Genomic DNA, 72089 nt, shown 5'->3' with positions numbered 1-72089 from the left:
CCTCACTAGTCTGTGAATCTTAAACAACATCTATTACTTCACGGCTGTTCAGCATGTCTCTGAATGAACCCAGGAAAAAGAAGGATTTCATTGTTAGCAGGAAACAGCAAACAAAGAATTGGCTTGTCATCCCACACAGAATATAATCAACTGATTAGAAAACCTTGGCCATATTATTTCATATTGTGGCTAAATAACTGTCCTTTGGAATACATATTGGAAGGAATAAAATTGGACATTCTTTGGGACCTAGTTTGCTAAGCCAGCACTTACTTTGGCTTGCTACCAAGCAAATAAAATCAGTGCTTATAAAGTAAGAGATGAGGCAATTTTCTGATCTATAAGGTTATTTTAAGATACTCTGACAGCCTCTAATTTAACTTTGGGTATAAATGGAAAATTTGTGCTTGAAATCCTTGTCTCAATTAGGAATTTTAGTTTTCAATTCTAAAATATCTTTTTAGCTAAGAGAAATAATAGCAGCCCTGAGAAAAGTTTTGGCTGTCTCCCAGAACAATATAGGGTTATGGTACATGACAGGGTTAGGTGAGGTAAAAGTTTCCCACTGCTCTTCCAAAAATATAGAAAATTGTTGTTCTTTAAATAGAAATGGGTTAATTTACCAATTAAAAGAGCTTGGAACAAAGAAGATGAAGTGGTATGAAATGAAGATATTTCCAAATCTAGCGAAGGAGACCATTCTGCAGAAGTTTGGGGAGATAATTAAGAAAGCAATCTAAGTGGGAGTAAGATTTATGGATTTGAGTTGCTTTGCACTAGGATGTGGAACCTGTCAACTATCTAAGAGTGATAATTCTAGACCATAAATGTATATTGGACTTTATTCTCTCGCCAACAGAGTTTCCTTCTGCTTCAAGGCTGGCAAACCCACTGGAATCTCACCAAGGACAATGAAAGTTTTAAAATTGGGTTACTGAAGTAAAGACTGTGTATTGTGGATAAATAAAGAATACATTTTGGGGGTATTTATAGCTAGTCCTGGCAGTTCACAAGTTACTCAACCATGAAAACATGACATACTAGAAGACCTAGTTTAACAATGTTTCTACAATTTTTAACCAAGAGTTTTAAAAATGTATGGGAACTGATATTGATCTCACCCAGTGGAGCCTATGAAGTTAGTATGCCTACAGAGAGAAGGATCCAAAAATAAAATATCATCCCAATTTTTAAAACGCTCTAAATATTTTTCTAAAATATATGTCATAACAAAAATATATTTAGGTAGATATTTTATGAGTAAGCAACAAAGTTATCCCAAAGAAATGTCAGTAAAAACTTAATATCCCAACACACCTTCATGTGTGACATATGTAACATGATTGTTCATAAGAACAATTTTAATGTATTGGGAACAACAAATGTTTTATGAGCATAGGTTTAAATTTCTGCATTACTCACAAATGGCAAAGCCTTAAGTAAATTGTGTGGCTTATGCCAATTAAACCGTCATAAGACCACACCAACACGTAGCCTCTCTCTTGTATGCTCTCATTTATGAACACATACTCATCCTTTAATTCAATGTATTATTAGTTCAGTGTATGCTTCTGCTATTCAAACAAGACAGAAAACATCTGCACAGACACATCCCTTTGTGGGTCTTTTGTCTGGTTTGACTACATGATTCAAACTAGAAAGCAACATGCAGTTCTTAGACTAAAGAAAGACCAGGGACTGCAGGTTCAAGCCCATAGGGATAAATTCTACTCCAACACCTGTCCTGAGTAGCTGAGTTGGGTCTGGGACACATGCATGTGTGAGGTGACCAATGGCTAAAGTAGCCTATGTGAAACATTACAGAGTCCTCTTCATGGCAGGAGAAAGACTGGAGGAGGATCTGTATAGTAGCATATACTCTGCCCCCTTCCCTCCTCCTGGCCCCGTCAGCCTGCCTATGCCCCACTCCCATCTGTAACAGCCTTGTAGGAACTTTCCATTGAGAAGGGCTCTGCACCATGCAAGACATATGAAGATCCAAATTTCTGCCCTGCCCATGCATCTACACCATTTCAGCTGTCAGGGGACTTTTCGTGGCTGCAGAGCTGCCTTTCATTAAAAATCACATGAGAAATAACACCTAGATGCAAGAACTGTGGCAGGAGAATTATGCGATCCCATGAGAGATTGCAAGAGGAAAAATGCACAAGGTAATGCTGGAATTTTCAGTAAGGAGAATGGTTGGGACTAGTGCAAAACATAAATGAGGACATTTATGAGCTCTCAAGATTTACAAATAGCCTTCTAGTAGAAGAACTAGGAAATGGCAACTCATATTGAATGTTTTGGAATTTGGAAAATTCTAGCCATGGGAAAGATATGTACATACATAAATAGGAAATAGATTATTAGTATATTATTAGTGGCCTTTTATTAAATATCCCAAAAAGATAAACTTTGTAGCGGCCAGACACAGTAATATGATCTCATTCATTCCATCAGTATATCAAAGTGAGAGAATCAGGTGGGAAGGAGAAAAATTGCCAACTAAGCTAGAGTGCACCAAAGGAGGAAAGGTTCAAAGAATATGGGCCAAATCCTCCCAAGGTGTAAAGGGGCACAGCCTCATGGATTTCATTGGAAAGTACTCCTTTATACTAGTTAAGAATCGGACCTAATGAATAGTGGTCTATAATTATAATATCATTTTTATTACTATTTGTCAAGAGATTTTGCAAGTGAAATTAATATTTTTGTTCTAAGAATACTGGGCTCAATTCTGAACTCACTTATCCTAGTAGAGCACAGGGATTCTAAGGGATAACACCATTGACATCAACAGTTACCCCCAATTTACACTATGTTAACTGAGATCTGATCAGATCCATAATATGTAACCTCAGTAATTAGGAAGAATGGTTTCCGCAATGTTCTTTTTAATTTTTAAGGAAAAACTGAGTAGTCAAAAAGAAAAAATGATATAACTGATTTTTATTACCATTATTATTAAATATTTATTGTAATAGTACGTAGAGTTCAACCCACTGTGCTAGGCATAGGACACATGTATAGAAAATGGCAGTTCCTGTCCCAAAAAGTTAACTTACTGTATGTTGTGGTGGATTCTCCATCACTGGAAATTTTCAAATAAAGGCCACAGTCTTTTAGATTCTAGGCTCTTTGGGGTGGATAAGAGAAACATGCAGAGTATAGGGTGGGGAGTTGTGGCAGATGAGGTAGTAGAAAGTAATAGTATTTTTAGCAGTCAAGAGCAATAATCATGACTTGTGATCTGTCTAGCCACATATGAGGGAATGGGCATCTCTCGTTCACTGAAACCTAATACAATACAGAGTGCTGCTGAGTGGGGATACACACTTGGAGTTCAGAAGTGTGGAGGAATTCTCCCAAACCTTTATCAATTTAAGCTAGTGCAGTTCTTGAGTAGCCTGAAGCTTGATGGATGGCCAGGACCCTACAATATGTTGGGAGAGTTGCCAGCAATATGTTAGAACTGCTGATAAATATTTTCCTATCACTAGTCTAAATACAGCAAACATTTTTATTTCACTGGGAGGCAGTATACCTTAGGGATAGTGCACTGGACTAGGACTCAGGAGATCCAGGTTCCATTTCAAGCTCTGCTACTGACCTACTAGATAACCTTGGACAAGTCACTTCACCTCTTTCTGCCTCAGTTTACTCCTCTGAATGGTGATAATGGCTGGAAGTTGAAGCTAGACAAACAAACTAGAAATAAGGTGCAAATTTGTAATTGTGGGGGAAATTAACCATTTGCTGTAAGTCTTTAAATCATGATTTGAGGACTTCAGTAACCCAGCCAGAGTTTCGGGGTCTATTACAGGAGTGGGTGGGGGAGGTTCTGTAGCCTGCAATGTGCAGGAGGTCAGACTAGCATGATCATGATTGGCCCTTAAAGTCTACGTCAAGATAAGGGCAATGAAAATGATGAGGGGTATGGAACAGCTTCAATATGTGAGAGATTAAACAGACTGGTACTGTTCAGCTTAGAAAAGCGATGACTAATGGGAGATGTGATAGAGCTTTATAATATCATTAACGATATGGTGAAAGTAAACAGGGAAGTGTTATTTATCCCTTCATATAAAACAAGAACTAGGGGTCACCCGATGAAATTAATAGGCAGCAGGTTTAAAACAAACAAAAGGTTCTTCACACAACGTAGAATCAACTGGTGGAACTCATTGCTAGGGGATGCTGTTAAGGGCAAAAAGTATAACTGGTTTAAAAAAGAATTAGATAAGTTCATGGAGGATAGGTACATTAATGACTATTAGCCAAGATGGTCAGGGATGCATCCCATGGTCTGGTTGTCCCTAAACCTCCAATTGCCAGGGTGGGACTGGATGACAGGAGATGGATCACTCAAAATTGTTCTGTTTCGTACATTCCCTCTGAAGCATCTGGCATGGACCACTGCTGGAAACATGATACTGGGCTACATGGACAATAGGTCTGACCCAGTATGGCTGTTCCTATATTCTTATGTTTTAAAGAGCAAGCTTTTATCCACTGTCAGGGTTAGACAATTTTATCAAAAAGAAAAATATTAATTTGTGGCTTTAGAAAGCTGCAATCATTTTGTCATGAGAAAGTGGGAGTTAATATAAAATGTTGCCTTTTTCTAAAATCTTGTTATAACTTTATGAATGAGTCCTGCACATTCTTTTGGAAACAGAACAGTACAGTCATAGACTTTTCAAAATTTTTTCTTTAGGGACTACTAAGCACAGAAATTTCTCCCATCCGAGTAAATTTATCACTGCATGCTGTAAAGCACCTACAATATACACAATCAGTGAGAGTCACCTTTCTTGTTTTCTTTTTCCTCCTTTGACTAAGTAATTCTTTACATGTAAAAATCAAATATAAACAGAGCTAAGTCTAAAATAATACTTTCTTGGAACTTCACTTAAATTAGAGCTGTAAGAACTTGGGAATGTTTACATTTCATTCTTGAAGTCCTCATCTGTTTATATCTAAACTGTAATCTGAATTTAGACATAACTACACGTCTCAGTAAAATAACAGAGTGTTCCCTTAAGCCAGAGTCCTGGAAATCCAGCATTTTTTCTTCATTAATATCTAATCCCTGTTAAATAAGCATTTAGCTACTTTTATCCTGATATGAAACTTAGAGGTTGCCTCTTTCACTCCACTGCCTGCTGCTTCTAAATAAAGCAATGCTGGTGGTGGAGGTGGTGTTTGTGAGTCATAAACACTCTGTCATTGTAACATGTCAGCTTTCTCCAAAAGAAACATTTGAATACATGAGATTATTTTATTATTGGTTTAAGAAGGTTCGTTTAGATCCCAGCAAAGCCATGAGGAAGAATTATGCACTTAAGCATTTCTATCTCTGATGTGGAATGCCTTGCAGACATTTAACATGCTGAGACAAACAAGAGAATCCCCAGAGTCCTCATCTACTACGGGACTTATTTCATACTGCATCAATAATGTAAATTGAGATGTGAAGATAGCTCCTTGTTTTTGTAAGGTATGATTACGCTAGTGCAGACAACATCCACTCAGCTTTGCTGGAAATACTGAAGTCAGCTCCCTGGTAAAACACTAGGTAATTCTTTATTTTAATGTCAAAAATGTTTTTATAACAATGGCACTAGTGTGATCACACTCCTTTAGTATGATAAAATATTGACCTCTACATTTTCCAAGCATCATGGGGGGGTTTAGTCAAGTAACTCACTGATGTTAAAGAAAAGGAAAATGTAAAGGTTAATATCTTTTTACAATCCTGACTAACTAAAATAACCCCTGGTGCTAGTTATTTCTGTTATTATTGGGCTAAATTGTACAATCCTGAATCACTCTGATGAACACTTATTTACACAAGTAATCTTCATACAAGTGACTTCAATAGGACTTCTTCTGTGAGTGACAAAAGGGTTGCACAATGTAGCCCAATGTACTTTAGGGAGTAAGAAAACCACCAGAGAAATCACAATTTCTGAGTCTGACCCTTTCCCTGCTCCAGTAAGATGTCAAGTTAGCTCTCCAGTGCCTGTATTTACTATAATGTACAGTACATGAGATAAATGTAAAAGATATCTATCCAAAACCTCCAAATATCTTTCCCTGCCAAGACGCATAAACTTTTCCTTTCACCCAGCAAACTACTTTAATTACAGCTGCTGAGCTTCATAATTATTTTTAGCCGGGCTGCCTTTTCTGCTGTTACTGAATGTATGATATGTACTGTGTTGCATTTACTCATATCCCACTTACACACATTATCCTGTGTTTTATTATACAAGGCAAGTCCTTTAGCTACGATTGTGAAGTGTTTTCCCATTATATACCACCCTCATATCCTAATGAAACATTCACATTTTGGGCAGTCACTTTCTATGTTTAGTCTTTGAGTAAAGGAAGAATTTTGTTTTGGGAAGAGGAGGGATTTTTGAGTTATTTTTGAGTTTTAGGAGAGAAAAAAGCAAATAGTTTTTTTGTTTTTTTTTTACAGTGCAAAATCTAACAACTGGGGGTGGAGGTGGGGGAGGCTACAGTAAAACCATCTGAAATTTGAAAATTGAAACTTGGCATGAACACTGTCCTCACTGAGAACCAGCAGCCTTATTCTTCATCCCAAATCCCACTGGTTTCATAACTACATATAATGCAGGGCAACAGAGAATTGGGAACCTAAGCTTTTCATGTCCTGACTTCTTGTGATTTTTTACAATGCAACCTTAATTTTGCAATAATGCAGCATTCTGCAGTTCATAAAGCATAAGGTAATTATCCAAAATCAAAAGCTGGCTGCAGATGACTAAAAACAATTGGAACTCAAATATACACCATTGAGAGGCACCGGTGTGTTTTTGAGTGCTTCTGAAATACATGCCATTTATAACACTACAATAGCGAGACTCTTCTGAAAGACACTGCTAAATGTGCAAGTCACTTACCCAGGAAGAATTTGTATTGCATTTGTGAAAGCAAAATTACAATAGCTGACAAAACATGAAAGTTTCATCATGGTGGATTAGAATGCTCACAAGGAATTCAAAGGAATTTATCATTATTCAACATTTCAGCTAGTGTTCTCTTAACATGTCTTCAGGGAATAGATTTGTCTTTGCTCTCTGTAGGAAACCCATACTCATAAAAAGGTTAGATTGGAGGAACTTAGTAAATAATATAACAAACAGCTTCTATCTTGTTAGAATATAGAGCAAGAGAAGCAAATATGTGCTACTCCTATACTATTGTGTCACCAAGAAAATATGCATGCTGCCTCATGTCTGATATAATTGTTTCCTTGCTAAAGAATCTTCATTGAGTAGGGGGTATGACAACTGACTTTAAGATGCCTTGCCCCCTCCCTTGCTAACCTGAACAGTGTTTGCAAAGTTCTCTTTCTCTTTTCATCTGCCATGATTTTGTGTTCTATTTCAGGTCATTGAATTCTAAATAGCTTAGGGCCAAGAACCCTAAGCTATTTAGATGTCAAAACTCAGCGTCCCTCTCCTTCTCCCTGAGTTTCAGGTAGAGAAAGCTCTCCCTGTGACTTCCTTAATCAGGTCCTACAAAGATCTTTTCAAGGATGCTAAGCAAAATGAGGGAAATTAAGAGGTGATATTTCTTATGAGTAAAAAAGATGTTTGACTGTATGGAAGAAAGATCACCAATTGTTTTGGAGCAAAGGCAAGAACAAAGTGCAGCCTAGCATCCTTAGACATGTTTAGGGGAAAGAGGATCTACAGGTACCAAATAAGGAATCTTGGTTGCAGTGGATCAGTGTGAAAAATCCTAGTGGTGGCTATGGATTCTCTCTGTCCCAAATACACAGGAATTGATTAATAAAGAATTAAAGAAGGAGAAAATAATCAATGCCAATCAACATGGATTTATGGAAAAGAGATCTTTTCAAACTAATTTGATTTTTTTATGAGATTACACATTTGGTTGATAAAGGTAACAGTGCTGATGTAATATACTTAGGCTTCGTACCGCACATTTTGATTAAGAAACTGGAACCATACAAAAGCAACATGGGGCACAGTAAATAGATTAAAAAGTAGCTGTAAATGGGGAATCATCATCAAATGGGTGTGTTTTTAGTGGGGTTCTGCAGGGATTGGTTCTTGGCCCTAAGCTATTTAGCATTTTTATCAATGACCTGAAATAGAACACAAAATCATTACTAATAAAATATGCAGCTCACACAAAATTGAGGAAGTGGTCAAGAATGAAGAGTAGAGGTCAGTGACACAGAACAATCTGGATCACTTGGTAAATTGGGTGAAAGCAAGCAATATGCATTTCAGTATGCCTAATGTAAAGTCATACAGCTAGGAACAAAGAATGCAAGCCATTCTTACAGGATGGGGGATTGTATCTTGGGAAGCAGTGACTCTGAAAAAGATGTGATAGGTCATGGTGGATAATCAGCTGAACGTGAGCTCCCAGTGCAATGGTGTGGCCAAAAGAACTAATGTGATCCTTGGATATATAAGCAGGAGAATACGTAGTAGGGGTGGAAAGGTTTTATTACCTCTGTTTTTGGCACTGGTGCAACCACTACTGGAATGCTGTGTCCAGTTCTGGTGCCCACACTTCAAGAAGAATGTTGAAAAACTAGAGAGACAGGCATCAGAGGAGGGCCACAAGAATGACTGAAGGATTGGAAAATGTGTTATAGTGAAATACTTAAAAGCTCAATCTATTTAACTTATCAAAGAGAAGGGTAAGGGATGACTTGATCACAGTCTTTAAGTACCTACACAGGGAACAGAAATGTGATAGTAGAGGGCTCCACAGTCTAACAGACAAAAGTATAACAAGTTCCAATGGTTGGAAGTTGAAACTAGACAAACTTAGACTAGAAATAAGGTGGAAATGTTTAAGTGAGAGCAATTAACCATTGGAACAACTTACCAAGGGCTATGAAGGAATCTCCAATATTAAACATTTTTAAATCAAGACAATGTATTTTTTTCTAAAAGATATGCTCTAGTTCAAACAGGAATCAATTCAGGCAAGTTCTCTGGCCTGTGTTATACAGGAGGTCAGATTAGATGTTCACAATGATCCCTTCTCGCTTTATAATCTATGAAGGGTCTTCCGATAGTGGTGAGAAGTTGCTCACTTGAGTAGTCCCATTAAAGACAATGGACTGCTCTGGTGAGCAGTTACTCACACATGTAGACCCATAATGAGAGTACTCACGTCACTATTCACCAATGTCAGCAAAGAGTTCACAACCCAGCCCCAGGTCTCAGAACATAAGCATTACTCAAAAATATACATACATAAAACATACATAAAACATACATACATAAAACTCTGATTGGCTTGAAGTAGCGCCAATGCTGAGCCAATTCAATATTTTATTAAACAAACAAAAACCAAAGGAGCTCTCTAATGGTACTTCCATGACATTAGAAGTATTCTTTGTTCTTAAGGTAAAATTCATTCTGGATAATTCCAAACTAAGGACCATAGTTCCTATTATATAATGTTTTGTCTTATGTAAGCACAGTTTTCTTGCAACATGTCCACTGTTTATTATTTTTATAAGGGAAGGTTCAGCAATATAGTTGGGCTTCTCCTAGAAAAGTGGAGACAGATGCACTATGGAAATGATATATTTAGCCTCCAGGAGCTACACCCTATCCCCTTATAAAAGCCATTGACAAGCAACTCTACAGAATAGGTTTTGATTCAACTCTAAGGGATGAAAAAGAAATACTTGCCTGCTTCCAAAGTTTAAGCAAAGATGCTCACATTGCAGCTCGAGATGGGAGGCGGAAGAAAATGGGGAAATTAAACCAAGGGGGGAATAAGTAAAAAAAATATTTATACATTCTGTTGTTCAGCTCTAATTGCTTCAAAGATTATTTATTTTTCTTTTTTTTTTAAAATAGCTTGCAGCTTCTTAACATATTTTTCAAAGAAGGTGCTGCAAGGCATAATAAAAAGAAAGTAGGGATACACTTTTTTGAATAGATTGAAATAATTAATGTGAGAATGCTTCCGCTTGAGCACTGTTATTTATTTTTTATGAACTAAAATACATTTTTGCTTTTAAAATTGAGCTAATGTGTCACACAGAAGTCATGGTTTCTTTAATCTTGAAATAATGTTAATTTAGAATGGTATTTGGGAATCTGAATTTTAGAAAATCCATTCCATTGTTTGTAGCTGGCATCACAAGGCTGCCTACACACTTCACAACACCGTCCCACCTCACTGTTCTGTTGTCCAACCTAGGCTTCAGACCTCATAACTTTCTAGGTTTGATCACGTATGGTTTTCCTCTACTTTAGTTTATAGTCGTTGCATCAGTATTATGCCATCTCTGACCAATGAGTAATCTTCACAAACACCACTCCTTCTTGAATAGCACTGTTTGCTGTAACAGCAAATCCTGAAAAACCAGGACCATCTGTCCACACAACACATCAGAAAGGCATATTTTCAGTAAGAGGTGTGAAGAATTAGCCAGGTAATATTAATGGGAATTTTATCACTACATCCTTATCTATTCAAATGAAATTTAGACCATTTATTACTACTTGGTATTGCAACAGTGCTTAGCTGCCCCAGTCATAGATCCCTACTATACTAGCTGCTGTACAAACACAGAACAAAAAGACAGTCTCTGCCCCAAAGAGTTTACTATGGAAGTAAGGCCGTGGTCAGGCACATGGATTCATTTGGGCAGACTCTGGCACCCATGTGGTATCATACTGAAGTCAATTTGACTTACCAAAGGACATGGATCTGCCTGTGTAGATGTGATTGAAGGCTCCTGGTTTTATCTTGGGCATTCACCTTCTGATACCCCACAACATAGCCGTCTTCCTGAAAGATGGTTTTCATGGTCCAGGGAAGCTCTGAGAGATTCCATTAAGTTTAGGTGTGTTCTAAAGAGCAGTTTCTCTTGGCAGAGGCACCAGTGCTCATCCACTAGGCAAGCCTGACATTCCCTCGGCTCTACTCAGGTTGTGTACACAAACAGAAACAATCCACTCCAACTACATGCTCACTCTTAATGTTCCTTTCTTCAGGCATCTTTCATTATTCAGCATATTTTCACTGCTGAACAACAAGCGATTATTAGTGTAACAAAACAGGTACACTTGTTTGTAAATGACACTCCGCATACAGACCCAAAAGCTGCTCTATTTAGCTGTAGCTCTCCAGTCTTTGATAACTTTATCATGCAAATAATAGACTGAATGAACTAGAATTGATCACAGTGAACAAACAAACAGAGGCTCAGATCCTAGGCTTTGCTCCAACCATTTTGGTATAGCTGACAATGGAAAGAATACTCCAGCACAGGGGAATACTTTAATGGAGTACACCCAGCACAGTGGTATCTAAACCAATACCCATGCCAATGGCTGACATAAAGAGCTTGGCTGATCCCTGTGCCCAGGTGATCCCTAACCCATGTCAGCCTCATTAGTTGTTAGACTGCTCTAACATGCCATGGGAGTGGTATTTCAGAATGACTTATTTTGTGAAGGTAGACCATCCTATGGATGTAGCACAGTCACCAGTGTAAAAGAGGCTGGTTCTCACTGGCCTCTGACATTACTAAATGAATATGAAAGAACTCAGAGGATGTAGGTTTTTACATCTGTGTATAAAGTGCTACATCTTGTGATTTGATTTTGAAATTTCTTCATCTTTGGAGAAAATTACAGATAACTATTCATCTAAAGGAATTCACTCTCCTATGGGTGTTCAACTAGGGATGACTGGGAAATGGTCTTCCCATCCCATAAATATTTTTGATGGTTTGAATTTTTTTCCGTCTTGAATCGGGACAAAAAAATCGCAATCTAGAAAATATTTGGGAACAATAAATAATATTTTTTTGTTTGGGTCAATCAAAATATTTAATTTTGATAATTTTGTGAAGTTTCCCTTTTAGGCCTTTTCCAGCTTAAATTCTGAAACAAATTTTCATTTTGAACCAGAAACCCAGAATTTTTAGTTTGGAAAATGTCAAAACAAAATGTTTAGACAATTTTGAAAAAAATTCTCACAATTTTTTTGAATTGAGAAATCTGTGATACCCTACCCTGTATTGCAATCAGTTTCAGTTTCAATAAATCAGCATTTTTCAATGAAATAATGATTTGTTGAAAGATTCCTGATCAGCTCTAACTTGAGCTTCTATGGCATCTGAGGGTCAAAAAGAACTTTATATTTTCTGTTATTAACAGTTTCTTTTGGTGTGTGAAATGTTCCTAATGAAATTTCTCAATGATATTTACAAAGAAATATTGAAAACATCCATATTGAAATTTGAAGTGTGACTGCTAACTAAAAAGAATGTTTCAATTAACATTTTTTAAAATCAAAAAGCAACCCAGTCTTTCAAAATTTCAGTCTTTTGGACAAAGATTAATTTTCATGAGAAAACATGAATTTTCAATATAACACTATCTATTTCACAAAACATCCATATAAAAAAACTAAGTTTCTGAGTTGTGAAATGCCCCAGAATATTTTTTTTGTATTTTTCACACACCACTTCTCCCACCAGATATTCAGATCAGCAACTCATTCTACTTGAGCAGAAGAGCCAACATTTTAGACTTCTTTATTCCTAACTCTTATCTACAGAAGTCTACTTCAATTGGCAACTCTTACTACTATGTAGTAATTTCCCCAGCTAGCACTGTCCCACCATGCCTTGTATTGTAGAACAATGCAATCATTAGCTTCTACTCAAAAGTGGCAGGATATGACAGGGATTCTACGATCAAAGATGATATTGGTGTCAATGAACTGTGACACTCCATCAAATCCTGCATCTTTAATGTCATGGAGAGTTACATCCCTTCATGGGTGATAAAGCATGGGCATTCTGACAAGCCCTAGTTTAACTGTCCTCATTGGCCTCGCTAGGCTCATGTCACTTATTGTTTTATAGCTTAAATTGTCCTCACATTGAAAATAAGGATTCAATTGAAGATTTTATTGTTAACCTCTAAGGGCTTTGGAGCACTAAGTCTACTCGATCTGCAAGAGTTAAGTGAAGTTTATGCTCCATTTCTTAATCTACCTTCAGTTACAGATTTCTGTATGCATACCATATGGTTTCCTGATAGTCATTCTAAACTTTGTTCAGTGGGAGGAAAAATGTGGGTGCAGCTATTTAGCTCCTCAAGTGATGTTTTTAAGAGTAGGCTCATTTTTCTGTTTTTTTGTTTGCAAATTGGTACCTATGGGCCAGATTATTAAAGGTCTTTAGGAGTCTAGTGGGATTTTCAAAACCATCTAGGTGCTTCACACACATTGATTGAAATCAGTGGCTGATAGGTGCCCAGGAGATTTTGAAAATCCTTCTAGGAGCCTAAATACCTTTAAAAAAATCTAGCCCTATGTTTCATTTTAATACTTTTAGAGCCAGATTTTCAAAAGGGATCAGCACTAGACCAGGTATGAAAATGAAGTTTTTCTTTGGAAAATGTTGACAAAAACATTTTAAAAAATTAAATTTTCACTAGAAAAAGTTATCAAAAAACCCCATTTTAAATTTTAGTTTTAAGACAAAAATTTGCATTTTTGGGTGGTTGGTTTTCCTACAAAAAACTGAAACAATTCCAGGAAAGCAGATATTTTCTGTGAAAAATTTATTGTAGTCAACCCCCCAATTTTCTGTTAAGAAAGAGTATCAATGTGAATTTTTTGACCACTACCACTCAACACCCAATGGCTCCCATTTAGGCAACTAAATAAATGGCCAGATTTTCAAAATAACTCGTCTCCCATTTAGGCACCTAAATGAAATGTCTGAGTGCTAAGCACTTTTTAAAAATCAGGCCACTTATTTAGGTGTTGAAATGGCAGCTGAGCTTTTTTCAAGATCTGACCACAATTGTGGGTGACAAGAACATTTGAAAATCTGGCCCTGAAATTTTAGATCTTTAAATCCGTCTATATGACATGTATTTATATTGTTATAGCTTACTATATCATTGTCTGCCAGTGTAAGTACTTCAAATAAGGACCAAAGTGCTGTATACGTGAATATATTATTAAGTGATAATAAGAATAGTGTGGAATTATTGCTGTTAAGAACGTTTCTATGAGTGCACCTAGTTTCTATGTGTGCGGCTGAGATTTCTTGTGCTCTGCACTTAAAGAGTGATAAGAAAAGGAGTACTTGTGGCACCTTAGAGACTAACAAATTTGAGCATAAGCTTTGGTGAGCTTTGGATGCATGCATCCGATGAAGTGAGCTGTAGCTCACGAAAGCTTATGCTCAAATAAATTTTTTAGTCTCTAAGGTGCCACAAGTACTCATTTTCTTTTTGCGAATACAGACTAACACGGCTGCTACTCTGAAACCTTAAAGAGTGATGGATCCTAGCCAATACCACTGTCAGCTCTCAAGCATAGTCCTTTATTCTTTCCTTGGAACATAATGTTCTTTCCCCCTTCCATTTTGTACAGAATAAAGCCATTCTTTTCCTTTAGGATTTTTTGTCTGCTGCAATATGTATCATCAGAAATCAAGACATAAAACAAGTTCCTCCTTTTTTGGTAAAATGTTGCTGTAAAACAACCAAAAGTGCCATACACCTCAGAGACAAGATTATGTAGTAAACTTGACTCATAAATTTCCATTAAATCTGAAACGCCCTTAAAACAAAGACCATCCCATCTCCTCTCTTTGTATCTACAACAGCCATAATTCTATATTTTTATTCCCCAAATGGTTTCAGGTTTAGCCTCTTTACAATAAACAGAGCTGTGCCTGTGAACATGAACTGAGAAGCATTTAATTGGATATTAGGACATCATCAAACCACCAAAAGGACTTCCCTCTGCTCTCACAAGGCTCTGCAGGCGAGTTAATAAAACCTCCTTGCAACAGTATCAAAGACTGTTGACAGGTCTAAAAAAATCAACCTGCACTCCTTTTCTGTAGCCATTGTCAAGTGGAGATCAGCAAGAGATAACCATTTCTGTACTAAATGCACATGTAAAGCCAGACTGGTAGGCTCAAGGACACTCATGGAAGACATAACAGTATTCCTGCATCCTCCCCATAGATCATATAAATTATACGTTAAAAAATTCCTGTCAATACAGATCAACTGGTGTAAACTGATTTACACCTGGTAAGGATTGGATCCATAATGCCAACAAAACAGAAGGTATCAACAGATTATCATGATACACCTCTGTTTTTAATGATTATGCAGCCGCAAACTCTCCACATCATCACCACTGGAGTGACAATATCTTTAAACTGAAATGGAAAAACACACACATGAAATTTGGAAAGATCTCTATACTTTCCATTCTAAAGGCAAATAAGCTACTTAGGATCTTCTAATTTCACTGATGGTCTGATGAGACACTTTGCTGAAAGCCTTTTGGAAATCTCAGTCCATTCTCCTTCATCTTACTCTAGCACCAATATCTTTTAAAATGAAAGACTTCTAACAAGATAGAAAAGCATGACTTTCTTAACCTTAAACCATTTTTACTATGCTTAATGAATCTGTGATTTCCAGATTTTCAGAGTTTCCCATATGTATATAATTTTGTTTTCAGATAGTTTGGAGTATTTTATCTACTACTGACCACTTGACCATGTTGTAATTTCCACAGTGATCTTAGGTGCCTTATTTAACAATGGCACTATGATGGTCACTTTCCCAGTTTTATAGATCTTCCCTGAACTAATAACTCGCTCTATGTGGAAAAGATGAATCTGGAGAAGAAAAGGACTGGCATGTCCTTTTTGATTATGGGTAGTGTTCAGTTCTGATGGAATTAAGCTGACTCATTTGGATCACGCTGTAAGGGTGGAGGTACTTCCAGTGCAAACTAAGAAACATTTTGTTACATATAAATTTCTCTTCCTTCATACAGCTTGGAGAATAGCAATGAACCCATTGTGGATTGACTCATTCTGAGAGAAGGTATTGCTATTGTTGGCAGCTAAGCTGTTGGTACACCTTAATACCATGCTATAAGGAGCTTTAAATGTTCAAAGCCATGCAGACGTATAAACTAAGAGTTCACAACATTTTTGACAGCCAAGAAATCTTAAAAAAGCCAGACCTGCAATATGCTATTGCATCTCTGCTCAAGAATGGAAATAATATAGTTGCAGACAGATGGTTCAGATCCTCAGTTGGAGTAAAGAAGTCATTGGAGGATCACTGATTTACACCAGCTGAGGATCTGATTTCGAACATTAAACCTTCTTAGTACTCTTTGCAGATAATTTCACTATCATCACCTCAATACAAAGAAAGTTTTGCTTATTGCATTTATCTACAGTCCTTAGAAAATGAGGTATCAGACTTACCTGGTCTATTATTCTTAAAAATAAAAAATGGGGTTCAGCAGTTTTAGCCCAGGGTCCTTCTGAGCCAGAGATCCTTCTCTGGGACATTCCTGAAGTGTTCCAGCAAGGTGATTAGGGGGACGCATCCTTGTGGCAAATCTAGGTTTTGGAAAGTAAATAGTTTCCTATTTGGATTATTTTTCAACTGAGATAATCACTCTCTTGTATTGCCTCTTTGTTAGTTTACTTTCACTTCAAATCAATATCTGTGTCTCATTTTAACTGTTAAAAGATAAGTGTACCATTTAAAAAAAACATATCTGATTTACTTATCTTCCCATTGTTCCCTCTAATTGTGTTAATTTTTACCCTGTCTGCTTTTCCTTGGTAGCAAATGAGAAGTGAAACCAGCACTCTGATCAACTGTCAACAATTCCTGCAGTATTTAAAATTCATTCTATTTTTATTTTTCATGGGCATAACACCTTCTAATCTACCAAGCAAAGCATTAAGAATTCATATAGACATTTGTAGAAAATTAAAAGTTTCCTAAGAATTTGAGCAGGTTAGTATAAAATGGCAACAGTTCAGAAAAACGGAGAAATCATTAAAGGAATGTAAACCTTCAAAAATTTTAAATTTTCTGAATTTTAGAACCAATTTGTGCTTGTCTTGTTCTATATAAACTTGTATTTGTAGACTACAGTCTCTCATGAAGATTACATTAGTTTCAGGACCTTTTGTGTACTTTAGAAGATTATGTGCATATGTGATGCTATGTATGTGCTAAGTAAATAATGATCATCTTACTATTATCAGTGGTATTAAAATAAATTGTACAAGTATTAATGGGGATCAGGACCGGATAATAAGAAAGAATCCCTATTAGATGCAGAAGAACTTACAATAGACAAGATGTACAAAATCTGGAAGAAAGGAAATATTATTATCCCTATTTTATATGTAGGAAATGGAGGCACAGACAGCTTAAGGGCTCTATCTTCATAAGTGTTAGGTACCTACAACTCCAAACAAAATGAACTGGAGCCACTTCTGGAAATCAGGTCTGAAATCACAAAATGTTCAAAATGTTGAAATTTCAGTAAAAAAAAAATTGACAAAAAAGTTGTCTGTTTTAAAACTACTTGTAATTTACAGGTTTCCAGGCACAAAATTTAAGAGTAATAACAAGAGCCAGGAAAATTCATTCAGTTAAATACAAAATATTTTAAGCATTGACTTTAAACTAGATATGTGTTAGAGTTAATTTTGTGTGTGAGTTTATTTTAATTTCTGTACAGCCTCTGCACTTCTGGGATGTATCTGGGACTGGAAGCAAAAATACCATTAGAAAAGCTGTTCTTTCTTGGTATTTCCAATCTGGCTGTAACTAAGAGGTATCTGAAACCTTATGGAAGAGCCTGTTCACACAAGATTTCCATCTACTTCCTGACCACAGAGGGATAGAAGAGTTCAGAAGCTTGGTCTAAACCGTTGGATGCCTCTGTAAATCGCACTGAACAGCTAAATATTTTTGAGATCCATCAGTTATTGCAAATGAAAGAGTTTGAGCTGCTGTACATCAGAGATTCCTGGCTACTGCAACTGTCCTTTGGTGGCCAATGTAGCCACATGAAGCTTAAAGAAGCTTTGAGGCTGCTCTTAATTGCACCAGTGGCTATACTAGCTCCTGGCCAGCTTCAGAATTAGGGGAAAAGGTGATATTAACCCTTCTCTCCACACCCAAATTCCCGAGTCCTGTGCTGAACACAGCTCGGCCAAATGCAGTAATTCGGGACAAGGTCTATAAGTCTGGTGCCTAACCTACCACTCAACCATACTGCCTTATATTACTCCTTTTCCTCTTCTTTTGTCTCTATAGTGGGCCCTGATCCTGCTCTACAGGAGCTCTATAGGCTGCCAGCATGGAACAACTTGTGCATTGGGATCTTGTCTTTTCTCTGTCTGTAGTGCCTCTGAAACACCTTGAGCACTATACAAATGATAAATATATTATCATAATAACTAACAATAATAATACATTAGTCTTTTGCTCCGTAAGCAACCTGGCATTCCTCTACAAAGTATCTAAGAGGTGTTCCTAGATACCTAGCTGTGACTTAAAAGCTGCATCCTTTTTGATAGGCAGAAATGGACTGGAAATTTAATAGCAGATTTATTGTTAGAACTGATTATTCTTTCTTTAGGAAATGACTGCTGAGTCAAACAGCAAAGTGCAATATTCACAGCCACCAGTGCAAACTGAGGCTATTTTTAAATACTATAATAGTGCTTACTGGCCCTGCTTCTCCTCTCATGCTGTTGTAAATCCGGAGCAGCTTCCTGGAAGTTAATAAGTGACAGTGTAAGTGGCAGGAGAATCAGTCCCTTTCTGTGTACCATATAAGTAAGTAAGGAGGTGTATTGGAAAGACTTCTAGTAACTAAAAGGTCAGAGGGACCGTGTGAGGGCATAATAGGCAGATGTGAGTTATTTACACAATATTTTGCAATGTTGTGATTCTAATTCTGTAAGCATAGATCTATGCTTAGAATAAATATAGTATAGCTCTATTATATCTGTTTAGGAAACCATGCTAATTCACATCACCTTTGTCAGTTGTGAAAACAGAGTAGGAAGCTTTTGTTGTTCTGGCACTCAATGTTGTACCTAGTCTCTGGTCAAAGAGGACTTCAGCTTCCAATAATCTTAACCCATTTAGGAGTGCAAATTGATCACTTAACATTTTTTTTAAAAAGTCCATTTTACATCTGACCCATTCACCTTCATATGATGACGTGACATCCTAAAATCATAGTAAGTATTAGAAAAATTATGTTTTAAATATGGGCCTTTGTATCTTTTACCACATTCTCTTCTGCAGTGGTTATTACCTAATAATTTTTGACATTGGTGATTAAACAAAGTTTTACATTTTATGATTCTATTTCAAATACACAGTTGCTAACATATATATCAAGGCAAAAAGTAAGCCTTCTTAAAGAATATGTAATTATATTTATGCATTAAAGTGTCAGCTGGTAAAAATGAATGCTTTCAAACAATATTTTAATCTAATTGTTTTAAAATCAAACTATTAATCAAGATTTTATTGTCAATCCTAACTAATAGCTTTCATTTTAATAGCCCAAAGCACTGATGATGGTCTTTAATTTGAGAACACATTAGAATGAAAGTAATTTAAACAATTATTAATTGAACACCAGCGTAGCTGCAATGCTGAACACACCTGGTAAACAGAAAGCATCTCCTCCTCCTTGGCAGAACTTTTTCTATAACTTCCACCACAGAGGACCCTTTAATAAATACAACTCCATGCAATGTTCAGAATTTATGCAGGAAAACACATTTTGAAGCCTTTTCTAATGAGAACTCAGCGTAGAAGGCTTTTAAAGTTGCCCCTGAACAGAAAAGAACACTTTGTTTTTCAGTGCTTCTGTTCAGAGGTATTGCCACACATGTTCTTAGGAAGTGAGAATTTGCCCAAGTACAAATGTACCAAAAACCTAGTTTAGAGCCAAATTCTGCCCTAACAGGGGTGTTGCTCCCACTTAGTATACACCAGAGAGCAAAATTTGGCCCTTAATCTGGTGTGAAAGCAAAAGAGGCCTATTGATATTTACATACAAAAGTCTACTGATACACAAATCTAATATAAAAAGACACTGACATTTGTAATTTTACCTTCTTAAGTAGAATTCTATATTGTGTGACTCACTCTGTGGCCAAGAATAAATGCCAGAGAATTCTGTATACAGCCGGCAGGGATGGAGCCTGATTGGGCCATCCCAAGTAGAATGATTTATAAGAATGATAGTTGATTTATGAGATTTTAAAACTGTATAAAAACCCTCTCCAGCTCTGCCTATGCTACTTTTTGCACTCTGGATTTGGCCACTGAATGGATAAAACAAAATTATGAGTGGATTTGCACATAAGTAGATTTAGTCTGTATAGTTTGCCTGTAGAACAAAAAATTGAAATATGGAAATTTAATAGATACATATGTTTTAACGTAACACATCTAGCTCAATCACAGCAACAGACTTTGTGAGCTGTAACTGCAATTTTTAATTCTGCTCCTACAACTTTATGTAAACTAAGTGATTGGCAGTGGGCAATCATTAGTGGCTTAGGTACCATTTATGTAATTTTGTTTGAGTTTTCTTCTAGAGGCTAAGTGAAAGTGAATTATTGCTTGTGTTTATTTCACTGTTGAGTAGCACGCTAGGTAAGCACAATCGCTGCTTAAAAAAGAAATTGTCTTCATATGATGGAAAATGAAAGGGGTGGCCTTGACACAGGAATTGCTCTGACAGCTCTTACAATGGTTTATTGCATTTCTTCTCGCTCCTAGAGATGTGTCTGATTCTGAGTGCTTGGTTGTAAACAATGCTTTAGTTAGTGTATATTGGATGACATGAAGTCCAGTTTAAAGTAAAGATGTAAATCAGTTGATTTGGTATATAGACCTGCTTCCAGTTTGTTTTATGAATACTTTTCAGAATATTTGGAAACATGAATTAAGGACCATTTGTAGCAGTCCCTATTTATATATTTGTACATCCAGTCATTTCAGATTCATCTTCAAACTTCTTCACGAAATCCTCAAATAAATGTCTGTGATAACTAGAATTCTCACATAGGACAAGATCCAATGTGTAAATGAAGTCAGTTGAAAGACTGCCATAGGTTGAAGTGGCCTTCAGATGCATAAATATGATAATTTCAGTATCCACATCCCTTCAATTCCAATTTAAGTGGGTGTAAATTAATGCAAAAACCTAAAGCAGAACTCAACCAAAACTGCCAAGTTTCTCTTGGTTTCACATGATTTCTACACAAAACTATATATCAGTTCAAGTTTGTTCAAAACTTGGCCTGAGTTTATTTGAAACTCAGTCCAGCGTTGCCAAAAGGTTCATGAAGCTCAGTGAACCTGGTTTAAGCTCTGGGTTTGTAACAAAAGCGCACACAAAGCAAGTTTCACCTTGTTGCAGGTTTTATTAAGGAAATCTTAGCACAGCTCTAGGGATAACGTTTAGAGGTTAACAAAAAGTTATTAAAATTGGAACTCATTCATTGTACAAGTTAATCTGCCCGGGATTGGAAGAATTTTGGATGAAAATGGAGAATGTTGCAAATAAAGTATTTCAGCAGTTTTAAACTTGACACAGAGATGACACTTTGGGTTCGATCGCAAGGCTTCAGTGGAAGTTGGAATGGGCTCCAAATATCCAAGGAAAAATTACAAAGGGGTTTTAAATGTATACATCTGGTACGTTCAGAAAAGTGATTTATCACTACAAATTTGTCTCAGTCACACAAAGTATAGCCTAGGGTAAAACAGAACACACCTTTAGTGCTACACTTTATGATGCTCTGCGGTACCATACAAAGGGACTATTGTCAATGTTAGGGATAACTACATTTTCTAATTACTATCAGTGAGCTCTTTAACCTTTCTCAGGTAAAACTTATCAATGCCATGGAATAAAAATGCTTAGCATGAATGAATGAGAGAGAGAGAATCATGAGATATTCCTGTATTACTTATCACTGGACTCTTATTTTTTAGGCAGCTAATGCTTTCAGTACTTATTGATTCACCGTACTGATAATTACACTAGAATCGACCTGTCTCCCCTGTTTATGCATAGATGTGGAATATGTTGGAAAGGTAGAGTCCTGAATAGTAATCTGCAATATGTGAATGGTTCACATTTTTTCTCTCTCCAAACAATCATGGTTTATACATGGTATATACAGTCAACCTCATTGCTTACTAAAGGTGCAGACAGTTGGCTTTACAAGGTGTTTTCCTGACTTTTAAGGCTACATTCTTGTATTCAAGCTTGTTGTAATTTAAATGTATTGTTTGAATTTTCCTTTCTTTTTTGGAATAGTGTAATTTGCTTCATAAATTACATATGGTGGAAGCCTATTGAATGAATAACCTTGTTGCACAGAAAATTAATTCTTTTGACAGGTTTATTCCTTTAATAGATATTTATTGGAGGATTTTACTGTATTATTATTATATACATTGTGGCTTGCTGCACAGAAAGTGTTTCACAGTATTTCAACGGATTTATTCTTTTAACTGAAGTAACTATTCCTGTCCTTTTACCGTTTGTTACCCAAGACAGGAATTTTTCAGTAATTAATTTTTCAAGGGAAGCTCACTTGTTTTCTTCATGTGTTTTGTTTGTGCACAGAGAAAATGTATTCTTTTCCCTTCAATCAGCATTCATCTAAATGAATGCTAATATATACAGTTGTAATGAACCATATTTTGTTTGATTATGATAATCTGTAACAGTGTTAATTTCCTTATATATGTGTTTATGTGTTTTTGAAAACTTTTAACATTTTACCATACTGTACTGGAATCTCTTGGATTATTTGAGGCTCTGTTCACTTTTTTGAGTTAGAATTAAGTAGCACCAAAAGCACAATAACAGAAAACGAAATCAGATTGAATGCCACATGGCCTGATTTGAGGGAGGCTAGTTGTATAATTAAGGCACAGAAACAGAAGCCACAGGATCTGAATTGTCTTCCTAATTCTGCCCAGAACTTCCTGTGGCACTCTTGGCAAATCATTTAACCTTTCTGAGTCCCAATTTCTCCCTTTGTAAAATGGGCATAATAATATTCTAACTCCCTACATTATAGAAATATTTTGGGGCTTTTTCAGCATTTGCAATATGCTTTGAGATCTTCAGGATTAAGGTGCTAAAGAACTGCAAAGTATTGGTATCAAGGCTTGAGTTATTATTGTTTATTACTTTGTTGCTTTACACGGAAGTTTGGGTTGACTGTTCCTCTTAGATTCTTTCCTTATTCTAAGTGTGACTAATTCAGGGAATTGAAGTTACATTGCTCTGAGTTCTAGGATTGACATATGTAAAACTCTAGAACGCTGGTATTCTCAGCTTCTCAGTGGTGTATACCACAGCCCTGAGTTGGATTTTGAAACAGAAATAATAGACAAGAGGATAATAAGAATGATGTGACTTTAAGTTCTGAATTCTCACAACCTAACAAGTCTAGTAACATTTTGGTACACCAGTACAAATGTTTGCAGGACCAGTAAACACTTCTAAGTAGTGTTTCTGGACTAGTGGTCCAAAAGAAAAAAATGTAGATCCTTGTAATTAATAATTTTCTTTCAGTATGGAAACCTTCTTTAATGTTTCCCCTCTAATATATGTATATTTAAAATGTTTAGACTCCCATTGATTTCAGTGGCCATTGGTCCAGGTCCTAAATGAACAGGATTCTTGTAGTTTAGATAGCAGAATGAAAAATGAAAAATGCCAAATCTCAGTAGAGGGCAGTGAAATACATACAAGATTGCAATACATCACAAAGGAGGCTTCATTTTAAACTGACAAGTTTAATGATTTAATAGTTCCAAAAATTAAGGTGTTTTATACTAGATTTTGCTATCATATTATTCTAAAATTGCTTTTAATTACTTGGCATTAGACTATTTTTATGGTTATGATGTGGCGTGGGTCAAAAATTACTAAATAATTGCATTATGAGCATCAAATTAGACAGATGTCAATGTGACATGAATATAATAGGATTTCAGTATGACCCTGTGGGAAATATGGTATAAATATATGCCATCTCATACTGGATCACCCACAACTAAACATATTTTCCATACTGGAGTATTTCCACTTATTTATTCACATAGTTTTCTTGCTCTAATCACAAAAAAAGACTCCAATCTTCACCCAAAACATAAGCCTCAGAAAACCATGGATTTGGCACTACTCCAACAGATCAGAGGAAGAGAAGTTTGTCTAGGACAGAGAAATATTTGGAAATGGGTGGGTGGGAAATTATAATCCATAGCAAGTACATAAATGAGCTTCCTGTTGCCTTGCATAATTTAGTTGAAGCCAGTTTCATGTATATAGAAAATGTGCCCCCTTATATTTATAGATTATATTTCTTAACAGGTATCCATAGCAGTGTGGAAGCTGACTTGCTGCTATTAATCAGACATACAGAAAGCACTTTCAGAGTGCGTATTTCTTTATCACCCTTATTTTCTGACATGGCAACAAAGAATATTCTTCCAATTAACAAGATCTATGAGGAAGCTATAAATCCTGCAGAATGGGTAGCCATGAAAAGATAGATATCCCAGACTGAGGAACCTTCTCTATCACAAAAATCTTAGACAGGAACTTCTCCAGGATATAATCCTTAAAGACAGAGGATCTGATTCATCGCTGTGTAACTTCAGCTTTGTGCCGATTACACTCCACTGAGGTAAGATTTACCCTGGCACAAAATCAGAAACACAATAGTCAATTATTCCTAGAAATAGTCCCAGAGCTAGTTTTTCAGAAATTTCTGTGTATTTTCATGACTAAACAACAGCCAAATAGTTTGGTGGGACTTCTGAGGCACAATTTCGGGGAAAAGGTATGGAAAAAAATTATTCAAAAGATCTTTACGTACAGAAGTTCAAAGTATCATCGTCGTCATCACTGAAAAGTTAAAGCCATTCAATCTCCACCTGCAATTTCATCCATATCAGAAGACTTCATTTTTCTTGAGTGATTGCCTACTAACTAAGGCTCCAATTCAGCAAAATATTTAAACACATACTTAACTTGATCCCTAGTCAATGGGATTTATGGATGTTATTAAGTGGGGCGGACTGCTGACCCAGGCCCTAAAGACCTGATTCTGCCAATCTTACTTTATGACATTCTTACTCACAGCCCCAATCCTGCAAACACTTAGGCATGTGCTTAACTTTACTACTGTGAGCAGTCCCACTGAAACTAATAAGACTACTCATGGTAGTAAAGATAAGCATTGAGGCCTATATGAGTAGTGCCCACTGGTGTCAAGAAGAGTAAGGGTTGCAGAATCCATTTTTATTCCTGGCTATGGTTGGTTAATAAAGTTGCTAAAGTGTGCTGATATAGACGAGATAAACCTCAAGGTAGAATAACAAATTGTGAATGAATTATGCAAAAATGGTTAAAACAATTATATTGTAATTATTACATCTGTAGAAATGCCCTGTACACATCAACTGAAACAGCAAAACTCATACAAAAATTCATATGCCTATATTTTCCTAGCCCTCTCCACCCTTTTAAATTGTCAGTCAAGTCAATGATATATACCTATTAGGTGAATTTCCTTGAGATGAATGAACAGCTCTGTAGGTGGTCATCAAATACTCCCAGACTTTCAATTTCCAGGGAATATAGATTCATAGATACTAAGGTCAGAAGGGACCATTCTGATCATCTAGTCCAACCTCCTGCACAGCGCAGGCCACAGAATCTCACCCACCCATTCCTATGAAAAACCTCACCTATGTCTGAGCTATTGAAGTCCTCAAATCATGGTTTAAAGACTTCAAGGAGCAGAGAAGCCTCCCTCAAGTCACCCATGCCCCATGCTACAGAGGAAGGCGAAAAACCTCCAGGGCCTCTCCAATCTGCCCTGGAGGAAAATTCCTTCCCGACCCCAAATATGGCAATCAGCTAAACCCTGAGCATATGGGCAAGATTCACCAGCCAGATATTACAGAAAATTCTTTCCTGGGTAACTCGGATCCCATCCATCTAATATCCCATCTCAGGGGATTAGTTCTATTTACCCTGAATATTTAAAGATCAATTACTTACCAAAATCCCATTATCCCATCATGCCATCTCCTCCATAAACTTATCGAGTAGAATCTTAAAACCAGATAGATCTTTTGCCCCCACTGCTTCCCTTGGAAGGCTATTCCAAAACTTCACTCCTCTGATGGTTAGAAACCTTCGTCTAATTTCAAGTCTAAACTTCCTGGTGGCCAGTTTATACCCATTTGTTCTTGTGTCCACGTTGGTGCTGAGCTGAAATAATTCCTCTCCCTCTCCTGTATTTATCCCTCTGATATATTTATAGAGGGCAATCATATCTCCCCTCAACCTTCTTTTAGTTAGGCTAAACAAGCCAAGCTCCTTAAGTCTCCTTTCATAAGACAAGTTTTCCATTCCTCGGATCATCCTAGTAGCCCTTCTCTGTACCTGCTCCAGCTTGAATTCATCCTTTTTAAACATGGGAGACCAGAACTGCACACAGTATTCTAGGTGAGGTCTCACCAGTGCCTTGTATAATGGTACTAAAACCTCCTTATCCCTACTGGAAATGCCTCTCCTGATGCATCCCAAAACTGCATTAGCTTTTTTGACAGCCATATCACATTGGCAGCTCATAGTCATCCTATGATCAACCAATACTCCAAGGTCCTTCTCCTCTTCTGTTACTTCTAATTGATGCGTCCCCAACTTATAACTAAAATTCTTGTTATTAATCCCTAAATGCATAACCTTACATTTCTCACTATTAAATTTCATCCTATTACTATTACTCCAGTTTACAAGGTCATCCAGATCCTCCTGTATAATATCCCGATCCTTCTCTGAATTGGCAATACCTCCCAGCTTTGTATCATCTGCAAACTTTATTAGCACACTCCCACTTTTTGTGCCAAGGTCAGTAATAAAAAGATTAAATAAGACTGGTCCCAAAACCAATCCCTCAGGAACTCCACTGGTAACCTCCCTCCAACCTGACAGTTCGCCTTTCAGTAGGACCTGTTGCAGTCTCCCCTTTAACCAATTCCTTATCCACCTTTTGATGTTCATATTGATCCCCATCTTCTCCAATTTAACTAATAATTCCCCATGTGGCACGGTATCAAATGCCTTACTGAAATCTAGGTAAATTAGATCCACTGCATTTTCTTTATCTAAAAAATCTGTTACTTTTTCAAAAAATATCATGCATTTTTAATTGTTATTGTTTAGTTGTAGTCTACTGCAAAAAAAAAAATCTAAATCTCTTTGAGTGAGAAGCCAAGTGGATCTATGGAAAACATATGAATATGTCATTTTAACAGCTGAAACTATATCTATCTGGCAAGCCTTACCTAATGGTTGCATTGTGTCCCCTTGGCAATTCTACTCCTGTGTTATTTGAACTGTTCCATTAGTTTGTTGCATATGTAGTAAGAGCAATATTGTATCCAAACTCCAAGGTAGCCTTTCCATTCACAGTAAGCCCAAAAGAGATCTTTGAAATGGAAATAGACAAAAATAACCTGTTTTTTGACAAAACCTCCAGGTGTCTGCTCACAGATAATGATCATTGTTTGAATTTGTGGCCTTGAAAACCCAATGAAATCCCAATCACCCAGATACCAAGGTCTGGACTTTGGAATGATAGATTATATTTCTCCAACAGACCCACACTGGGCAGTTTCACAGTTGGACTCATTTGCTGTTACGCAAGCCAAATGCAGAATTCTATGGTGAAAGGTTTGAAAAAGCCTATGCTGCAATCACAGCAAAACTTTGGAGTGTGCATGCATCTATGTGAGTCAAACCATCAAAGCACTTCCATTTGCCTTTATTTTATTTCTATTTTCGTCCAGCTGATATCTCTCATTTCCTGCATGATAACCAGAAGAGCAGAATTTTGTTGAGGGGGACACACAAAATCCATGAGGACATTTTAGTCATTATTTCAGATTAGAAAAAAATTCTCAAACCAACATAAGATGCAGCAAGGAAACAAGCTGCCAGTAACACCATCTGAAGCAGATGGTTCCAACTACTTGGAATGCTCCTTTCTGCATACTTCAGTGACTCCTGAAATAACAGAGTGCTGTTACATAAATGTGAAGGGAAGTAAAGTAGAAAACCCAGATATAGTACTGAGTTCCACATAATAACCTCTTACTAATAGTTTGGTCAGTGCTTCTGTGCCCATTTGAGAAAAATCTCTGGCTCATCATCACGAATGAAACATCTTTATCCCACGTTGCCATGTCAGAGATACTATTGTGCATCTTTCAGCCAGTATATATCAAATCTGAAAATGGATATTGCTGTAGTTTAGCAATGGAAGAAATACCATAAATTATAGGCCAGCTACAGATTTTAGAATAATTGTAAATGTATTCTACACTGATAAACTTGTCAATAAAATAAATGAGAATAAATGTTTTGCATTTATACAGCATGCTTTATCATCGGATCGCCAAACATTTTATAAAGGTAGGGAAGTTTTAGCAGTACCGGATTGGAAATAAGGCTCACATTTTAACAAGGAGATTAGCGACTGGAATAATTTATCAGGGGTTGTGGTGGATTCTCCATCACTTGAAATCTTTAAATCAAGATGGGATGTTTTTCTAAAAGTACACGCTTGTTAACTAGAAGTTATTGGGCTCAGTGCAGTAATCACTAGATTAATTTCTATTGTCTGTGTTACGCAGGAGGTCAATTTGGATGACCATATGGGTTTCTTCTGCTCTTAAAAATGATGAATATACAAATTATTATCCCTGTTTTACAGATGAGAAAACTGAGGACAGGCAGTTAAATAATAAAAAAACATTTTAGAAATGTAAAGTGTCTAAGATCTCAAAGTACTTCATAAATATGAATGACACGCTAGTCCTGGGAGATAGTTTAACATGATCACCTCTGTTTTACAGATAAGGAAACTAAGGCACATAGAAGTTCAATGACTTGCCTAAGGTCACTCAGGAAGTCTGTGGAAGAGCTGGGAAAAGAACCTAGATCACCTGACTGCTAGTCCCCTTCTTTAACTAGAGGATGACACCAACTTGACTGGACACATACGTTGAGGGATGAATTTCCTACAGGTCTCAGATATTTGAGATGCTGGGAGGCTGTTTCTGTAGAGCACACTAAAGGTCATTCCATTCTCCTTCCCGTAAAACCCTCTCCTTTTTTCTCTCATTTTCAGACTTCTATTCAACTGGTAAAATGTTCTTGTTCTTGCTGCAGACTGACAGTTACAACAAAGAAGAAATAGAACAAATGGGATAGTGGGAAAGGGCATTTCAGATTTGAATACAGGGCAAACACAGTTCAGAAATCAGATAAAGAATGTCATTTGAGTGTAATAATACAGTGTAATAATACATATCAGTGGTAAACTCCTCTCCACCCAGGCTGGAATGTTTTAAGTGACAAACTGGTCTGCAATACATCAATGTATCAAAGATAGTAAAGATACAAGGAAAAAGGTTAATGACTACATTGCAGTGGTCAGATCGAGCTTCTGCAGGTGTGTAACTAAAAAGGGTGTTAAAGCAGCAGATGAACGTAAACAAGAAGAGAGGATGAACAAGAAATTTAGTATAGAAGAAGTAGTTGAATGATTGCAAGACTGTGTAACCCAGAATAAAGATATGTTGGAGTTATCTGTGCTGAACTCTTTCTGTTACAATTGGGGCTCAAGTGATCATCAGCTAGCTGGACAACACCATGATGAGAAAGTTAACCTGCACCTAGAGTTTACTATGGGAACAGACTATAAGAGCCCAGAACTTCAGTTCATGTAAGTCAGTGTAGATTCATTGAAGTCCATACAATTACATGAATCTACCTGCTGAGAATCTGGACCAATATTGTAATCCTGCTAAAAATTGCAGCAAGCAAAATCAGTCTCAACAGTGCTGAACAGGTTTTTCTACTAACTATGCATTTCCTTGATTATTCAGACCTACAAAAGAATTAAAAACAAGGACGTTTTCATAACTACACTGAAAACACAGCATAAGAAACAAAAGGCAAATAAATTAATGAAAACTATCAGCCACTAACACTAGTCAGAGATATACTGCAAAGGAAAAATGACTGACTTATCAACATTATTTTCCTTGTTCTTGATCTAGGTCATCAAGTAGATTAATATGTAGTTGCAAGCTGTTCATTCATTGTAGAGGAGCATGTACATAGCAGTAAATATCTCCCATGGCACTGATAAACTCTCAGAGGCTATAGGCCAAGGTGTTATGCTCCAATGGAGACATTTGTGCCAAGTACCTGCTCCCAGTGATATTGTTATAAGCATTAAACTCAAAATGTAACTTTAAAAATCTACTACGGTCTGTAACTTTTATTATTTCCACAATGGACAACTGTATTGGTTATTATCAATATGTTGTAGCGGGGGCCTTGAGGATTGGAACTTGCAGGCGGGGGAAGTAAGGGGGGGTGAGAACATTTAGAGCTTCTACAAATTTCTCTATGTTTAACAAAAAAAATTTATAAATTGTAAAAATGTTTTAAATAAATGTTTTTTTCCCAAAGAAATCTGTCAGAATTCAGCACACATCCTACAAGAAGATACTGATCTATACTACTAAAGCCTAAGCTCTTGCTTTACCTGGGTCCCATGTCTTTTTCCTAGGACCCCATCTTCCTCAGTCTTTATGCTTCAAGGGTCTTCACTCTGTGTCTCTCTCATGCTCCATTTATCTTTTATTTTGTCTGTTCAGCAAGCCATAAACTGCTATTGATTTCAATGGCAGTTTTGCCTCAGCAAAAAGTGCTGAATAGGGCACTCACTCAGCTTGCAGGATACTAGTCTATTCTCCCTTTCTATTTCTTTACTCCCTGGATCTAACTCTGTCTTCTGCTTCAAGGTCCTGTCTCTTTCTCACTCTGTTACTGGGTCCTGTCTCAAATATAAAGCCATCAATTGGCTGTTGAATTCTTTCCCTCTACTATTGAACTCAACTTTCTGCTCTCAGGCATCTCTCTTTATTTCAGACTCCCTCTTTGCTTCCAGGGACTTTTCTTGCTACTTCCTGACCTCATCTCTCAACTATAGCAGCTTAACATTCCACTGCTCAGCACTACAAAGTTTCTGAGGCTGCTTCTGCCCACCTTGTTCTGCTAACAAGTTTATTGTTGAGACCCTTCTTAATGTACTCTTCCCACATGGTGATAAACTAGCCAGGCATGAGGGATGCATAAAATGGTTACAAAAATTCCCCAATTTCCACCAGCCTTAAAATGATAGTCTGATAGCAAAGTCTAATTGCTAAAATAAAATTCCATTGCATTGGGACATTTTAAACTCTGAATATATCTGACTGGTTTGAAATCCCTCAAACTGAATTTGTACTGTAATTGCGTTGAAGGTCAAGGACATAAAATGTAGGTCCATTAAGAGTTACTTATTGGACACTATGAGTCACTTATTTGAACCTATGGTGCCTCTGAGCTTCAGCCGCAATGGGAGGTTGGGCAGTTTATCAATAAAATTATTACTACGCTGTAGCTCATGTTATTTAATTAAACATAATAGGCCCTTTGGAGGGAATTCTGGCGATATGAGATGTACCCTCACACTGGAAGGAAGAAGTTGTCCTTTATTATTTTGGAGACATAACACTGAAGAGGCCAGATAAGAATCCACCCTAGGATGGATGTTAATTCATCTCCCCGAAGGATTATTTTTATGGTTTTACAAGAAAAGACATGTCCCACTTCCTCTTCAAGAGGTGACAAACATCTCCATTGCTGCACATTTGGGTTGGAAACACATACACAGATGTATTTTTATTATCCAATAATTTTAAAACCATGAATTTAGTTTCTTAAATTCATGAATATAACATTCTTTTGGTACAAAGGTAAAAACAGATGCCATCAACAAAACAGACGAGTTTTTGTTGTATTTAAATAATTATACAATATTTATATTTTCTCATCTTAGAATTTTGATGATGAATATATATATACCCTTCTGCTTCCTCAGTAAAAAGGCTGAATATATCAATATCTATATCTGTATCTAAGCTATATCAAATTTTCACATTCCTTGTCTTCATCTACAGTACCCAGGTAAAGAACTGAGTTAACTAATTATCTAGTCTCCAGCTAAATAAACAAGTGAGCATTAAACTTAAAGCCCCCTGCAAGCAATCAACAATAAAGCACACTGTGTAAAAATAAGGCAATGTTACAGACATAGGCAAAATTACTCTTTATTTCTTACCATGTTGTGACATTATGAGGAAAACAAAAATGAGAATGCAAGTTTTGATTTAAAAATCTGTCAGTCAACATGTAATTTAATATAGAGTGTCATATACTGCTAAAAGGTACATATTAGCATTAAAGACCAAAACTCCAATGATTAATATTACAGTGATGACAGAATGAGAGTGCCTAATTTTAATCCACTGTTTATCTACACAGGGTAATTTATAGATCACTCGACATGTTTTAATAGGAGGCATAAAGAAGATATCCTCTAATACCCACTTGCTTGCAAGAGTTGACATTTGCTGTTACGTATTCAGAAAATATCAGTGGTTGCATTTGTTGGATATTTATACAAATAGCTAGTCATCCTACATACAGTTTATAAAAAGTGATCTATTAATAACAAAATAGCTCCAGAAACATATGGTCGCTTAATATTCAGGTGGAATATCAAGTGTTTAACTTAAAATAAGGGCAGGAGCACAAAGAGTGGTCAACACATTGATTTGGCTGCCAAATACAGTTTTTACCATCATAAATCTCTGGCTGACAACTGCACAAAGCCTGCTTTACCTAAACACTGCCAAGTAAGGGTGTTTATTCACTGATTGGCTGATAGTCACTATGACAACTGATGCCACAATTAGACAAGTACAATCCCACTTTCAAACATGCACACAATTCATTAATTCAGCAGGACTTTTGTTGACAATATGGCATGAGGGAAATATTGAATACAATTCCAAGGCTGATATATTCTCCTGTTATCTATAGCAAAATAAATTACAAGAATTGATGAAAACAACCATTTAATTAGCCTAAAATAAGCCTGAGAAGCTTCTCAGCAAATTTTAGTTTATTAAATAAATGCACAGGTGCACCATACTGCTTGGAATGTGGAAAAGGACTGATGAGTTTGACAATTAAGACTAGACTAAGAAAGAGAGATTATTTTCAGAAAAAGAAAGGTTTGTGTCTCCCAAATCGACAATTCCAAATAATTTACTACCAGCATCTTTCTAACAACTAGGAGGAAAAAGTTCACAATGGTATTAGCTAGCTGGTCCAAGGAACTAGGTAGGTGGAAGCATTTACAGTGACCTCAAAGATGATGGTAGATTTCCACATAGAGAGCAAAGTGGTCTGCCTATAATATTCTGTCCTCCATTGGACTAAATTCTTGGCAGCAACAAAAAATTCAGGAGGAAGCTGAGAGTGGTGTAAATGCTGGAGAAGGAGGACATGAATAAGAGAGAGTGTCAGAGAGGCTTGGGGAAGCCAAAAGTGACAGAGAGATCAATTAAGTTAAAAGAAAAGCTGGGAGGGACAACAGCAGCTCAGAGAGGGCGTAGGAACAGAGAAAAAGCATTAGAAAAGCTGCATAGAAATACACATGGCAATCTTCAGAAGTGTTCTGAGAACCCAAATAAAGACAGAGGACCAGAAGCTTATTGTGAATAATGCAAGTAAACCGCCTACTATTCCCCACTGTATATAAACTGGGCAGGTTAGTGCTAAGTGATAAATAGCTAACTGACCAAGGCTGCCATGGCACCATCATTCTATAGGTGCCATCATTCCATACTGCCGAGTAAAGAATACGAAGGCAGAGAATATAAAGAGTAAATATTAAAATGTAGCTCAAGTCTTAACGGTGAGATTTTGCAAAGCCACCTAGGATATTTATTGGGGATAGGGAAACACATTCCTTGGTCAGATCTAGTTATCTCAGTCTAAAAGACTTAAAACTAGAATATATTTTTATAAAAATTAGCTTGTGATTTCCCCACTGAACTAGTCCTGAGTTTGGCATAACCACCCACGCAGGCCATATTCAGAAGCCTACACAAACAGCAGAGGCTGAACCATTTCACTGCTGAAACACCCTTTGAATTAGCAGCTCCTGACATCTTTAATTAAATAATCACTAGTAGTACTTAGCAATCCTGAGAATTATCTAGGGGGATGAAACCAGTCTTTAAGCTGTCTAATAATTAAATTATACATTTTGTACTTGCATAGCACCTTTCATCTGAGGACTTTTTTTTTTAACTATTATTTATTATTTGCTTTTAAACCCAACAGTGTCCTCAACAAAAGATACAGCCTCTGCCTTGAGGACTTACAATCCAGGGATGGACTGAGGATAAAATTTTCAAAAGGACTTAAGTGACTTATGAGTGTATTTCATTGACTGTCAAAATGCCTAAAATTCTTTTGAAAATGGGACTTAGGTGCTTTCCACAATGTTATCCTAAGCCCCTGAGTCAAGGCCAGTGCATAACTGTTGCATCTAAGGAGTAGATCCAGGAAGGAATTGTGCCTCAGACAGCTACAATTCCTTCCCTGCTTCCCTCTTCCTTGGGGTGAGTGGGGGAGATGATTTACTGCAGCCTATGAAAAGCATAACATATGTCTCCCACTTGCGGTGGGCCAGTAAGTGGGGGATAGGTTGGCGAGACAAGGCCCCACCCACTCCCTTCTGTGTCTCTTCTTCACCCAGTGGCTTCCAGAGGGGCATATCTGGCCAGCAAGGGCCGTGCTCCACATGAGACCCAGATGCAAGTGCCGGGTAGGCTCAGCAAGGGTATACGTGTATGAGGAGACGAAGACTTTACTTGAGGAAATAATTTTCCTGTCCTATGAACATTTAGGGATTTCAAAAATATGTACCGTTCCACATCGGGGAAAATGAGAGTGAGAGATACCCCAGAACGGCCTGGTGGTAAGGGAACTAACTGGCGTAAGATAGAGGAGACACAGGTTCAAGTCCGTGATCTGAATCAGGCAGAGCAGGGACTTGAACCTGGGTCTCACACAATGAGTGCTCTGGCTATTGGCTATGTTAGGGCGAGGTGTGCTCTCTCATTCTCTCTCTCTCCCCTCCTTGAGATTTCATCCTGGCCCTGCTTAACCCTGAGCTGAAGCTAAAACTTTCCCACAAAAAGTTGATTCTTTGGAAGTTTCCCTACCAACTCTCCCGTGCTTGGCTGTGTAAGACAAGGGCACGATCTAGCCCTAGATTCACAATGTTTTTAAACATGAGTATAACGAGGCACAGAAGTAAAATAGCTTTTCCATGGTCAAAGTGAGTCAGTGGCAGGTGCCCTGAGGTTCTGTCTGCACTGCAATTGGGTGCTGTGATTGCAACGCAGGTAGGCATAACTGAGCTAGCTTCACTCTAGCTAGCTCACATAGTAATAGCAGTGAAGCCACAACAGCACAGGCACCACCACAAACTGTGTGGGACCCTGGGTAATTACTCAGGCAGCTAGCCTGTGCTAAAGTCCATGCTGAAGCAGCTTCACTGCTATGGGTACATGAGCTAGCTTCCCAATGTCTACATGTGCTGCAATTACAGCTCCTGAATGCAATGCAGTGTTAATCTTCACTGTACTTATTCATTGATACTTCAATGTTTCTACTGAATTCCACAGGTGTGCTAAGTACATCCCCAAATAGAAAAACCTGGTCCCTGCTTTAGAAGCGTTCAGACTAAGGCCCCAATCCTGCTTTGACAATCATGTGGGCCCAGGTGTGCACCATACAGTTTTCAGTGTTGACTGGGGGCATAACAGTAGAGACAACGTAGTGAGAGTATGACAAAGCCCTGGCTGGGATGATTTAGTTGGTGTTGGTCCTCCTTTGAGCAGGGGATTGGACTAGCTGACCTCCCGAGCTCTCTTCCAACCCTAATCTTCTATGATTCTGACTGTGGATAGTTACTTAGCAATGGTTAATGTGCAGTATGATAAAATTAAGAAAGTTTTTTGATTGGTTGGCTTGGTTTATTCATTCACATATGATAATACTTCCTCCTATGCACCCTTATTATACTTTGATGATGTACGTTTTGTATATGCATACAGCACACTGTAAAAAAAAGTAACAAGGGCAAGCTGAGTACGACATAACACGGTGAAATAAAACACAGCAGCTGGGGATTCTAAAGACTCCTGACAATTATGACCTAAATCAACCCACCCAATTTCAATTCTGTGCGAGATCCTTTTTTGAGGTTTGTGCATTCCATGCTGCCCAGAGCTTGTTGCATGCAGAGACATATTCAGTGCTGTGGTAAGACTGGGCATGGTGACAGACCAAAGCACACAGGTAATGTTAATGTTGGCAGTGTGAAATGCTACACCTTTTAAAAAGTGGGTCTGGATAAATTCCCAGTTAATACACCCATGAATCTAATTTCAGCTTCAGAAGCTGAACAAACGGTATTGATGGTTTAGTGGGCTACTCTCTCCTTTTATATAACAAGTGGCTGTACTCTAACCTAAAAGAACACCTGCATGACCAGCTAGAAGTATAGCTAGGAGACAGACAAGCCATTCTGTACCAAGCACTGATGCCCCTTATTTCTGAAGTTACTGAAGGGAAACACAGTTCTAAAGTAGTTGGCTAATAAAAATCGCCCCTCTGGTTTTCATTAATCTTTTCTCAAATAAACAATAGTCTCTCGTTATGATGGGTTGACACAATGCATGCAAAATGTACCACGTTACACTTTACTCTTGTCACAACCATAAAAACATAGTCTGGTGTGTTGGAATAAACTCTTTTTTTAGAGTATTTGTATTGTGACTTTCAAAGAGCTCAAAGATGAAGATATTTGTATGGTCACCAAAGAGCAGGTTGTCTGTTTCACACTGAGCCCAAGTAACCAACAAAATAGGCACCAAACAGACAAGTGGGAGGTAGGCAGAAGGATTTCTCTGCTACCCAGTTTAAGTTTTGAATTGTATCCATCACTGAGAACCCTTGGGCATTATCCAGAATCCACTGAAGTTGGTAGATAGACACAACAGCCTTTGGATCAGTCCTCACTGAATCATCTTTCCCCGGGTTGCTAAACAGGCTGGAGTAAGACACCCTTTGCTGAGTGGAACTGGGAGTTAGATGGAAGGATCTGTGTAGTGATAGAGCTCCTGGACATGGCTTTGCTTCCCCATTAGCCTGCTCATACTCTGCCCCCTGTGTACAGCTGCACAGGGAGTATCTATCCAGGTGAGCTTCAGGCTATGCAATGGGTGTGCAATTCTCTGGGTGGCTCTCCCAAAATCCTGCCCTCCCCAGGAGCAATGGAACTGCACCAGTTTTGCTGCCAAGCCAGGTTCAGTGGCTGCAGAGGCAGGTGCAGGATTTGCATTGAGAACCAGTTTCTAGACCCAGTTTTACTGCTGAAATCCTATGTACTTCACTGAGGTGGCAACAGGCTAACTGGGTACAGCACTTGGTCCCGAGGACCTGTTTCCACATTTAGATGTTAATTACTATTACTTTTCTTCCTCACTAATCTAAAAGCATATGACATTACTGTCAGTGAAGTTCAACACACATTGCATTGCTCAGTGTGTCTGACAGGCCAATGTTACATCATGACACACCTAAGTGTGACATGAATCTAATGATATATTTTTATACACTACAAACCAAGAGATTTTAGAATTTTCTATGGTTCTTATACATTATTTTCCCACCTCAATCATTATAATCACTAGTCCTATCAAATGCTATAGTCTTCAAATGGTTATGGAAGCAGATTTTCAGTAGAATCAAGGAAGCTCTCAAGATTCATTTTCAGAAAGGAAGACATTCACCCACTCTCTCACTAAGTAGAATTCTTCATTAATTAACTGTGTCATCTGCAGTCCTGTGCTACCTACATTTCTACAAAGCCCAGCATTAGAGCCCATTAAAAGAAATCACAGAAACGCTCTGCAGACATTGTTATAATCGTGAGTACAAGAGTAATAAACCACAGATATAATTTTAGAGCGATACAGAATGATCACTGCCACTTTGGTACCATCACTTGTTGCATCACATCTGAAGTTAGAATGCAATTTTTTCTAGGCAAAGACTGAGTGGGTGAGATACTCATCTCCTGCTCTGACCCCTGTATGCCATGTAACAGAGCCAGAGTGGCAAAAGGGGCTCTAAAATCCCTGTTTGTGATGGAGAAGTGCCCTCTTGCCGGCGCAGCTGAAGAGAGTCACCAGCAGTCTTCCAAGGACCTCCTGGCAAGCCCTGGCATAGAGAGCATGCCAGGGATGTGGTAGGTGGCAGGAGGAGTATGTTGTTGCTGGGGCCACAGCATAGAGCACTGCAGAGGTTCCATGCAAAGCTGCTGTCCATAGGTCAGTCTGGGGAAGCTGCTATATCTTAAAAGCCAACTTGGCCCCTTCTCCTTGGGCTGTGATTCTGTCTGTGCTGTAGCTGGGAGCATGCTTCCTAGTGCAGGAAGACAGATGTGTTTGCGCTGCTCAGGCTAGAGCAGTGTAGCCGGGTGTAGCACAAGTGGCAGCATGGGCTGGCTACCTGTGTACAAATCCACTCAGATCTCCTGGTCATACTCCGGGCTAGCCCTAGCTACCACCTGTGCTACCTCTGGCTATACTGCTATTTTTAGTGCCATAGTTAGAGCAGAGCTACTTTGTTTCTGTCTATACGTGCGGGGCAGCATGCTCCCAGCTGCAGTGTAGACATACTCTTCAGGTCCAGGCTGGTTTGTACTTGGCCACTGCTCACTGTTGCCTCTGCTACTGTGGCTACACTATTATTTTTATCAGGATATCTTAATGAGAGCTAGTGCGAGTCTGTCTACGCGAGCTAGGGAATCACACTGGTGGCTCCTAGTGTAGACAGCACAGGCATAGAATCTCAATCTGCGTCTATTTATTTGGTAAACTTCCCAACACACTGCTGGGTACTGTACAATTTCCATTCCCCCTCTCTCTTAGATCACACCCACCAGCAACACAGCTAGTGGGAAAGCAGAAGCCTGTTACAGTGTGTTGTGTATTTGAAGCCATTTTTTAACATGTCAATAATTTGGCGTATGCTGTACCTAAAATCTCTTTACATCTTGTTCTTGTAACGTAAAAGGGGCATCAAATATGCCACCGCTACTGCTGCTGCTACAGTCTCCAAAATGTAGTGTGTTACCAAACACTGTAGCAATTTTTAAAAGGAAATTCACTAAGGACCTGATCCAAAATCCATTAACGTTAATGTGAATCCTTCCAAAGACTTCAGTGGGTTTTGGATTAACCCCTAAGAGGCCTCCCTATCATTCTGTCCCCCCTCACTTGACATTCACTCAAAAGACTACAAATAATTCTATGGCTATTGTGAGAGGAAACACAGGAAACAAAAGCTATTACGCTAATACACATTTCCATGTTCTTATACCTCATGGCACTAACGGATTCCTGTCTGCAGGGATTGTTTTGACAGTTCTGAATTTAGGACCAGCTTTGCAGCATGTATCTTATCTCTTGTCTTTTTCAATGGACTGCATTTCCCCCTTCTACAAATTCCTCTGGAGGTTGCTGTCCCCAGCCAACACATAGACTGCAGTCTGCAGTCCTCTAATAAATATATCATTGTTATATTTTTGACCATAACCCCCATATCGTATCATGGATAAGTGCAAGTATGTTAGCAGGAAGATATTATGGCCCATTCCAGCAAAGCCTGAAGTATGTGCTTAAAGCATGGGAGTAGTCTTATTGGCTTTGATTGGGTATATGGACTTCAATGGGATTAATTATATGTTTAAAGTTAGCATGTGCATAAGTGCCTTGCTGAATTGGGGCCTACCAGAATAATACCCAGACTATACAGCATGTTTGCATTTTGAGAGTGCAAGATGATTCTGATGGATGTTATTTGTAAAGTCACATTCATATTCACAATTCAGATGTGATCCAACGCTGTATTAAGGGGCCAAGTTTTCAATGTGCATCAACCTGGCTTCTAATGATGGCTTCAAAATAAATGGCATGCTCCAGTTTTTCCACTAGATCAGACATTTAAGGTATGTACATTTAAACTTTCTGCCTTCAAATATTATACTTAAAAAAAAATCAGATACTGCAACTGATGAAACACAAGAAAGCATACACAAGACAATGCAAAGTGTTAATTTCCCCATTTTCCTGTAGAGCTGCTTCTTGTGAGATGGGTTTACTTCTTAAAAGGAACACATTATGATGTTGTCACTCAGTGCTGAGTTATTATGAAATTGATAATATACCATTTAAACAACAGTGTTTGAAAGCTAGTTGTATACTTGAAATAGCTGGCTGATGGGTCTTGTAAACTCCAAAGCAAAACTAAGACATTTACCCGACCTGAAAGCCATTTCTCATTTTTAAATGCTATTATTATTATACCAGAGAAGAAAATTAGAACTAATTAAACTAGTTTTTTTTGTTCTAAAAATCTCTCTCTGACTTTTTGTGGCAGTCCAGTAGACCAGATCCAAAGTCCATTGAAGTCAGTGGGGGTCTTTTCATTCATTTCAACAGACTTTGGGTAAGGCCCTTGGGGAGTACCTAAGGTGAATGATAAAGTGATTATGGGGTTTCAAACCAAATAACGGATCAAAGACATAGCTTATGATGACAGGGAATTATGTGCTTGGTGAGAAAGAACCCTCTTCTACAACCTTTACTTATGTGAGTAGTCCCATTCATTACCTGTCTGTTAGGGTTGCAATATCAGGCTTAGGGAAAATCAGTTGTGTGAAGGAATAATACTGTTTATTTCTGGACAATTACTGGCTCCTGGGATACTCTTTCTGTATCATTCAAGAACATAAAAGCTGATCTTACATAAAATCTTGAGTTATGATGTGATAAATGTGGTGATAATTTATCATTTCCTGCCATACAACCACCACTCTAACATTACTCTTGTGATGTCACACTGGGAAAAGAGAGAATGTTAGGTACTGAGAACTTCTTAAAGGCATGAACATATCATATATCCTAGTGTTTACGGAAGGAATACATCAGTGTTCCTGTATTGCAATCCAACAAGCAGGAGCTATTAAAATATAATGTTCATGTTGCTTTTATTTTGCTCTATGAATAAATATATTCTGCAACCTATTTCCAAAACATGCATCTTCTCTTGCTAGCCTTGCTGTGTTATGTTGCATCTCTACACATTAAAAGGTAAAAAAATTATTTAGCCTGAATTGTTAAAATTTTCATTAATGGCAATTTATGTCACTCAAAGAAACCTCCTTGGGAAGAACATGGCATGCTTGTACAAATCTATTATGAGAGTTGTCAGAAACATTTGTCCTTATAAAATATAAATAGACACTATGTTAGATGATTTAGTGTGGGATCTGTTATTTATTTAAAAACAAACATTTTTTCATCTTTCAGGAAACCAGGTCATGTAGCTAAGACAATGAGGTTCACAGACTAATGATAATGCATTTGTAACTATCACTAGCAACAATTTATTCATTTCTTAACGTGTCCTGTATTGATAAGCCAAAGAGGTATGGTACTCTCGACACAGCAATCTTCAACTGGTATAAAAGTCTTCAGTGGAGCTATGCCAATTTATGCCAGCGGAGCATCTGGCTCAGGGTTCCCCAAGGTATGCAGTTCAGGCTCCGTTTTGCTAGCCATGCTGCTATCTGTTTGAGGCAGGACCTGCGTGATGCTCATGGTTCCCTCATGGTCTCCATGGAAGTTCTCCAGGTAAGATAATAGAGCCTGCTGTGTATTACCTTTCCTGATGGGTCCCTTATGTGGTGGGGGATTGTAACACCTGAGCAGCAGAAACTAATGCACCATCTTCCCTCTGCCCACAAATTTAGTAATGTTGCTTCCCGCAAAAGCAGGAAATTAATTTGTCCTGCAAAATTATTTCAGGGGGCTTTCAGTCAGGGCCTTGAAGAGCAAATAAAGTCGATTCCCTTTGCTTTTTAGAGATAACATTATAGTAGATCCTCACACGGAACTTCCATGGGGACATGAAGCCACATTTTTCACATGCTGAGGTTTATATCCAGAATCCATGTCAGGTGGACATAAAAATCCAGCCCGATATTTACTTGCCACTGGAGACACATGTTAGCTAGTGAAGTCTGCACAAGAGTCAGAGAGGTGGATAAATCCTTCAACTTTGTTAAATGTGGAATAAAGGAGAGAATAACTTGAATTAAATTCCTGTGACAACTGGAAATGATGTCTGGCTGTGCCTCTGTACCTGATTTTTGCATGAAAATATTCTCTTTGTCCCTATCTGGTGTTCTTCTTCAAAAAGGAACCGAGGTTAAAAAGCAGGCAATAATGTAAGATTTTTAAGCAAACAGTTCAATATTTCCTTTAAAATGTTCTCTGTATTCAAGAGCACTTTGATATATATCTTTTTTCAGGCTTTGAAACTGTACCTCTTTTTAAAAAAGATCAGCCCTGATTTTGGTCTTTTGTTCCTTTATGAGCTTTGTCCCTGACTTTTTAATGAGGAGAGAGTTGAGAGACATGTTGCGAAAGGAGAGAAAATAAAATAAAAAAAAATAGTAACAAAAACTTGCAAACTGTGTTAAATACACCTTTTGATCATTATGTTTCACATAAAGTTCGCTATGAAGATCAGTATTGAATTATACATTAATTTCAATGCTAAATAACTCTTCTATTTAAAAAAATCTTAGTTTTCATATAAAGTATGGTAATTAAAAGTGAACCAAAAGAGGCAGCAATAAATCAACGTGCACAATGCAGTAAAATATTATAATTAATATTTAACTTACATTTTGATTACTTTTAGAATAAGTACAAGAAATATCAATTAGACTATATATTCAAACTTTGCTGCCTTTTTCCCATTATACTGTGGAAAGGGGCTATTTTTAATTCTGGATATTGCATACAAAATAATACATGGTACCTAATTAAATATAAGGCTGCAATTCAATTGAGAGTTTCTGCTGATGTCATAAATAATAAGAGCACAGCTCAAGGTATCAATGAACGGCAGCCAAACCCTGAGATTGAATTACAACTTCTGCATTCAGTCTGTGGATCTGTATTGTTATTTGTAATAGATGAAAAATGATTATTATTATTTTTAAATACAGACAAAAAGGAGGAAATTTGAATTCAAAATCCGTGACTGGGTAGTACAAGATTAGAACTCATGTGATTATACGGAACACAGCCTACTGGAAATTGAAATGTACAAATGTGCCAGTGAGTAATTCCATATTATCAGTCTATATTCTGTATGTGAATTTAATGGGGTTTATTTGTCAGTCTGTGGGCCAGAAGTCCCATTTATGGGCACAGTTTTTGCCCACAAAATGAATTGTGGATGTCAGTCTAAAAATTTGTGTCTCTAACTATCTGATTTGTGCCCACAATCTTGGTGCTTGAAGATGCAAGTAAGATTTATACCCACAATTCATTTGTGGGCACAAAAATTTAGGCATAAATTTTGCAGGCCAAACTTGCCACTATTCTCAAAAGGTGTGCAGGACTGAAGTCCTGCAACCTGTCCCAAGTAGGCTGAAGGGAGTGGTGAACTTCCATCCACCTGCACTTCATCTGCTTAAAAAACAATTACTTGTGAATTTCATCCAGTGTGAATAAGCATTCTGCATTCACAGGGACCTTTCCCATGGCTGACAATACACATTTCAGGTTATAAAATATAATTCCAGAAATTATGAAATTTACCCCCAAATAAGTGACCTTTTAATAACCAGAAATATTTTTATTTACCACATTGGATCTTGGTTACATTCTGCCAGTAAAGAGAAGACAGTTTATCAACATGAATGCTTCCTTTCAACAAATTTGCTATTGCTACCACATTGCAGGACAATAAGCCACTTGAAACAAACCTTGGGAAGCCCTAGAACAGTTGGGGCGGAGCCAAGGTTCCACCTGCTGACCACACACCTGTGCAGGAGAGAGAGCGGTTGCTCTGTGTGAGCATCCGAAGAGTCACAAATTGGCCCTCATGTTTTGCTGTCTGTGAAAATGTTGCTCATTGTGTCACTCAAGCAAATGCCTTGCTGCTTATATTTACCAGATTAGCGCCGATGCAGATTTGCCACTCCAAAAACCAATAGGAATTTCAAGCAAAAAAGAAAGTTTTTATCTGGTTTATTCTAACAAGAAGAGACAGCCAAGCAACCCTAAATATATACAATTTATCTTCCTGTAAAATAGTGATTTATTTTTATATGTGGGAAAAGAAGATTACTGTTAGCTTTCTTTTGGATGTTTTTATATGAGCTGGTGTTACTAAACAGACCAATTTAACAATCTTTGCTCTCAAAACACCTTTTTAGCAAAATAATATTTATGTTGTAAAGTAAGATGTGTCTGGATGATATTTGCATGCCATTCATGCTGTGTTTTAAAGATGGGGAAAAATTCTTGACCCTCCCATATACATGTGGATATGTCTAAAGTGCTCATGGAAAAGTAGATGATCCAGCCTACATGGTAGCTAAAGAGAGCTACAGAAAGTGTTTACTTTCACACTTGTTACCTGAAAATGACTGACTGGACTTATACCAAGTATTTTTTGATCAGCATTTAATAGAACTGCCAAAGTATGAAGGAGACCTTCAGAAGGTAGATACAAGAAGAACAATGAGAACAAATTGCAAAGTTATACTGTGAACTTGCATTATCTCCTATTCCATGGAATATATATCTCAATATTCTACATCAAAACATTTGCCTGGAATATGTTCTGCTGATGAAACAACCCCGGCATAGATACAGCTGCTTCTATATAAGTGACAAATAGGTATTTCAATTTGTAAAATATATGCTTATATTGATAGGGGGAAATGTGGATCCCACAGTGATATTTAGAAAATGAAAGCAGCTGTCTATGTCCCCAGGCACAGATAACACTGTAATAATAATCTTGCTCCATGATAAACTACTCGAGATGCCTAAGAGATACCACTCTCCCATCCCTCCATTGATTCTGAGTTACTTCAAAATCTGTTTCTTTACTTTTTTTCCCAACGGGCTGGCACATTGTTTCATAAGGAATGAAATGGCATAATTGTGGCACCTGCTGCAGCAGCTCTTGAGCTTGATCTTTCTTAGCTCTTTAAGTGGAAGAGGAGAAGGTCATGAACATCCTTCACCATTATCACCATTTTTTCTCAGACTGGCAATCAGTTGACTTTGCATGGATGTAGGGCTAGCAGATGGAGCACAAGTCTAGCTGTTTCAGCACAGGTTTTAGCCTAACCATTGCTTCAGTTTATGCTGCTGATAGAGCAAATATAGCTTTCAATATACAGGGTGAAATTCTGGACCCACTGAAATCAATAGGTATTTTGTCATTGACTTCAATGGGTATATTTCATCCACAATATTTATCAATAAGAAAGAGAAGGTTCCATGCATCGGGTGATGTTGACTTCTGAAGCTGTTCCACCTCCAGGTGAACATAACACTTCAAATGGACCGTCGACGCACAAAAACCTTCTCACAAAATGCGGGGGACAAGGGTTCATCTATCTCCTTCTCATAAAGTCACGGAGGTATATTAGGAACAGCACTGCCTTGCCATTGATTTGGTGCTGGGCAAGGGATATCTTTCTAAGCTCTACACCAGGGCAGAATAGAGGGCCAGTGGAGAACAGAGCATTTGTCCCCTTATCTCTGACTTCAGAAAGCAAGCAGAGAATGAGCAGTAGTGTAAGAAGTAGCTCACTCTCAATGTGAAATACCCCTAGTTGTATAGCAGAGAGTGGAGAAGCAGCCATGTAGACTCCCCTTATTCTGTCTGTTCTCAGAACAGAGGGGGCGGAGTAAGCAGAGACCAGATCTATGCTCTAACTTAGCGGAAATCCTCCAACCCATGGAAGGAACTGACCACCAGACAAAAGCCTGGGTTCCCAGCAGCCTAAGCCTGGGATAGACAGTGTGATTAGTTTGTCTCTAATTATTCATTGCTGTACACTTTGGTGACCTGTTGCTTTGTACAACTTAGCATTCTTATGAAATGCACACAGCCGTTCTGTGATTCTTATATCACGTATTAGAGACACAGGAATTTTGCACATTTGTGAACACCGCAGTATTTTTCACAGCCCCAGAGCTCCAGTAAGCCATGCCAATGATTGAGATTTTGCTTTGTCTATGTACATTTTTCCAAAAGTCCTTGCTGGTTCTGAGAAGCTAAAAATCTGATTCTCTGTTCTTGTCAAACATAATTTTTTCTTTCTTTTCCCCCTTTCTGCTGCCAACATTAGGAATGAATTCCACTTTTTGTAGCCAACAAAGGGGCTAACAGGTACAGAAATTTACATTGATCAGATAGTTTTTCATAGGCTGTCACATTAAAATACTATTGTTCTTGTGACAAGAAGTTTACTATCACGAGTTAGGAGAGACTCATTCAATTTTTTTCCTGTGATTTAAGGCTAATAGCCTATACACGTCGCTGTTCAGGAACAAGTAGAACTGGTATCAAATGCAGAAAATGACGTTTTAGGTTCACATGAAGATGTCAAAAGGAAATCATAAAGATCCTTTACACTATAGGATGGAACTTTTTGAAAGCTACACAGTTGTGTATGAAATCTAATCCACGCCCTGGAAATTCCAACATAAAATGGCACTGGAAGTGAGAAAAGCAGATCTTTTTTTCAAGAGCTGTATTTTTCTAACACAGAAGACAGCAAAGTATAATCAGTCATGGTCAAAACCCTGCCAGTGAGTATTACTTATTTAGCCTCATATTCCAGGTGACTCACAACTTGTCTACCTGCCAACATCTGAAAATAATAAGTTATAGTAAAGTTATTAACTAGAACTATGTGAACTTTGAAGTAGCTACATTTAAATTAAATATAAACATACAAAACAGCCTGAGGCGAATGAATTTAATTCAGGCTCAGGCACTTAACTCCATCTTTGTTTGTTTGTAGTTTTTTCCCCCTTCCTCCTCCTCCTATGTGGTCTTCTAAGACGAATACTTAGATGTTGTTTGGGGGCAAAGATTGTATCTCTCTGGTCTTTCAATCAAAACCACATAGTCACTTTTCCAACGAAACAACTCTCAGTGCAGGGCTGGCTTGTAATGGATACTGTGTAAAATCAATTCTTAGCTGGTGTAAATCAGCATCTTTCTGTTGAAGCTGATTTGCACCACCTGAGGATCTGGCTTTAGAAAGTCCTATCCCCATGCAACTTTTGTAGCTATATGGAGAACCCCTTCATATTCCTCACTGTCAGAAATAAATTGCTTACTGGCTGCTTTAATGACAACATGGTGCTCCCTACAGGAGTTTCCTGCTCATTTTAAAGAAACTTAGAAGCCTGGTTCTAAAAGAAGGAATTGAGGAATCATCTCTTGCTAGATTTTTAAAAAGCAGTAAGCTACTTTACCACTGACTGAGTTTGTCAGCTGGTCTTGATGGATTGAAAATGTGTCCAAAAATTATATAACACTTCAATGAGCTTGTTTAGAGAGGCCAGCTCATTTTTAGCATTTTATAGTGTTGAAACTTCCAAGAGCTTTGAAAACGGAATCAAAGAGAAATATACTAAAAATAAAATTTGTGCCTGGGAATGGAAAGGGGGAAGAAGTAAGGAGTCCTCAGAATTAGACCCCAGCACAAGGTAACAATAGACACAAAATATGAAAAGTATCAGTTAGCTAGCTTGCAAAAAGAAAAGAATGCACAATAGCACAACAGTGAGTTCACCTATTATATAATTGGAGGTTGCGTGTACATGTGCAGACAAGAAGACAGAATGAAAAGCCTCCTTGAGGAAATCCAAAACTTGGCAGGTTTGGCCAGGTACGGTATGAGGCTGGTAGTGTCTAACAACAAAAAGAAACAGTCTGTAGCTAGGTTTCAGAGTAGCAGCCGTGTTAGTCTGTATTCGCAAAAAGAAAAGGAGTACTTGTGGCACCTTAGAGACTAACACATTTATTAGAGCTTAAGCTTTCGTGAGCTACAGCTCACTTCATCGGATGCATTTGGTGGAAAAAACAGAGGGGAGATTGATATACACACACAGAGAACATGAAACAATGGGTTTATCATACACACTGTAAGGAGAGCGATCACTTAAGATAAGCCATCACCAGCAGCGGGGGGGGGGGGGGGGGAAAGGAGGAAAACCTTTCATGGTGACAAGCAAGGTAGGCTATTTCCAGCAGTTAACACGAATATCTGACAGATTTCAGAGTAGCAGCCGTGTTAGTCTGTATTCGCAAAAAGAAAAGGAGTACCCGTGGCACCTTAGAGACTAACAAATTTATTAGAGCATAAGCTTTCGTGAGCTACAGCTCACTTCATCGGATGCATCCGATGAAGTGAGCTGTAGCTCACGAAAGCTTATGCTCTAATAAATTTGTTAGTCTCTAAGGTGCCACGGGTACTCCTTTTCTTTTTAAGAATATCTGAGGAACAGTGGGGGGTGGCATACGGTGGGGGGGGGGGGAGAAATAACATGGGGAAATAGTCTGTAGCTAGGGTTTGAATCAGGCTGACGATCTCCTTGCTAAACAGCAGCTGGTTTTATTACTGCAGAACCTATGCAAAAATACAAAGGAGAAATAAGGCATAGCGAGGATAAGAAAGAAAAGACTGAGCATATTGAACATTGCATGGCAGAGCCATGCCTCTGACTTCATACAAGGATGATTTGGAGAACTGTGCTAAGGCTGCAGGTTTTGGTGCTTGATGGGTTTGCAGGGACATGGAGTTCATTTCCCGAGGGATTGGAAGGAACCCAACTGGTGTAGGCTGGCCTTATCTCTACCCTCCTCAGCTTGTTCCTAATTAACTTCGATGTCTTGGTGTAAGGAATGGCCTGCCCAGCAACCTACTCATTTCTTCCTGGGAACGGGTGGCCCCTTCTTATGTCATTAGTGGAATCATATGGGTTTCATGTGAAGGCCAAGATTATAACAGGGTTCAAAAAAGAACTAGATATGTTCATGGAGGATAGGTCCATCAATTGCTATTAGTCAGGATGGGCAGGGATGGTGTCCCTAGCCTCTGTTTGCCAGAGGCTGGGAATGAGTGACAGGATTAGGGATCATTTGATGATTAGCTGTTCTGTTCATTCCCTCTGGGGCACCTGGCATTGGCCACTGTCGGAAGACAGAATTAGGGTTGCCAACTTTCTAATCACACAAAAAGAACACCCTAGCCCCGCCCCTTCCTCGAGGCCCCATCCCCGCTCACTACGTTCCCCTCCCTCGGTGACTCGCTCTCCCCACCCTCACTCACTTTCACTGGGCTGGGGCAGTGGGTTGGGGTGTGGGAGGGGGTGAGGATTCTAACTGGGGTGTGGACTCCGGGGTGGGGCCAGAAATGAGGGGTTCAGGGTGTGGGAGAGGACTCTGGGCTGGGGCAGGGAGTTCGGGTGCGGGGTGGGGAGGTGGGGCCAAGGGATTTGAAGTGTGGGAGGGGGCTGTGGGTAGAGGTAGGGGGTTGGGGTGCAGGAGGGGGTATGGGCTCTGGGGTGAGGCCAGGGATGAGGGGTTCAGGGTGTGGGAGGGGACTCTGGGATGGAGCATGGGGTTGGGATGCAGGGAGCAGTGAGGGCTCTGGCTGGGGGTGCAGGCTGTGGGGATGGGCCTGGGGATGAGAGGCTTATGGTCCAGGAGGGGGTTCTGAGTTTGGGGGAGGGGTTCAGGGCTGAGGCAGGGGTTGGGGTGTGGGCTTACCTTGGGCGGCTCCTGGTCAGCAGTGCAGTGGGGCTAAGGTAGGCTCCCTGCCTGTCCTGGCTTCACGCTGCACCCTGGAAGCAGCCAGCCAGTCCAGCTCCTAGGCAGAGGTTCTGCAGGTGGCTCTGCACACTGCTCTCACCCGCAGGCACCTCCCCACAGCTCCCAGTCAATGGGAGTGTGGAGCTGGTGCTCAGGGCTGGAACAGTGCGCAGAGCCCCATGGCCTCCTCCACTTAGTAGCCTGACCTGCTGGCGACTTCTGAGGTGCAGCACGGTGCCAGGACAGGTAGGGACTAACCTGCCGTAGACCTGTAGCGCTGCCGACCGAATTTTTAAGGGCCCGGTCAGTGGTGCTGACTGCAGCCGCCAGGGTCCCTTTTTGACCGAGTGTTCTCTCCCCAAGCTAGTGCACCAAAAATAGCAGTGTAGATGGGGGCAACATGGGCAGGGGCTATAGCTATCCACCTGGGTACCAACAGCCTTGACCCCTCGGTATGTACTCAGGTGGCTATCCCAAACCACGGCCCAGGCTTCCCCAAGCTACACTACTATTTTTAGTGCAATAGCTCAAGTAGTGCTAGTGAATGTCCATCTACCTGCACTGGAAAGCGTGCTCCCAGCTGCAGTGTAGATGTACACTGAGTGTACCAACATTAAGTGCTGGAGATATGAACTATAAAATATGCTCTGTTTGTTATTCTACAGAGGATATGCTAAATTTGTGTCACGGAGAATTTTTTTAATATGGGTGAGGAGAGATTACTGGAAAAATTCTCCCCTAACATGAATTTAGCAGTTAACACATTAGCAAGACCTTCCTGGACACTACTTATTCCCACTCAAACTGCTAAATCTGTCTGAGCTATCTTGTGTCTGGTGAAGGAACCATGTCACACCAGCCAGTCTTAGCAGAGATGTGAATGTTAGTGAGCTCTGGAGCAACAGCCAGAGCAATTTTTACTGATGCTTCCTAGGGAGATGGTTGCTTTGATTTGCAGACTTCTCCTCCAGTGGAATTTCCATCCTCTTCAGTGGGAGTTCTGCCAGGCGATGGTTTGCAGGATTGGGCTTGTGGGGAAAGCAGAGCATATGGAAAGATGGGTAGGGAAGTATGGGGTAATGTTTGTGGACAGTACCAATCACCCAGTTCGGTGAATCATCTGAACACATGTTCACTCACCACTGAAATGCAGTCACTTCTGGGATGAAACATAGCACCTGTCAAATGCAAACAGCAATGCTGCACAACAGTTTAGGATCAGAAGTGATAAATATATTTTCCCATTGAAACTGCAGTGGAGGGGGTTTTGGTAGGCAAAGTGTAATCACTCAAGGTGGAACTTAGTCAAGGCACTGGGTTTCAACATCCCGTTCTTCTGAAAATGACATTATGGAATCTGTAATGAATATGGGTGGTCAGGACTTCAGTATTACATCTCATCTGAAAGTAAAATTCTTTACATGCCAACTCTTTCTTGAGAGAAAATGTTAAAAATAAAATAAATCCCACCCCTTTCAGTGATTATAAACCTCAGCCTGGGACTCTAACCTCTAGTACATGTCGCTTATAAAACCTTGACAACTTTGATTTAGTTCTTCAGCAGACACCCAATTTATTCACTGCTTAATTTCAACACAGATTTGCTGTGTACATATACAACCCCATTATTTAATAAAGTATTGTATTGTCAGGACTTGGCCAATCACCCCTCTCACCACCCCTGGCCAATGTACTTTTTTCTTCTTCTCCTTTTCCATACCCTCACTCTCTGTCTGGTTGTTTTCTCTTCATAGAATATAAGCTCTTTGGGGAAGGGACTGAGCCTTCATTTGTGTTTGTATAGCACTAGCAAATAGTGGGTGCTACTGGAAACAGAAAAACTGCATCATTGTTATGCCTTTTTATTTGGCAATTTAATACAATTCTCATAATCTGCAGAAGTTTCCAGCTCATCTGATAAATGTAACTATGATTGTGATTTAAGCCCCAATCCCGCAATGAAGTCAATGGGGATCTGCACAAACACAGGACTTCACCCACATGGAGTTCCTCACAAGATCACCCCACATCTGTAAATATTTCCAGATTATTTTAAAGCTAAATATTGGTAGGTACAGCATTAACTCTCAGGTTACTGTTTTCTGTAGGCAAGTTTCTCTCTCATTGTATTTCATATTAAAGCGTACTTGAAAGGCAAATGCTTCTGTGCCAGTTCTTTTCATTTTAAAATATAAAGTATATTAAACCTCATGACTTATATTTATTGTACAATGGATGCACATAAAATAATTGACTTCATTAGGTGTTTGTCCATAAAGGACTCCAGGTTCCGGCCCATTATTTCTGAAGATGCATTTGCTCCTTGAAAGCAAGATTTCAGACTCAATGTTTAATTTGTATTTATTTATGTGGATTTTATTACATAAGCTATGCAAAACAAAGCTTTGCTCACCACTATCCAGAACCATAAATTTTGATAAAAGAAAAGGAGTACTTGTGGCACCTTAGAGACAAACAAATTTATTTGAACATAAGCTTTCGTGCTTATGTTCAAATAAATTTGTTAGTCTCTAAGGTGCCACAAGTACTCCTTTTCTTTTTGCGGATACAGACTAACACGGCTGCTACTCTGAAACCTGTCATAAATTTTGATATACGTGTTAACGTTTGAATTAGATTTTTGTTGCCAAACCAGATTACAGAGACACACAAGCACAAAAAAGCATCCTGAAAAAAATCCCAAACAACAGCTCACAGCCAGTTCCTTTTAAACAAACCAACCAACCAAGCAATACATGACATGAAAAGTGATAATTTATGATTGTGTCCAAGTAGTGTCTGAGATACTGTGTATCATTTCAGTTTTAGCATTAGGCTTTATAGCCACCTGGGAAGAAACAAACCATTCCGAGTACAATATTCACGATGTCAAGTAAATAAGGCAAAAACAATTTAAAGGGTCTTGTAGAGATGGGTTCAATCAACACAACTGAACTTTGGTGAACTTCTGACCCAGTTCCCAATTTAAATTTTCTTTCTCTGAACCATACACCCAAAACCAAACGCCTCTGAACTTGGGTGAGGTTCAGGTCCAGATCTGGATCCAAACTTGTCAGCTCAATCCCATTTCCATGAAATATTGTCATTTTGAGGCCCAATCCCACAAGCATGTATGTACTTCACTTTACTCACATGAGTAGTCCCATTGACTACTCAGATGCATAGAGGTAAGCACCTGGGTAGGTGTGTGCAGAACTAGAGCCTGAGGGCCACATTTACAAAAAGGATGCCTAAAGATGCAAATGGGCACCTAGTGGGATTAACAAAAGCATCAATGGGAGTTAGGTGGCTAACCTTTTTCAGTGTTTTTTAAATCCCACTAAGGCACCTACCTGCATCTTTATACCCTAAATACTAATGACCAGATTTACAAGGTAACTAAAGTTTAATAAACTTCAGGGGCAAATCTCAAGAACAACATTCTTAGATCCATCTGCAAAGATACGGAAGTTTTCAAGAGAGTTATTAAAGTCCTAGCAAAGAACAGGTGCAGAATACAAATCTCTCTCAGTGAGGGGTAGATATTGGTTCATTCCTATTCATGAACTGTGTATTATTTATACAATGTTTGTGGGTTTAGCAGTTCAGTGGAGTTTTTTTAAACAAATGTTCATGCTCAAATAACTTTGTTAGAACCTTATCCATCCTATCTTTATCATCTCAAGTACTGTAGGTAATTTTAAAGGTTTGCCAGACAGCCTCTCAATCTGCTTTCAAAACATTTGGTCTAGCATGGAACATAGAATTCTCTCTTAAGGAAGTAATCATAAAATGTATGAAAACTAGAGTCTGCATGATGGAATCCTCCATATCTTTTCTATCCAATTTGCTGATGAGATGAAAATACACAACAGCAATTGCCATACTAAATCCATCCAGTCCAATAGCCTCTTTCCAACAGTGGCCAATATCAGAAGTTATCTGTCTAAGGTACTTGTACAGTCCCCAATACCATAGTACCTGAGCACCACCTTCCCATTTTCAATGTATTTATCTTCCCACCCCCTACGGCACGGATGTCCTTTTATCCTGTTTATATAGATGGGGAATTGAGGCACAAAAAGAGAAAGTCAGGCAGGAAGGTTATGGGAAAACAGGGCACTGAACTTGAGTCTTCCCCGGCTAGCACCCTACTGTTACACCAAACTTCTTCTCAGTAATCAGTTATGGATTTTCTCCCATGGGGGAAAGTCTTTCCTAATCCTCCCTACTTTTAGAGGTTGGCTTATGTCCTAAAACACGAGGGCATATTTCCTTCCAAGACTCTTTATTTTTATAAACTTTATTTTTGTAAACAATTCCAGATATTCCGTTTATCCATACAAATGTCCAATCAGTTTCTTGAATCCTGCTAAGCTCTTGGCCTCAAAGAGTTCCACAGATTAATTGTACACTGTGGGGAAAAGAATTAGCATTGTAACCACAGACGAGAATAGGAAAACTACAGTAACTGTCTCTGTCTAGTTTTCTTAAAAAACTCATAAGACATTACTACGCAGCTCTCCTCAACCCTATCCACACCTCCCAAAATTATAGAAAGTCTAAATTACAAGAAGCACTAAACATCTAAAACTTTTAATTTGTCTTAGTCATTCTTGTTTGAGGAAAACCAGCTTGGAACCGGATCAGAATTCTAGTATGTGTAGAAGACTGCTGTTGCTGGTTGGGTGTTTTTATGTGTGTGTGTGTGTGTGTGTGTGTTTGGGGGGGTGTTGTCTATGCATTTTGGGTGCCAACTCACATGACAAGTTTCACTTGACATTATCTGATTATGGTAAAAATATTAAACCCCAACAGCTGAAGTTTATAACAGAAATGCCCACAACCTTAACTGTAGCACCAGCAATTGAATCAGCTTAATACACCATCATTGGACCCACTTAAGATGCATTTTGACGATCTGGCTCACTTCTAACATGCTGTCTTTAGTGATAGCCAAGTATTAGAGCTCTCTTGATTGTTAAAATGTTTTGTCTGAGCACAGCTTAAATCTGCTCATCTCATGAATGCCATCTGAGGACTACTTAAAAGAGGGAGGACTTTAAAATTTTTTTAAAAGCCACAGTAACTACACAATAGTTGTGTGGCGAAGGTTTGTGAATGTGTAGTCTATGAATAACAGATGGTGGTAGTGTTCTCTTAATAACTTGTTATATATAGTGAAATTCATTCACTATTACCTCCATTTTACAAATAGGGAACTGAAGCACACAGAGATATGTGACTTGCCTAAAGTCACATAAAGAAGTATGTGGTAGAACGGCATATGAAACCCAAGTCTGGGTTGTAATGTCTTCAGGGCAGGGACCACCCTTTGTTATATGTTTGTACACTGCTCAAAGCAAGGACCTTGTTCTATGACTGGGGCATGAAGGCACTAGTCCCATACAAATAGCATAAAATAAATAATAAAATAATAATAATAATAGTAATAATGAAGAATAATGTCATCTCGCTCAAAGTCTTGGGTCTTAACCACAATACCATTCTTGCCTTTGCTAGTATAAGCACAAATGGAAGTTTATATCTAGAGGGTGAGATTCACACAAGGTGATGCAGGTGCAATTAACATGCTCTTGTGTTAGCTGGTTTCCTTACTTTCCAAAGGGGAATTCAATGAGAGGAAACAGCAGGTGATATTGCCACCTGCCCTTGCTCAGGGTTTTTGCCATCTTAGAGCAGGATTTAAGTCAGCTTAGGCTACACAGAAGCTCCAGCAGTGAAGTCAGAGGGAAGACACTGAGGGCATGTCTGCACTGCTGGCCAGATTGACAGGCAGCGATCGATCCAGCGGGGGTCGATTTATCGTGTTTACTATAGACATGATAAATCAATTGCCGATCTCAATAGTGTTGACTCTGGTACTCCACCTCAACAAGAAGCGGAAGGGGAATTGACGGGAGAGCTTCTCCCATCGACACATTGCAGTGAAGACACCGCGGAGAGCAGATCTAAATACGTTGACTTCAGCTATGTTATTCGCATAGCTGAAGTTGCGTAATTTAGATCTATCTCCCCCCCCATCATGTAGACCAGCCCTTAGTCACTGTATGCCAGATGCCCTGACCACATCCCTTACCGAGCCAGCATTGCCCTTTTTTGGGCAAACCTATTTCCTTTGGTTCCCCCGTTTTCTCCTCCGCTCCCTGCAACAGAGGAAATTATGACTACGTTCTTCCATTGCAGAATCCACACAATTAACTTTCTGCCACCAGGGGTCATTCCTCTTTACATCGCTCCACTGGCTCCCTCTTCTCTGTCACATCAAACAAACTGCTTGTGTTCAGTTTCAAGGCTTTTCATGGCCCATCCCTACCCTGTCATCACTTGTTCATTATCAAGATGTTGACTACCTCCTCTAGTTGACCAGTGAATAAGTCACTTTGTTGTGATGCCTACAAAACAATTGACAATAATTAGGTCATTGGTGCACTGATACCCCCGTCGATCAGACTGACCAATATTCTCTCATTGTTTCCTTCTGCTCCTCCATTTATTTGTCTGTATCCAACTGTTCTCTTTTGGTTTAGACTGTCAGCTGTTTGGGTCAAGGACCATCTTTTTCTTCTGTTTGTACAATACCTAGCACAATGGGGTCCTGGTCCTAGACTAGGGCTTCTAGGTGTTCTGGTTCTATGGTTATAACAATAATACTACTAGGTACAGCAGCATGACTGGGGCCTATGTATACAAGTCTCACTCTCTTACATATACAAGGAGAGAACAAAAGACATATCCACAGACACGCATATTAGATAGACACACTATCTGCTATACACAAACACACGCACACACTAATCAACATGAATAGCTTTACAATTTTCCCTCTGCAAAAAATTATATACATAAAATTGAGAGAGAGGTGAAGAAAAAGATATATTTACTCAAGATCTACATCTTATAATAATACCTAACTTAAATTGTTCAAATTATCCTGTAATGACTCTTTTTTTCAATTGGTTAAAATTTCTATTGTAATATTTATCTGTGTACAAAGTACAAAAATGACAGGCTTTGAATTGTTTCAAATTAACAGCTATAAAGTGTGATTTAAATGCTTTTATTGAAAATTCATTATTTGAGAGCAGGTATTCTAATACTTCTTTAACAGCAGGATGCAACATCTTTAGTATTATGAACAAGGAGCTTTTGCCATGTAAACTCATGCAGTGAAATCTCATCCTTGATCTTCAAAGTGTGACAGAGAGCTATTGATTGGGAGCATATTGTCATTTAAATTACAATTAGGGATGGGTGAAAGGTGGTTATTCAACAATTCAAACCTTTTTTTTTTTCCAAAATGCTGTCAAGGGCAACTTAACCTTAACCCAAACACACACTTTTGAAAACTTCTGAGAGTTTCAAATATCTCAACAACCAATGAGGTGTGTTTAAAGCAACAAATCAGTACACTGCTATAAGGTACATGTTGAATTCTATCAGCGATGTAATTATGAATCCAATAAAAACTGCTGTTGAAAACTTTCACTCTCAGTTACAGGGAAATCTACCTTTGCTCATGAATTGGGGGAGATTTTCAGTTTAATATCAAATTATGTCATGCAAGTCATTTCGCTAGAATAGCTAATTACATGGTCTAAGGTCCTGATCCAACTCCCATTAAAATTAGAGGAAGTCTTGAGTTAATGGAAGTGGGAATGGGCCTTTAAAGTCAATAGTGGCACCAGACTAAGAGCTAGGGGACTTGGATTCTAATCCTGGGTTAGCCACTGACCTGTTCTGTGACCTTGGGCAAGTCACTTTACCTCTCTTGACCCTTATTTCCTCTCCCACTCTTGTTTGTTGTCCATTTATAGTATATGCTCTTCAGGACAGGCACGGTGTTTGTATTGCATCTAGCATTAAGGCATCTAAGCATGAACTTTCACAGAATCACAGACATGTAGAGTTAGAAGGGATGCTGAACGGTCATGAAGTCCAGCCTGCTATGTTGAGGCAGGACAAAGTAAATTAGATCATCCCTGACAGGTATTTGTCCAACCTTTTCTTAAAAACCTCCAATGATGGGAATTCCACAACCTCTGTTGGAAGCCTATTCCAGAACTTAACTACCTTTATGGTTAGAAAGCTTTTCATAATATCAAACCTAAATCTGCCTTGCTATAGATTAAGTTGATTAAGTCTTATCCTATCTCCAGTGGATATGGAGAACAAATGACCACAATCCCCTTTATAATAGCTCTCAACATAACTGAAGACTTATCAGGTCCCCTCCCCCTGCCCAGTCTTCTTTTTTCAAGACTAAACATGCCCAGTTTTTTTAACCTTTCCTCAGAGGTCAGGTTTTCTAAACCTTTTGTCATTTTTGTTACACTTCTCTGGACTTTCTCCAATTTACACACACCCTTCCTAAAATGTGGCACCGAGAATTGGACACAGTACTCTAGCTGAAGCCTCAAGGGCACCAACTAGAGCAAGACAATTACCTCTCGTGTCTTACAAACAACACTCATGTTAATACACCCCAGAATAATATTGGACATTTTTAACTGCATCACATTGTTGACTCCTATTCAATTTGTGATCCCATGTAACACCCAGATCCTTTTCAGCAGTTATTTGTAGTTGTGCATTAGACTGTTCCTTCCTAAATGGAGTACTTTGCACTTGTCTTTATTGAATTTCATTTGTTGATTTCAGACCAATTCTCCAATTTGTCAAGGTAATTTTGAATTCTAATCCTGTCCTCCACAGTGCTTGCACTCCCTCCCATCTTGGTGTCATCCACAAATTTTAAAAGCATCCTCTCCACTCCATTATCCAAGTCGTTATCCAAAGCCAGGTGCCCCAGAGGGAGTGATTACCTGTGCTGTTCATTCCCTCTGTGGCACCTGGCATTAGCCACTGTAAGAAGTCAGGACACTGGGCTAGATGGACCTTTGTTCTGACCCAATATGGCTGTTCTTATGTTCTTATTAAGGAAAAATGTTAAATAGTACCAGACTCAGGACCTACCCTTTTGGGATCCCACTAGATATGTCCTTCCAGTTTGACAGAGAACCATTGATACTTACTCTTTGAGTACAGTCTTTCAACCAGTTGTGCACCCACTTTATAGTAATTTAATCTAGGTTAATTTCACCTAGGTGGCATTTCCCTTTGTTGGTGTCTCTAGATGCTACCTGAAAGCACATAAAAAGATGACAAATTGGAAGAAACACAGTGAGAACATCTATCTCCATGTCATTAGATAGTGTTCTGGCAGAAGAGAGAAATATAGAAGTCACTTCAGATGGGTTTTTCCCCCCATCCTTCCTAGCAGATTTGAACTCAAACAGCTCTCCCCTTTCACAGAGGGAACAGATTACCCTGCCAAAGTAGGGAGAGCATTCTTAGTCTTGCAGGACAAACAGTTTCCCTAGTCCTCCCTGGTTTGTTTTCTTGGATGGCATATGTAATCAATTGTGTGATTAAGCAGCAGAATGGGGTTCACAAAGAAGTATATCCCAGTATGCTTTGGACTCAGGCCAATGTTCAGGTTGGAATGGAATTTTTTCCTTCACTATAGACTAGTTAATGTATCGGAGTTTTGAGGCAGTTTTTTACTTTCCTTTTCACAGCAGATAGAATAAGACCCCTTTTGCCAGGTATGGTATGTTAGGTTTTATTTTTGAAGATTTATTACAAATTTAGGTCCTGATCCAAATTCCAATGACATTAATAGAAAGACTCTCATGGACATCAGTAGGCTTTGGATCAGACCTTTGGTGGGCAAGAATCCCTTGTAGTACTAGGGAATTATCGGGCCATAGCATATCCCAATCTTCAACAAAGGGCCAGAAGTGTGTAGTATTCCTGAGGAAGTGAGGAATTTCAGACTTTTACTTAACTGTTACATCAATGTTCAGTATACATGAAAACGCAAGAATAGCAACATTGGGTCAGACCAAAGGTCCATCTAGCCCAATATCCTGTCTTCTGATAGATGCTTCAGATGGAATGAACAGAACTGGGCAATGTAACAAGTGACCCATCTCCTAATGTCCAGTCCCAGCTTCTGGCAGTCAGAGGTTTAGGGACACTCAGAGCATGGGGCTATATGCCTGACCATCTTGGCTAATAGCCATTGGTGGACCTACCTTCCTTGAAGTTATCTAATTCTTTTTTGAACCCAGATATACTTCTGGCCTTCACAACATCCCATGAATGAGACTGGATTCTAAGTTTCACTCAGAGATTGCTTGTCTGTTACATGTTTCTCTAGCCTCTATACTTCCTGTTAGATACCTGAAAAGTCCACAGGACGGCCCTATGCCACAGCATATGAGAGTTCAGGGAGTGTTGGGGAAGGGTGGAATAGAGGACGGACTTTACCACTACATTCAAAATAAGACACCTTTCATCAGAGCCCAAGCATTCACAAGAAAGGGGAGGTTTGGACTGACTTTCACAGAGCTTTTTTGAGGGAGGTGATAATTGGAAGCCCCTGTTTAACTTGTGGCCATAGAGCAATGGAAAAGGTCACATTGGACAAGTTTTTTACTACTGGGTAATAAAAAAGGGAATGTTTGGTTAAAATAAAATAACTTCAGTAAAATTTACAGCTATTCAATTTGTCCAAAGAACAGTGTGTGTAGTCTTTATTTTCTGGTTTCATGGTGGCCATGCAATGCTGGTGTTTAACACTTAAACAATGTTTATCTCCAAAGCAATTTTGTAGATCGTGTTTCTTAAATTTAATGGGATATTTAAAAAGCTCTATTAAATTAAAATCTCACTCTAAAATGGCAACACATGCTCTGGTGCATACTGTATGCTCTACACTGTTCGTTGCCATTTTAGGTGGCTTATTCTACATACATTTTTATTACGTGAATAGACTATTCAGGCAATTCCTTCTCTTCTTACTCATACAAGTAATCCTGTTCACGGCAGTGACACCACTTGCAATGTAAATCGGAAAGGATTTGAACCAATATGTAATTTTTACTAATGCTATCACAAATGTAATGAGGCAGCACAGTCTAGTTGACGCAGTCACTGGACTGGGTTCTATGCCTGACTGTGATTTTGACTAGGTGACCTTGAGCAAGTCACTTCATCTATCTCTGCCCCTGTTTCCCTTCTACCCACTATATGTCTTGTTTATTTGAAGCATAAGTTCTTCAGGGCAATGTGGTGTCCACCCCACACAAGACCTATTGTGAAGGGGAACAGTAGACCAATTAACCTATAGGCTCCACATGGAAGAAAGCCAGGAAGTGCTAAGGCCTGATTTCTGTTGGAATTCAGCTGAGGGGAGGAGCTGCGCCGGGTTTATAAAGACAGGAAGTTGGGAGCAGAAAGGAGCTGCAGTGGAAGTAGTCTGCAGGCCCTCCCTTGGAGAAAGGAGATGTATTTGGGGCTACAGTGCCAGACAACCTGCAGTCACTCCGTGGGAAGAGGGAGTTTGGGCTGGTAAACCTAGAGTGAGGGAGCCAGGTAGAGCTGAGCAGCAGGAAGGAGTCCAGGGGAAGAACAACATAGGCTGGGAGAAAGCAGGCCAGTGTTGCTAAAGATAGGATCCCTGGACTGGAACCACCCAGGTTCCCCTACCAGCCCCAGGAGGAGTGGCATGGTCATGGCAGTGAAGGGAAGACTGTCATTTTGTATAGAGGGACTTTGATACTCCAGAAGGAGAGGACTATAGTGACCTGGCTGGAGGGCTGAGTCTCGAAGGACCACCCCAAGTCGCAGAGAAAGAGAGAAACCATGAGGAAAGGAACTGAGAGAAGGGGGCGATGGACTGTGAAGAGCTAATCCCCAGACTAACCAAGAGGAGGTGCCTAGCAGTGAGTGGACCCCATGACAGACAGGAACTGTCTTTCACTAAGTATTTGAATAGTGCTTAGCCACAGTGGGGCCCGGATCTTGGTTGGGCTTCCACGGCACCACTGAAATACAACAAATAGATAATAAAATATTTATAACACAAAAAGATCCATGGTTAATATGAAAATTCAGATGCTCTTGTCGAACATTTCACTCACATAACATTTGTGCATACAGGGTTTTAGTAATTTGTGTAGTTTCCATGTCAGTTTAGGTTTTTAGCGAATGCGAACAAACTGTAGTCTATACGAGGGAGTTGGCTCTACCTACTAATACGACCTTTGTATATTGGGCCCAAATTAAAATCTTCTATTTTACATAGAATAAAATATTAAATTACTAGATTAGCCTTTTACAAATACATATTTGTTAAACTAAATACCTGTATATTAGGAAATACCAGATAATGTGCCCAGGTTGGCAAAGATCAGAAATGGTTTCATTTGATTTACAAATCATGATCATTACAAGAAACAACTGTACATACTGCTCTACTATACAAACCACAGATAGTCTGGTTGCCCCTAGAAGTTAAAGAAACTTTTCTCTAAAATTTTCACACCACACAAAGGGAGTCTAGGGATGGCAAGTATAAGCAGCAACTGCATGCATACCAGGAAATGTACAAGTCACTAAAATACTGGAAAAAGAGTAAAGGAATATTGTTTGTCAGTGCAAATAGGCAATTTATATTATCATTGCTCTAAAGCTTCCAGAACACATAATTCCTATTGTATAGGAAATTGCTAAAGGCTCCTATCGTGGTTAACTCCTATTTTGTTAACCTGGCACTTTCCAAGGTAACATGAAAATTTAGAGGCAGAACAGGTTTTTGATAAAACGCATGCAAATATAATTTCCAAATGTTTGGAAAATGAGCTCTTACTAGTCAAAGATAACTCAGGGATGCAAGATGTTTTACTGCCGCCTTGTGGACAATTTAAAAGTCTAGCATGATGCTGTTTATTTGGGTTAATGATTCATTTACAAAAACTCCCCGTTGCAGGCTACTTTTGTAATATTTGTACAAAGTATTTCTACAAATTAAAAATAAAGTGTGAGAGAGAGGGAGACTGCATTTCATTTGGGGAATAATTCTGAGTTAGGGCAAGATGCATCACTGGTTCTCACAGCTGTAAGAGAGGATATTTCATGCAGTCATATGGATTTCTAGATTCTTTTGTATCTCATGGAGAAAGTGGCTACCACCTATAAAAGCAGTTATGAAAGTTCAGAAGTTTGGTGCAGTATCAACAAGTTTAGATCCTTAATGTCTGTTGTGGCCTCGTTATTGTGCAGGTTAACAGGAACAGGATTCCTTGTCAGTTCCCCAATCCTTTCTGGTTTTGCCTAGATCAGAAACACCATTAGAATAGCCTCTCTCACTGCATTTTTTTTCCTGACCCAGCTAAAACCAGAAAGGGCAGGTGGATAGGAACATAATTTTGAAAGCATTATTAAATTAATTATTAATTATTATTATTAAAGGGGAAAAATACACAAAATGTTTTCAACCTCTACAAAATTTTGGCTTCAGATAAGATTTTGTGCAAAGGTCCTGTTCAGTTCTTATTTTACTTTAATCTGTCCCTCCACAGCAGGTCTGTCAATTCCAGCAATACTCCTTACTCAGTCTTTTTGATCATAAATGGGCTTATGCCAAAGTATTTGGATCTAGTTTTCAAAAAAAAGGTAGGAGGAGTTTGGTTCCAAGATCAGGGTTCAGTACAATCTCTGATGCTGAGAAAGCTGTAACAAATAGCCTTCCAATGTGTATCTTTTGGCTTCATGAAGTAGCACACAACAGAAAAAAAGAGGTATTTATAACTCTTATGGGCTGTGATTCCTATTGATAAATGAAGTAACAGCAACTATATAGTTAACATTTCAATCACTAATTTTCCTGGAGTAGCAATTTCAATGTTTTCTTAACAACTACTTGTTGCTCTTAGATATTTTTCAGAGCACAGAACATATTCTCAGTGGGACAAACTGCCTAACAAGCAACCAGAGGGCTTCAGAAATATTACACTCATGTACAGTACATTTTGCTAAAATTATAACCACAAATTAAAATGCTTATTTAAACGGTAAAATATTCTCAACTCCAAACCCATGAACGAAAGAGCTTTGAAGCAACTCTAACAACTATATGGTAACCATGCTGGGCAAAACAGACACTATACTCTATTCAAACCTATCAGAGTTGTAAAAAAGTTCAAATGACCTCCCTTCCATCGTTCTTCCATGCTTTGCACTTTCTGATTCTGGTGCAGACTGGAATCCGGCTTAGTAATACGCTCATGATAATACCTGTTCTTGCAAAGTTTCTGGTCCAAAATTTTTGGATTTAATAGGTTTATGCAGGTCTCATAAGGTTGCCTTAAGCATCTGAAGTTTTGGTGCTTATCCAAATCAAAACCAAAATATGAAGCTTTTGAGGTTAGTCCTTCACTAATTATGACAAGATGCTATCATTATTTGTATAGTGATAGAATGTAGAGCCCCCTCCCTTGTGTTACACACCATACACATATATAACAAAAAGGGTCCCTTTCCAAAAGATCTAAGTATAAGATGAAAGGTGGCTAGATACATGCTCAACAGGCTTTTTCTTTAAACTGGTTATGTTGACTCCCCAGTTTCAGAGATGAGAGGAGCTGCTTTAGTAAGGCATTTCTTGACATAACTGCAAGTCTAACGGTTCACGAGGTACTCCTGAACATTGGGGGGACCTCCAAAAGCTCTTTGCCTAACAGGCAAAAGTTCTGGGATGGGCATTTTGTTCTTAAAATGTTTTATTTGGTTACATATACAATTTTTAAAAGGACCCCCCAGTTTTATTTGTCCTGACACCAGAAAAAGATGATAACAGAAGGAAAAAAAGGGACACAGATGAGAATAATTAGATTCTTCCTTTTTAACAAAATATAAAAAGGTATATTACAGGATTTAGGACCATATACGATCCTAAACCTCAGAGGAGCATTCATAAAAACAGCCGCAGCAAAACTTGGGACAAAGAAACGGTATATTCAAGGTAGGATTGTTTAGGAATAAAAACAAAGGACTTTGCATAAGTGCTCACATTTGAGAAAAATGTTCCATTTTTCCTATCCTAACCGAATTTGAGTCATCAGAATGAAGTTCCTGTAAGAAAACAATTTTTTTCAATCATCTAACCTGCTGAGTTACTACAAGTTGGTCTGAATTGGTCATTTTCAACAAAGCCACTATAGATTTTTTGACTCCCAGAGTGTCCTAATCCACAGTGCTTTGAAGTGAGAAAAAAAGAATGTGTGAGATAATCTTAAAGAAAAATGTTTCCGATTTGTTTCTCTGTTGTTTTTGTCTGCCTTTCTGTATGTATTAATGTGAGGATAATAACATAGGTTTGGCTCAGCCATTTGCAATATACTAGCATATATTTGGAACACTCATCAATGAGTTCCATACCTGCAATATTAAGCTCATTTTATGGAGAATTCATTTCACTGATTTTTAATCGCAGTGCCCCGAGATTATCACTTGTTGACAGACTTCTACAGCCAAAGCCACTAAAAACTGATGTGCTTTCACTAAAATAATAAACACTTTTCACTTCCCTTATAACAAGTAGCATTTCTGTGAGAATTAGAAATGGTCTCAAATGTTGGAACAGGTAAAGAATTGTTAACATGCACTATCTTTCCGGGGCTGGTTAAATGTAGTCCTATAGACCCTCTTTCTTACCTACACCAGGACTAAAGATGACCCCTGTGGGAAACTCAGCAGCTGAAGGACCAGGTGCTCAGCTCTAGGATAATTATTTTGTAGCTGTCACAATTGGCTATTAACACTTCTTCCCTGGCCTTTCAACCCTATGTAGAGTTGACTGCACTGTTTTATTCTCTTAGATGAATCCCCCCCACATTTTGATTCCTGCTATATAGTTCTCCATGGTGGGAAACATGGTTCTTGGAGGGTAGTATATACAATGCTCTTTTAAGGTTCAGAAAGCCTTCGCTGTTGGCCATGTATGATGTCTGAAGACGGTCCTAAAATATACACAAGATGAGAAACAACATGCATCTTTTGCACACATTCAGTTTACTACAAGGTCAGGAAAATGTACAGTTGATGCTCTATCAGGGAATTGTTTTTGTTATCAAGTATACCTAAATAAGAGTCCTATAATATTAGGCCCCCATCTTCCAAACATTTATACACATGAAGAAAAGGAGTACTTGTGGCACTTTAGAGACTAACAAATTTATTTGAGCATAAGCTTTCGTGAGTTACAGATCACTTCATCAAGTGAGCTGTAGCTCATGAAAGCTTATGCTCAAATACATTTGTTAGTCTCTAAGGTGCCACAAGTACTCCTTTTCTTTTTGCGAATACAGACTAACACGGCTGCTACTCTGAAACCTGTCATTATACACATGAGTAACTCTGCTCACAGAATAGCCCTGTTGACATCAGTGACATGTAGTCCAACTACATGTGTCAGCAAAGTTACATATATGGTTAATTCTTTGCAGGATAGGGAACTTAAATGAGACAGTAATTATCAACTGTCTAAAAAAGTGATTTATAGGCATAAAAAAGTATGATGAAAGGGACATTTGGAAAGCCAATGAGTCTGAACAAAACCAATACTAACCAACCCACAGACTACATAGGGAATATTCCTTATGTGGTTTTACCAGTAATTTCCATATAAAAACACACGAATTAGCCCAATAGGCAAGCCTAACCCATAAGCAGAGATAGGTTATCGATTTTTCACAGGTACTTTCTGTAATCAACAGGTTTTTAAGAAGAAGAAATATTGCAGCTTTTTAACATCACTCAAAGCTGCATTCAGTTTGGTAGCTTAAAAAGGTTTAGCAAATTCAACACTCAGGCAGTTAGGGTTTTAGTAATGCCCCAACATAATGCCATGAAATGTTCAACAATGACTGTAAAATAAGTAGCTTTTGGAAGTTATATGTCTTTGAAGTTTCATTAATTAGTCATATCATCGGGAATGTATGGCTAAAGTAAATTACAGTGTTTAAAATATCTACTCTTTCAATGTGAAAAATGAAAGGATCCAGCTACCTTGTCTTTATACTAATGAAGATATTATTAATTGGTTTAGCAAAAACATAGATCTAACCATAATGTGCAACAGTTATTAAAGATAATTAACCACAGATCATTGGTTTGAAACATCTAGTCCAAAATGATTTCTGAAGGGCACATTATTCTATGAGATAAAATAATTAAATTTCTAACTGCTGCATAAGACAACTGTGGCATATCTAGTGTTTTAATTTCTTTTGTTCTATTCTCATGGTACTCCTCTGTTTTAGATTTTGAAAATGCTCCTAGTGTTTCACTGTGAGCACTCTGTGCAGCATGTTAGACTGAAATATTTCATGTCTGCGGAAAAATGATGATTGAAAGAAAAGGATTAAAAATGACAGCACCGTTAATAATACACACGTGTCTGTGCGCACTCACAAAATCAGCTTCTTCTCTTCTGAGGGGAAAGGGAGAGGAATGGAAATGAAATAAGTAGAGGGTTAAATAAGTTCCTATCCTAATATTAGCCACACATTTTACCCCAACTTAAAACTGCACATTTGCAAAAGGAAGAAAGAAAACCACAAATCTGAACCAATGCCAAATACTTGTAGATTAATGAATAATAGAATCCCACACAGCCACATAAAATAAAATTAAGCAAGTACAGTAAAAACAAATTGAGGCACTGGAACAGAAGGCTGTTTATTAAAAGCTATGGATTTTAGGCTTATAATTTCTGAGCCGTCTCTCATCCCACTTCCCAAAATGTCTGTGGTCAGTGTTTATCATACACATCAAAGGTCAATTTGTTTATTATTAATTTTTGGATCACATGTTTGATAATTATAGCCTACAAATGTGTACAATAGCCCAGATCTGTACCAATTAGACAGTCCTGTTTGCTTACAGCAGCATTAGGTTCCCCCACAGTGTTTTGTAAGAAAATTCATGTCCCAAAACATTCCTCCTTTGCAGCAAATTTCAGCTGTTTCACCAGAGAGCAGGGTTTAGACAGGAAAGGCAGGGAGGGAGGAAATAGCATAGTTCAGTCAAGATTAGGTACATTGGCTAGTTAATGTTGATTTAGGAAAATAAATACTGAAAAAGTTTTGTTACCCAGTGCTGTTGAGTTTGCATTGTGTGAACACCAATGACATAAGACAATATCTTATTTTATTTTCCATTCCATATTGGACTTCTAGAGTAAGATTTTATCTGTTGTGATCAAGGTATAGAATTCTGTGATTTGGTAAAAAAAAAAAATTCCTGAGAACCAGTTATGCTTTAAAAACAAAAAAGTTAGTCCCTAATACACTCAACCTGATTTTCATTTACACTAAGTTCATTTTGCACTGCTCTTGTTACATACGAGGGCTTTAAATTGGGAGTAAATATCATTTAGTCCCAATTTAAGTCTCTTTTATACTATCCGAGTGGCGTAAAGTTGCCTTAGTTTAAATGAAAATCAGGTTGATAACACATTCATCTCTGGAGATGTGTTATTTGTTATTTACCAAGCAGGGCAATGAATTTGGTGTCAAAATGTATGACCTGATCTTGCAAAAACTTATACTTAGTGTTTATTAAAGGAAATGATGTGCATAAGTCTTTACAGCATTAGGGCATCAGCCCTCTGTATTTTTTTTGTCTACACAGCAAAAAATATGGAACAATTTAACCATTTCTGGATCTTATTCTCTATTGCCTTTCTCCTTGTATAATTTGTGTCCACCCTAACCCATTTTGCATAGGTGCAGATGACTACACAAAATTCAGGGCAATAGAAAATATGAGGCCCTCAATCTTTGCAATGTCTAGAACAAGATATCTAAAAGACAGCCTAAAGAACTATAGACCATCACAAAACTCACCACCTTCTCTTCCAGGTGCAAGGTTATCTACTTTCTCTACCATAAATAGCAACATATATTTAAAAAATGATAACCCCCGAAGACAAAACAACAACAACAAAAGACAAGCTGCCAAAACAAGACATTCCGCGGCACATAGTTCTTTCTCGGCGGAATGGATGACAGAACACACAACACATAACAGAAGTTAGGCATGTTGGTTAATGAGCTACTAGAAAAAGCACTCCGAAACTATAGAGATGAACATGATATAAGATCCATGATATAGGAAAAGAATAGGCTTAAAGTGCATTGAGAAAACTGAGTGGTGAAGTTTACACAGCGTCTGCCTGCACTGCAATTTGTTGCAAGTCCCCTGCTTTCACCAAACATGAAATTTACCCTACCAATGATAACAAGAAATCCAGGCTAACAAATTTTACAGTGATCTTAAGTCAAGGGAGGCTTTTAGAATGAAGAAAATAATGCTGCAGCAAGGGGTGGGAGGGAGTCACCTCTTCCTTGGCTGTGCTATAGACTTTCTCATATGCAGGTACTGCCGAAGCCTAGCTTGCACCACTATTTTATCTGACCTATATGTTGATGTAATTCAGGTAACCAGATGCCCCAGTGCTCCAGGAATGCACAAGAAAATTATATTCAAGTGTTTGCCCTGGTTTCAATATAATAACCCAGTTGGCCATCTGCTGCTGTGCTCTAGTTGTCCCTCCCCCGCCACAAACCTCCAGGTCACTTGCTACCCTCCCCCGTCCCCCCAGCACATCCCTCCCTACCTTCAAAGATGAACTTGATATCATCTACATCTGTGCGGAGCTCTCTTGTTGTGTTCTCTGGCACACAATGAATGTGGGGCACTCTAAATCTCAGAGCATGCCAGCTGATGCACATTGAGATTTACAGCATCAGAGATTTCATTGCACAAACAAATGCTCAATGATTTGACAGGGGAGCCACCATTTTTAGAAATAGTGAAAGACCGGAAAAAACCAAGGACATGGGGGGTGAGAGAGGGAGAAGGCTTCTGAGGCAGTGGTTGGATAAGAGAAGAAGGAGGGAAAGTCATCAGCTAGTCCTCCATAACAAAGATGTCCAGTCTAATCCCCTAGCTGCCTAGGCCTTCCTTCATGCCAGCTCCCAGAGAAAAAGTAATCCAACTACACCCTCAGCTGCCAAACTGCACCTCTCCTGCTGATGAAACTCTCCCTCACCCCATGACAAACACCCTCACCTGATCCCCAGAGCAGATGTGGTGCCAAAATTGGAAAAATGGCTTCCTCAAAAACTGTCTGTCACAGCCAGCAATACTCAAATTTCCCAGGTAATACACCCCTCACCCATCAACAAATCAATCATTCCCACACTCCCAAATATAAAATTCATTCCATATATGTGCCCTCCCCCCAAAACCATCATGTCCGTATCCTCCTCACTCCCAAATTCATCATTCCAACCCTGTACCTCTTGGCCTAGCCCTTGCTTCCCCCTGCACATTACCTCAACAAGGCTACTGTAAATGGCGTCTCCTCATAGCCACTGTTCCACACAGCAATTGCAATGGCAGATGGATTGTCCCATGGTCTCTGCTTGTGTAGCCCCTTTGTGCTCTGTCCCATCTAGTGGCAACGAGACCACTTAGAGAGAGAGAGAGAAAGAGAGAGAGATTAATGAGTCTGCTTTAGAGCCTTAGCTAACAGTCAAGTGGCTTTTAGCTCATAGAGTAGAGGCTCATGCATTTAGCTCCAGAGATCCCAGGTTTGATGCCGCCGCCGATGACCGGTGTCTGTTGGCATTCCACTTGCAGCAGTGGTGTGAGGAAAATTGCCCTGATTTCTTTGGCTTTGCGGTGGTTGATCAGGTGGTGTATGGAATGGGCAAGTCTCTCTTGAATGCTGGTGATCTCCCTTAACTGGTGTGGTGTGTGTGGGAGCAGTTTTTGCCAGGATGGTAGGTGTTGGGGGGGTATCCATCTCCCCTGCTGCTGAGTGAGAGTAAAATGCTCCCTTCCTGCCCTTGGTGTCATCTCTAAGGACTCCAAGCTGGGGCTGGGAAGGTGGAGATCAATGGGGAAAGAGGAGACACAGTGCAGCAGCAGTTGGCCCTGTCTTCTCTCGTTCCTTGCAGCTGATGGTGGCTGTGAAGGGCTGAAGTTAGTCAGTGTTTTGGCTGAGTAAAAATTGGATTAGTACCTCAGACTTTGTCCCCTTAGGAAGAGGCACATTGTAGAGTGGTGCCAGCTGTGGCTTATGTGTAACTGTGAATAAATGACACAAAGACTAGTAAACCACTAAAAGCCAGACTTTTGGGAGAGAGTGGTAACTACCGCCCCCATTTGTTTTAAGCAGAAGGAGGACAAGTACCATGTACTAATACTTCTCTTCTACAACAGCCTCACTGTTTGAGACAAAGCTACTGTTCTCCAGTCCAATCCCATAAACCTCAGACATTATCAGATTCTCAGCCTTACTTCATAACTATGGACATTTGGGAAAATGGAGCAGATATGACTCTGCTGTAATCAGGAAGGTGACGATATTGCTGCAGCAGTCTTTTGTTACTGTTGTCTCTACAGTGGCTTTGGGACCTTGTCTTCTGTTGGATTTTTTCAGTAACTTCACTGCTGCTTTCCTCAACATTTTGCCATAACCGGTTCCTGGATGGCCACCAGCAGGAGTGATTCATCGTTTAGATAAATGGCACCCTATGGGAAAGTTGTTTTGGCTGGACAATGCCCTAGTGATACTAGTAGTAGCAACTACTACAACAGAGATGGCAAACATCACTCATCCAAATATTGCAGCTGTGTAAGAGCTCAAATCAATGAGAATTTTGTGAGAGTGATAAGTACTGGAAGTGCCCTGAAAAGGAATTTAACAATCTCCCTTTATTTTAAAAACTCTGTTTTCCAGTGGTGTATGCTGCTGGCCTGATTCTCCCAGCCCAGAAAGGACTAACTGCATACCCAAAGTCTGTTCAGGCCCTTCCTTCAGTGCAGTTTTATTCTTCAAACATGAAACTCACAAAGCAACAAGGAAACAAAGCTTTTTCTCTGACCTAGCCATGCTGCAGGGGTACAAAGATCTTTCGCCTTGAACAGACACAACAACCCATCTGCTGCTCACAGCTCCCCTCCTCAACTGAGCCACTTGCTGGATTTTACAATGACTTGATCAGTTTCAGCCAGGAGGTAATTGATTAGTTACAGGTGAGGCTTGGCCCAGCTCTCCTTAAAAGGACAGGAACCTTGTGCGTGACACCTGGATATTTTTTTTGGTTTTGGCAGATTGCGGATTGGTTGGGGGAAATACTCCATTTAAATCTTTCTCTTTCTTTCTTTCTTTCTTTCTTTCTTTCTTTCTTTCTTTCTTTCTTTCTTTCTTTCTTACACAGTTACCAGTACAAGTCCAGTCTTACCTCTTTCTCTCACACACAAATCAAATTATGTTTAGATCAAGACCACCATGAAATGATTACATTGCTGTTATGATCATTTCCTAATCGGGGATGCTATAGTATGATTATGTATAGGAGTTTAGAGTACTTTTAGGAAGGGCTTGAGGAGAGAGAATCATATATGTGGAAGTAGAAATAAAGCCAGAA

The sequence above is a fragment of the Dermochelys coriacea genome, chromosome 7 (genome assembly GCF_009764565.3).
Source record: "Dermochelys coriacea isolate rDerCor1 chromosome 7, rDerCor1.pri.v4, whole genome shotgun sequence".
Lineage (NCBI taxonomy): Eukaryota > Metazoa > Chordata > Testudines > Dermochelyidae > Dermochelys > Dermochelys coriacea.
The sequence above is the reverse complement of the archived record's forward strand: the minus strand, read 5'-3'. Positions refer to the sequence as shown.